The following is a 67,400-nucleotide window of genomic DNA, read 5'->3' on the forward strand; positions in this document are numbered from 1 at the left end:
AAGAACAAACAGTTCTTTGCCTCTCTCTCTTCATTAATCACAAAAGTTTCCCCTTTAGAGTAAACAGATAAATGATTAATTGCACATTTTAATGGTAGGCTACAATATTAGAGAGAATTCTAAGGTCACGTTCACATAGCAGCAGGACACGGTTGTCCGTTCTGTATTTTGAGTTTTTTTGTCGTTGTTATCATATGCACTTCAAAAGTGAATATGAATCATGCACACACAATGCTATGGCTGCAGATTATGCCACTTGACAACATGCTAGTCATAGCAGCAGCATAGTACGGCTAATCCGGTCACAAACACACTCTTCTGTCAAATGCAGCCCTTCAGAAAAATATGTGCAGCACAAAAGGATGCTAAGAACACCAAAATGACATCTGTCTTAAACACACCCATCGTAAAATACTTCTCGTACCAGAAATGCTAAAGTTGACCACTCATAGTTTTTACATCTGTATTGGATGGATGGATGGATAGATAGATAAATAGATAGCCTTTGTAACAGTAGATGCCAGGCTGGCGTGTGTCAGAGGCATGTGTAAGTTGGTCTTTTGTCTTGTTAAGTTTCTCATGTTTCACACAGAAATGCGGTGTCTCCAGCGATGTGCATGGCTAGCAGGTGTGCACACGCACACGGAGTAGATTGTAACTTGAACTGCCTGAGCCCCTGGGCAAAGCTGGGGGAGGACGTTTTACCTTTATTGCACCTAGTCTGGTTTAAGACACTCGCCACCTTTTTAGCGTCTTTTGTGTTGTTTTTGAGGGTGTGTTTATGTGGAGGACATAATTATGGTTAATAATAAATCTGAACCTAAAATTTGGGTTCTTGTCATTGTAACATTGATTAATTACACTGTATTTGAAAATGAAGGATCTTTTCTGGTTTTATTTATTTATTTATTGCAGACGTTTAAGTTTTCCCACTTCTAACCCTCTTCTTGTTAAGGAACATTTCTAGCTGTATAGTGTATTTGGGTTGGTTCTTTGGAGATTATATTTAAGCATATTGATTTATGGCTTCTTTGACCTCAAATAACTTCATTTGTGGTGTTATTTTTTCATCAATATAATTATATGAATGTAATTTATACATAAGATAATGTAAATTAATTATAAATATATTATATTAAAAAAAATATATATAATTTGGTAACACTTTATTTTGATGGTCCCCTTTAGACATTATGTTGACTAAGTAACATTGCACCTACATGTCAATAATTACTGTCTGCTAACACTTTATTGTGTTGTGTTGGTCCCCCAACAGGCATTCTACTGACTATTGGTAACTTAGCAACTACATGTCAATGTATTCTACTAAGCATAACCCCATTTTCTACTAACCCTACCCATAACAGTCTACTAATACTAGTCGACATGTTGGTGCAGCGTTATTTATAGTCAACTCTAAAGGGGACTATCAAAATAAAATGTAACGAATAATTATATTACTATATATATATATATATATCTCTGAAATAACTTTCTTTATCTGCTGATGTCAGAAAATAGCAATGTTTCCATCCACCTATTTTTTTGTGCACATTTTGGGATATTGCAGAAAAAAAAACTCTTGATGGAAACGCCAAAGAAAAAAAATAGCATTAAAAACTACTTTTTTTTATCCAATTTGAAGACATGCGCATAAACCACGATAGAAATACATTTACCGAATAAATCCCTCGATAAGAGTCACAGTTTCTTCCCTGATTTCAGCAACTGCCATTTTTATTACAGATATTTTGCGGCAATTTCCTGGATGTGGCGACTCTGTTCTCTTGAACACATGGGATGGAAACGCTGCTTGATTCGCAAATGTTTTGTCATATTCCAATTCAAATTTTCAAACTTTGGATGGAAACATAGCTATTGTCAGGATGTGCATGCTATTGGGTAATGCCAAAAATGAAAAATAGCCAAGAATTGCTATGGTACTGAATGTAATGGCAATTTTCATGATCCAATCAATTCCCAATGGATAAAAAAAAAGAAAAAAAAAAGAAAATCAAATTCTGCAAATTGTACATACAGTAAATGTATAACATGTAGCATGAATGTGGATAGCACAGCTCAGATAATTTAATCTCGGAAGAACTGGATAAGAAATACTCATTTTGAGGTCCCTGCAGAAATCCTTACTAATCTGAGCATAGGGATATTGTTGGTGAGGTGATATTCCTATTGTTTTTTGCTCATAAAAAAAATTTAAGCAAGCAAAAGGCTCAATTTGCTCATTTAATCTCATTGATGTCTAAGAGAGAAACAATGAAGATACTGAAGCTTTTTAGTGCTAGTCGAATTGGCTTTGGCTCTGTTTTAGAAGCTTCTGTTGTGGTTCAAGTGAAGCATGAGGTAAATCACAGTTACCCAGATTAATCTGTTTCATATTTTAAATCAGCCGCATGCTCATGAGCTCGAGTCAAGCATGCGTAAACACAAACAGTCGCTTACGGGCATGTACACGCTCTACATTGAATCCACATTTAAGTGCAGATGCCTGTTTCTCTTTTGGCTTCCCCTCTGAAATCCTCCCCCTACCCTAATCGCAAAACAGTTACTTAATGGGATCTCGCTGTCACCCGGAGAGACCGGCCCAATGCATTCTGGGTAACACAATCCAGCTGTACTCAGGAGTTGCTGACGGAAATGTGTATTTATCTGTGTGTGTCAATATGTGTGCGTGGCTGTGAGTAATTTCAGGACAGTATTATTGTTATTCAAAGAAACACACACTTACACCTCTGTCTGCACTAGTAAATGTTAAACTATGTGTGTTTCACACATATTGAAACTCGTTTAAAATAGGTCTACTGCCTAAAACAGTCAAGCTACTATTTAGAATTGTAATTAACTACACTACAAGCTACTAAAGCTACACGATTTACAAAAAAAGTAAATTAGCAACACTAAGCTACTAAAAATAAGCAGTTAGCTATACTACAAACTAGCTGTTAGCTAAACTACTAAGAATAAGAAGTTGATTACACTGCAAACTACTAACATTAAGCAGTTACCTACACTATTAAGAAAAATATTTAACCACACTATAATCTAATAACAGAAATAATTAGCTACAGCACACTCTAAGCTATTAACAAAAATTAAAAGAGATCACAAGCTATAAGCAAAAGCTGTAGCTAAATATTTTTATCAGTAGCGTGTGGTGTAGCTAATTATCTAACAAAAATAGTTAGCTACACTACAAGCTAACAACATTTTTTGCTAAATGTAGCCTTTGGTGTAGCTAAATATCTATTAACATAAATAGTTGTCTACACTACAGTCTACGAACATGAGTTACTAAATACATACAAAATTAAAAAGGGGCAATATCTTTGAAAACATAACTATCAGTATTTACTATTTTCCTGTATTAATCAAAGAGGCTAGCCTGGGTTTCCCCATGCTGCCTTGTGCGATTTTATTCACGCTGCTAGGCAGCCTGGATTCCATGGAACAGATTTTCGCCTTAGCGAGGGGACCAATCACAGAACGGAGAGGGAGCAGCAAGACGATGACGACGTCTATGCGACACACCGAAGCAGTTTGTTTATATCTATGGATCCAACATGGCATCAGACGCGAAGTTACCTTTCGATGCAGCCTTAGATAGTGTTCTAAGTAGTTTAGAACCCAAGTTTATTTCGTCTTCTTCCTCGTCGAATTTCTGTCGCTCTACATACGTCATCTGGTATAATTGAAACGATTGGCTATGAGCACAGTACAGTACGTACAGGCACATTTCATAGACATTCATAGCGCCCAATAAACGGCTCTGGGCATTCGTAAACCACGCCTCAAATACGAGAAAATTAACATGTGGTTCCCAGACCACGTCTCAATGAGACGAGGTCTGACGTTAGCCAGGCTACAAAGAGGCTACATCTATATCAGTACAAGTAATAAAAGTACCAAAACCCTAATTTCAATTTAGTCAAAAAAACAACAACTGATGAACAGCAGTATTTAGCAAAATATTTCACATTTATTTTAAATAAATTAAATCGATCCTCAGGCCAGAGTCTTGGTCCCAAAGACTCGCTATAAAACCCGGGGTGACCGGTCCTTTCAGGTTGTAGCCCCCAGACTGTGGAATGCCCTGCCCCTGTCCCTCCGTGTGGCCGACTCTGTCAATTCTTTTAAAAAGCAACTAAAAGACACTGTTATTTCAACAAGCTTTTAGTTGACTGGGCTTTATTACCTTTTAATTTAAATTGTATAATTGTAAGTTTTATTAGTATGATTGCACTTTGTAAAGCACTTTGTGATTGTATCTGTGAAAAGCGCTCTATAAATAAACTTTACTTACTTACTTACTTACTTAAAAAGACCATGAGTCAAACTTCCCAATGCTACAATAAAAATGAAACAACTAAGCTTCCGTAACACTATATCTATTCTAGATAGTAGCACCACTTATTTTAGTTAGTTCCCCAATAACTGTCTTTCACTGTCTCTGGTCTCTCCTCGTGATTATGATATTAACAAATTACTCTACACACGCACGCACACACACACACACACACAGTACTGAACTTTCTGAGTCTCTATGCAGGATTTAGGCAAAGCTTTCCGTTTTGGCTGTATTTATTTAGAACTTAGGATAAAAAAGAATGAGTGAAAAACAAAACCCAAACAAAATTATGCATAAACAGGGTCATTCAAGGTGTCTCATTTTGTGTCTCTCCACTTTCTAAATCTTGTTTTATCCCCCTCTTCAAGCCCTCTCTTTCATCGCTGACTAATATTTAAAAAATACATACTTGTCAGAAGTAATGAGAAATGCAAATGTTTTTTTTTTTTGGTTTCTCATTCGGCTTGGCATTTATTCATCATTCATGGCTTATAGATAAAATGAAGCTGAGCCAAACCCAGAGGGAGTGTGTGTCTGTGTGTGCTGGAGTAATACCTGTGTGTTCATTTTTGGGTGTGTGTAAGCATGCCATTCTTGTGTGAGATTAAAAAAGTGTCATAATCAGAACGACTTTGTTAAAGAGATAGTTCACCCAAAAATGAAAGTCCAGTTATCATTTTCTGACCTTCATTTCATCAAGAATGTTTGAAATGTTTTGTCTGTACAATGCAATTCAATGGGGTCCAAAACAATTTTCATTGACTATTTTCAACATTTCTTTATTTTGTGAAGAAAAGTGAAGGGAAAATTCTGATGACTTTATATATATCTTTTAAGTACACATCCCCAACGCTCCCTTTATAAAAAGCATGCTGTAAATTATAGGCAATTATTATTAATCAATGATTAAGATTTAATCACTTTGATGTGTGAGCAATGAAGGGAACAAAAGGTGTTTTGGTGGCATTCAGCTCTGCTTCACCTGTGACCGCCTTCTGCTCCTCATGCCACCCTCGTCAAACCTGTTTTCACGCAATTAGTTGTGATAGAAGTTTGGCAGACAAGTGCATGAACCCTGAAACAAATAAAGCGAGAGTGAGAGAAAGAAATGTCAAACCCTCTGGAAGCCCCATAGCTCCCTGTGATGAAGATGGATTTTTAGGGTTATTGCAAAATTCCTGCCGTGCCGGTGGGATTGTGCATATGCAGGAGAAAAAAAAGGGAGAATGGAAGGAGGGCAAAATGAAAGGTATCAACCCCCTTTTAATGAAATAGTGTCTCTAGTTTCTGTCAAAATTCAAGCAACCTACAGAGAGTCCAAACACAGTGTTTAGCAAGAGGGAAGATGGAACAAATATGGAAAACCTGAAAAAAAAAGAAGAAAAAAAAGAGACAGTTGGTAAAATATCAAAACTAAATATACATACAGAGAGGGAAATCAAAGGATTATCAGACTAAGATGAAATGGTTGAATAATTATGATTCAACTAATTAAGCCAATTTGATTGTCACATCAGCTAAACACAAGGCAAAGTAGGTGTTCACTTTTACAAACATGGTAGCTGGTTTCTAGGTGGTCCCAGTTGACAATTTACTGGTAGATACTGTATATTTTACCAGCTTAAGAAAGCTGATGTTTGAAAAGTGATGCCTGGCTGACCAGCCAATGACTATAGCTTGAACCAGCTAATAAGTAGATGTCACGTTCCACAGCGACGCAACTGAGTCAAACAGTCTTCTTCAACGGAAGCATTATCAGATCAGATTAAAACAAACAGAGTGAGCATATAATCACAAGACTATGAGCAAATATAATCACAAGCCTTTCTAATAGCTAAGACATTGTCCTTCAAGGGGAAGAGGGAAAGAAAGGGCAGAGAAAAAAGATAAATGGTTGATGCGAGAAAAAGAGGCTCACAAAAGGGAACTCGGACAGGGGAAAAAAAAGGATGAAAAGAGTGAGTGTACCTTCCAAACGAATGGTTGTTCATCTCCCTCAATAGTCTGGCCCTTTAGCGATCAGGACTCTTGTTGGAACAGTAAACTATTCTTTGTACTCACAAACATACACATTGTTACCTCAGCAGAGGAGAAGATGGGAGGCTTGGTTAGCCCTTTGTTCACCAAATCAAAGACATCTGAGAGATTACTGAACAATTGGACAAAATTACACAAGGACTTTTATTGAAAATTAAGAGGCTTAAAATCACTACAAGGCCTTCTGCTGCTTAAGCTAGTTATGATTTATTTTGATATTTGATATTATGATATTTTTTCACTTTTAAATAGCTACTTATATTCAGACATTCTTAGTTGTCAATGAAGAGTTGAGAAACTGGGTGGGCTCCTCTAAGGACACATTCGGGGATGAGGTCTAAACTCTCTGGGATGAACTCATTAAGCAAACAGTGGAAAGAGTGAAACTAAATGCAAGGCAGGTCAACAGACATTTGGTCAACTGGGCCATATACAACAGCCATTGTAAGATGATATCAGAAAATGCAGGAAAATAACGATAAAAGTTCATCAGCCAGACCACAAAACAAGGTTCAATTATAGTGCACAAATCATCAGGGAAGTTATGTACCCATTTATTCATTTTTACTGAGAAGGCACTAGTGGCCATTCTGACACGTTTACTGAATATTTCTAGTTATTAATGAGCAATACAATAATGTAGTTAATGGGTGATTTCTGCCACAGCATTTTAGACCAACTTGTTTTTTCTTACCTGCAATAATTGTGCAACCTAATTATCAAAGTTTGATAGGATCAGTTCTGGTCATCACAACAATTAGTTAGTCAACATTACTGTGCCCTACTGTGGTTCTTGTTTTCTTTGTGTAGGGATGAAGTTTCAAAGACGTGACAAAAGCTTAAAACATGCCTGTTTCTGTTTGTATTAGTCAAGCAAAGCAATTGTTAAAAACTGGTTTTGCTTGAGGACCAAAATTTGTAATTTTATACAGCCCTAACAAAAGAACCAACACGGTATAGCAGACAGAAGCGAACAAAAATGTCTTTAAAAGACTGAACATCAAACAATGAAATGTCAATATTACAATGAACTGCATAGGCCGGCCATGGGATGTCCAATCCTGCTCCACATCCTGCAGCGTTTAGCTCCAAACTGCTCCAACACACCAGACTGAAAGTTTGCCTTTGAAGTCGTAAAAACTTTGGTTAGCTGTTTCAGGTGTGTTTAATTAGGGTTGGAGCTAAACTTTGCAGGACAGTGACCCACCAGGAGCAGGATCGGACACCCCTGTGAAAGGCCCAACAATGTGTAAACTTATACAGTAAATACAGTAAAAAGATTTTAGTTTTGACATTGGGTTTCTGTTTTTTCTATTGCAGGTTTCAATCACAAAGGCCAGACGCTGACCGACAATGCGGCCATTATCTCCCCTGTCTCATCTCATTTTGTTTCACTTACTGTGTGGATCTCTGAGCAGCAGATGTCCTCAAAACTGCTCTTGCAGCCCCGGTAGCTCCATCTTCTGTGTCCAGCAGTACTTGATCTACATGCCTCGTGGCCTGCCATCCTCCACAAAGAACCTCTATGTCTTTCAGAACAACATCAACACCTTGCAACAGCAGGACTTTGTAGAGCTTAGCGAGCTTGGAATGCTGGACTTGAGTCAGAATGCCCTCAGTGAAATCCCTGATAGGGTGTTTAGCTCACTCTCCTCTCTACACAACCTGGATCTCTCCTCAAACCGCATTACTCAAATTTCCAAAGACAGTTTCACTGGACTGGTCAACCTGGAAAGGCTGTATCTCTACAGCAACCTCATCCAAAGCATTCACCCAGCTGCTTTTGAGGGACTGGAGAATCTACTGGAGCTGAAGCTTCAGGGCAATAAGATTAGTGTGTTGCCAGCTCTGCGACTGCCCAGACTGCTCCACTTGGACCTTAGTTATAATAGTATCCCACCCCTTGGACCTGAAGATTTACAGACACCACACCTTGAGTCTCTTAAAATAGCTGGATTGAAGCTGACCAGTCTGAACGAGGAGCTGCTAAGGAGCCTGGCGAACCTACATGTTCTGGATGTTTCACAGAACCTGCTTGTAGAGATACAACCTACACTGAAGGCAATGGGAGGCCTGCGAAATCTCAATTTAACCGGGAATCCCTTGGGATCCCTAAAACAAGAAGACTTCCAAAATATGGTTAACTTGCTAGAGCTTGATTTGAGCAACCTTTATTTGCAAGGCTTCCCCGAGGGCTTCTTCAACTTTTTCCCCAAACTTGAGAAGCTCACCGCAGCTGAAAACCCCTTCAATTGCCTCTGCCCACTGGCCTGGTTCCCAGTATGGCTAAAGGATTCAAATGTAGAGCTGTTGAGGATGGAGGAGACTCGTTGCCACTTTCCGCTAATAAACTCGGGAAAGGTTTTGGCAAAGTTGGAGCATAAAGATTTTGGCTGTCCCACAACCACCATCGAGTTAACAAGCGCAGGGACAAGTAGTACTACGAGCAAGCCCACAAACTCCACAACACCATTAGGCACAACACATGCCATTCCCCCGGCACCACCAAGTGAAATGCCGTCAGCAGACATAGACAGCTTCCCTCTTTCCCAGACCACTGCCTTGCCCAGAAGCATCATAGAAGATTCTGAAGAAGAGGACATTATGTGCCCTCCCAGTATCTGTCTAAATGGGGGAACATGCCAATTTGACTCAAATGGGGTGGTTTGCCTGTGCCCGCCTTCAATGTCAGGACTCTACTGTGAGATTAAAAATGAAGCTCTGCTTCCCCTGCCTTCACCTAGAGTTTCTATCGAGACCATTGCTACAGTCCAGCCCAACACAATCAGCTCTCTTCACATAACCAGCACTTCCATTTCATTAGACCTTCACCGTTACATCCACACAAGACCACACATCCGTGGAATTCGTCTGACTTACCGAAACTTGTCAGGCCCCGACCGGCGGCCACTACAGCTGAATGTGCCTCCAACTTACCCCGAGTACACGCTTAGAGGGCTACAGCCAAATAGCACCTATTCTGTATGTGCTAGCCCTCTGGGAGAGCCAGTCCATGTCTCAGTTAGTGCCTGCATGGAGGCTCGCACAGCAGGGATCCTGCCATCCCCCCACGAGCCCACCCCTAAAAGTATCGAACCTTCTTCCTCTCTCATACCCATTGTAGTAGCTGTGGCGGTGGTGATGGTTGCTGCCATCGTAGCTACTGTTGTGGTCATCCGCCGCAGGAGGAAATCCAAGGATCAAGTAGATATGGACTTACATGAGACATCTCCTCTAGAGTTGGAGGGAGTGAAAACCAGTCCAGAGAATGGGCTGACACATCCAAAACAACCCGACATCACCCCTTGCTCATCTGTAACGCAAAACAGCTTGGAATATGAGGCACCTTTAATACAAGGACAGTGTCCAGCCAACAACAATGTAGCTTCTACAAAACCTTTGTACGTGTAAAAGCCATATTAGGATTCATACCTCCAGCCCACAGAGGGCAATGTGCTCCATGACTCCTGCAGGCAGGTGCGATGCAGACACTAGATAGACTCTGGTGGGTTGGTGAACATTTTAGCGCATCCCAGCCAAACGCTTAAACTGACTGCCAGTATTTAAACCAGCTGCATTTGCAATTGACATTTTTTTACAGATACAATTTAAGTGCCTTTTATAACCATGCATATCAGCCTCTAATGAGAATTTCACTCTAAGAAGGGGCCAGACATGAACGAGCAAAGTATTGCTAGGCTGGAAAACAGGTCGCTTTAGAGGTAGCTCATTAATTGTGTAGCTGGCTCTGGAAGTGGTAGACAGGAGTCAAAAGATCTTGCCTGGACGCCTGGACTTTTTTTTTTGTCCAGAAAAAAAATTGCACTGATCAGAAACACTGGGACTGTGAGGTGCCTAAAGAAGCTGAAAGTGATCAGCCTCTTAAAAGATGCTTCAAACAGGTTTTATACAGCATCAAAGCATCCCTCTGTCCCTCTACCCCATCTGTCCTGCACAGGAGATTTGCTGTGAAAAAAAACATAATGAAGAGACATTTTCTTACTTTGTCTAGTTTACGCTGTTTTGTTAAAGTTATGTTATTATATTTTTGTATTTTTAAAGGAATATTTCACCAAAAGTATCAATTCTTTTATGCTATTTACTCACCCTTATTTCGTTCCAAACCTGTATGATTTTCTTCCATGGAAGACAAAAGTACCGTTTGCAGAAAGGAAGTCACACAGGCTTTGAAAGACATTAGGGTTAGTAAATTACAGAATTTTCTTTTTCCTTTAAGTGCCATTTCTGTCCTTTTTTGTGTTTAGTTGTTGTGTTTGTATTGACTTTTAAACATGAAACTGTAGCAAGCATTATTTTTCCTCACACTTAAGTGCAACAAGTTAAAATGCTTTTACTTCTTAATTAAAACAAATTCACTTTACATGTGTGAAGTCTCCGTCCTGCAATCATTTGACAAAGAAACACTTTGCAAGACTATAAACAACCGCAGCCATTTTTGACCTCAAACAAATTCCACACATTAACAAACAGACTAGTACTATAAAAGGAGATGGATAACAAACGCTTTTAACAAAGCTGTTTTTTGACGTGCCAGCTTTCTAAAAATGTCCCCTAGTCATAATTCAGACTGCATGGCCCCAAACACAGACAAACTAGGGTAAGGCTTCAAAGCCAGGTGTTTTTTTTATTTTTTTATATATGTTGACTATGAAAACTTACAAAAGTGTACTATAGTACAGTGATGGTATCATATGGTAATACGATGGTACTTTGATAAATACTAGGATACTGAATAATAATAAATAATACAATGACAAAAATCTTTGTTTAGCAAAATGAGTTGCTTCAGCTTTTACCTGAATCTTCAATAACCTTTTAATTTAGAAATAAATATAAAAAAAACCTATGTGCAAGGAGATTGATTGTTTTTTTCTGTTAAAGCATGAAAGTGTTCATGCCAAATGTGTCATTGTGGAATTGCATATTTATGAGCATTATCAGTGCAGTAAAGTTGTGTTAAGGGAAATGGAGCCAGTACTCTAATCCAAAGTGAGGAAAGGTCAATTGTCAAATTCTCCCCACTCTCAGCAGCCTCTTTTTTAGCCCTGCGCCTCAGATATTTGTGAACGTATGCAGTATGTGCGCTGAAGATGTCAGCGTCTAGCACATCCAAACATTTGAACTGGAAAGAGGAACAGCTTTACACAGCATGAGGGGCTTCAAATATTTGAAACATTTTCAAAACCGCTTTCAAGTCCCATGCTTACTTTGGGATGCTTGTTGTTGCTCTCTTTTGTTGTGTGCAAAGCCAAGTCTTCTTTTTTTGGATGTTAAAATGTGTACTCTTTGGAAGAAAAATGTGACGTCTGTTGAGAAAATAAAATGGAAAAAACACTCTTCTGTGACTGTTATTCCCCGCTGAAACTTTATGCTTGTATTTTGTAACTCAAACAGCATGACCACAAAGCTATTATTTAATCAACTTTTTCTGAGGCTTTAAATTAATGCAAACATTTTGAGAATTTTTCAGGGATTATCTACAAATTGAACAAAATTAAGATACAACATTCCTTATATATATATATATACAGGGTGGGCCATTTATATGGATACACCATAATATCATGGGAATGGTTGGTGATATTAAAGTCCTGTTTGTGGCACATTAGTATATGTGAGGGGGCAAACTCCTCAAGATGGGTGTTGACCATGGTGGCCATTTAGAAGTCGGCCATCTTAGATACAACTTTTGTTTTTTCAATAGGAAGAGGGCCATGTGACACATCATGTAAATAACTCATGAACGAATAAAGTTACGTTGAAACCAAGCACACCATTGTTTTTCTTGTGACATTACCAATAAGTTTGATGTGTCACATGGTCCTCTTCCTATTGAACAAACAAAAGTTGTATCCAAGATGGCCGACTTCTAAATGACCACCATGGTCACCACCCATCTTGAGGAGTTTGCCCCCTCACATATACTAATGTGCCACAAACAGGACTTTAATATCACCAACCATTCCCATGTTATAACGGTGTATCCATATAAATGGCCCACCCTGTATATATAAATATATATATATATATATATATATAAAAAGAAAATATAAAAAAAATTGCTTTGTCGTGCTGCGATTGATCACGCCCTGTGTGAATAGCTCCATAAGGATCTATTGTTTCGATTCAAGAGTGTCGTCGTGATGTACATTCACGATGCTTAATCGCTCTCAGTGTGAAAGGCCCTATACTCACAATTTCTCTCAACATGTGGACAGGAGAGATGTCAGTCAATAAATGGGAAAATTACTTATCTGAAAAAATAATTCAGATATTTTGTTGTAAATTTAAAAGTAATGCGTTACGTTACTAGTTACTTGAAAAAAGTAATCTGATTACATAACTCTGTACATGAATGATTACTTGTAATGCATTGCCACCAACATAAGTGGGATAATATACAAAGCCCTAATCATCCTGTCAGGGGTTGTTTTTTCATAATGACTGGCAAAGCAAATGAACAAGAGGGGGAAAAAAAGCTAATAGCCTCTACTCTTAAGTCTTGTTTTGTTAATTCATTCCTGAAAATGAAGGAATGGAGAAATTGAATAGACACTATTTTGAGTCAGAAGGATCATGTTTCAATTAGACTGGGCTTATATGAGGACTTTAGCGAGAGCTCTAACTCCAGAGAATAAATCGAATCCAAAACCAAGAGTTTGAGATGAAATGAAGACAAAGACAATAATGTTTCTGGAGCAGAACATGCAGTTCATTCGTAGCACATTTGTGTGGATGTCTGTCACAGAACACAGAAACTGTCCCAATGGACGCTATACAAAAGGAGCCTTAAATCACTTATGAACTAAACGCAGCAGCACGTCTAATGTGGTTCCCATTATAGAGCGCTCAGTGGGGGAAACGGGAAAAGACGAAGAGGAATTTTATTTATTTAAAAAAAGCTGGCGTTGATAATACAGGGTTGCAGGGGTTCACAACGAGGAGGAAGGTAGAAAAAAGGAGGTGGATGGAGTGTAAAGAGGGAGGTGGGGGATGGCTGAAACTTGAGTTGAGACTGATGGTTGGGTCTGATAATGGCTCAAACGGGCCCCTCGGTCAGCGGCCCCCTCCTGCACTCATACACAGGTCAGCGCTGGCAGATATACAGCACCACATCAAACTCCTCACTTCTCAGAACAGATCTGAGGTTGGAGGGGGAAAGAGTGAGGAAGATGAAAACGGCAAATAAAAAGAGAATGAATCAGGTTACGTGGACCGTTCACTGTAAAGACAGATAAGATAAAGTGGACTTAAATGCTAAATTGGCGGTGACTATCACACAGCAAAAGCAGATGAAGAACAGCTTTAGCAAAGCTTTTAGAAAGACCAGCCTATGCTGAAGTTTTAATATGTAAGAAAGAAACAACTAAAACTTTGGAGTTGATCCTTTGCTCAGCCCCGCCCCCCCTGGTTACTGTTGCTAACAAACTTTACAGAACATCCCAATGGTTACGAATGGTTACGAACATTAATGGTTACGAAGTAAGTTTGAAACAAAATGTAGCACCTATACAGTATGCGATTTCTGACAAGTATGATTTTCAGTAAAATGTGCTCATGAGGCGGAGTTACTAAAGGTAAAACCATTATAAAAAAATGAAAAAATGCAGTACATGAAATAAAATAAACAAACAAAATTATTTATTTTTTTTACTTTTTCAGCTATTTATAAATAAATATAAGTAAATATTTATTTCAGATCATTTTCTCATTTCTGTTTGGTTTAAATTGAAGTACTAAAATAACTAATAGTAAAACTTAATATCATTTTTTAAACAAAAACTAACTAAAATTACAAAAACACAACAAAAACACAAATTGTAGATAAAATATAAAAATAAAATGTACAAAATTCAAAATGTTAAATACTATAATAGTATTTCAATTATACTGAAATAAATTAAACATTAAATGAAAAAGAAAAAAAAAGACAAAGCTAATTTAAAAGAAAATGAGAAATGTAGCTGAAATAAATGTTTAAGTACTAAAATAACAAAACTTAAAACTATATAGAAATAAATATATAGACTATATGGACAAAAAAAAACTAATAGAAATAATAAAAACAACAAAATTACACAATTTTTGACTAAAATATAAGAAAATAGAAAATTCGTTCCACAAATTCGTATTTTACTGAGACGGTATAATTTTCAAAGACTTGCACTTTGAATCCCGATTTCAAAAGTGTGTGTTTTCAGGCTCCAAAAAGCTGTTGTTGTGTAAATGAACGACCACATTTTTTTTTCCGCTTTTACTTGAAAAGAATGTTATGTAAACAGACCCTAAAATAACACTTATTATTTCAAATGCGATCGAGCATCATTTCTCCACAAAGGTGTTGCGAAACGTTCAATAAGCAACGCAATATCATTTTGCAGAAATGTCACCAAAGGCTTGTTTTTCCAAAGAGACTTTGTTGGTGTGGTCGTGTGGATTTCCCTATTCTTATCGGATTAGAATGGTTATTAAAACTTTATAGTTATCGTTATAGTTATAGTTATTGTACGTTGGAAAAGAGTAAAAACTTGGCAATAGGCCATACCTCCAAAAAGATGATTTAGACAAGCTGTTTCAACTAGCAGGGCTGTGTGCAGCTGTTATGGTTATGGATTAAGATAACAAAGGCTTAGTCAAGCTTAGTCCAGCAGCGCTTCTATAAGAGATGACAGCTCTGAACAGGCCAGGACTTCAACACACAAAGATGATTAGATTTAATGAAATATATTACTAATTCAGTGTCACATGATCCTTCAGAAATCATTCTAATATGCTGCAAGAAACATTTCTGTATACACACTACCTCATCTCTCCCTGACCAGAATGGTCAAAGACTCTGAAACACACATTACCGCCTCAGGGCTACTACCCCCTTCACTGCCCACGTCTGACCTTTAACCTCCTGGAATAAGGTGCGCTGCTGAGGCATGTCAGGGACCTTCTCATGCTCGCGTGCACACAAGCGAGGGAATGTGCTGTTTTTAGTCACAAGACTTCTTGTGGGACCACAAGACTTTCCATCTATAGTAGCTCCATAGGCCTGTGGGCTTCTTTATACGGGCTTCAATTTAGCTACAAAATGGCCACCCACAAAATAAACCCCCTTTTATGGGCGCTAGTCATGAGCAATATAACGCAGGTTAAGACATGCCTGGGGCCGTGTGTGTGAGGGGAGGACGTGGAGCGCTGTGAAGAAAAGCATTGGTAAAAGAAAAGCACATTTAAAAAATTAAAATGTAAAATATAAGTCTTAAGGTTTTGGACAGTGTTGTTTTAGTATTATTACTATTATAGTATTTATTCATATTTTACTTTAAGTTTCAGTAATTATATGAGCTTTTGTCTTTTTTTGTTTTGTTTTTTTATATTTCTGTTTAGCTTCAATTTATTTTTGAGTTTTATTAATGTAAATACTTCAACTTCAACTTATTTTTTGTTATTTTTAGTTAAGGCAACATTTAAAATTGTATTATTTGACATTGTTTATTTATTACATTTATTATTTATCTATATATTATTTATTACATGCAATAAATACAAATATAAAAATGTATATTGTGTAACATAATAAAACTTTTAAAAATGAAATAAATGTAAATATATTATAAATATAATACTTCAAATACATGAATGAATGCATGAATAAATTAATGTAGGAGTGAATGAATGCATGAATAAATTAATGAATTAATGTAGGAGTGAATGAATTAATGAATAAATTAATGAATTAATGTAGGAGTGAATGTATGAATGAATAAATTAATGAATTAATGTAGGAGTGAATGAATGAATGAATGCATGAGTGAATGAATGCATGAATAAATTAATGTAGGAGTGAATGAATGCATGAATAAATTAATTAAGGTAGGAGTGAGTGAATGAATGCATGAATAAATTAATTAATGTAGGAGTGAATGGATGAGTGAATGAATGCATGAATAAATTAATGTAGGAGTGAATGAATGCATGAATAAATTAATTAATGTAGAAGTGAATGAATGAATGAATGCATGCATGAATAAATGAATGCATGAGTGAATGAATGACTGCATGAATAAGTGAATGAATGAATGACTGCATGAGTAAATGAATGAGTGAATGAATGAATGAATGAATGAATGAATGAGTGAATGGATGAATGAATGGATGAATGCATGAGTGAATGAATGACTAAATGAGTGAGTGAGTGAGTGAGTGAGTGAGTGAGTGAGTGAGTGAATGAATGAATGAATGAATGAATGAATGAATGAATGAATGAATGATTGATTGAATGGATTAATGAATGAATGAATGAATGGAGTGAGTGAGTGAATGAATGACTGCATGACTGCATGAATAAATATGAGTGAATGAATGAATGAATGCATGCATGCATGAATAAATGAATGCATGAGAATGAATTCATGCATGAATGCATGAATGAGTGAATGCATGAGTGAATGAATGACTGCATGAATAAGTGAATGAATGAATGACTGCATGAGTGAATGAATGAGTGAGTGAATGAATGAATGCATGCATGAGTGAATGAATGACGAAATGAGTGAGTGAATGAATGACGAAATGAGTGAATGAATGAGTGAGTGAGTGAGTGAGTGAGTGAGTGAGTGAGTGAGTGAGTGAGTGAATGAATGAATGAATGACTGCATGAATGATTGATTGATTGATTGAATGAATGAATGAATGAATGGAGTGAGTGAGTGAGTGAGTGAGTGAGTGAGTGAGTGAGTGAGTGAGTGAGTGAATGAATGAATGACTGCATGAGTGCATGAATAAATATGAGTGAGTGAGTGAGTGAGTGAATGAATGAATGAATGAATAAATACAGGATAAAAATACATTTCAGAAAAATACAATTTGAGCATTCTTTAGTGGTGGGGCCAGTGAAATGTTAGGAGGACAAGTAAAATTCTGAACTGAGTCTTGTTTAAGAGTTTGAATTTGTATGTGCTATAAGAGCACCAGGGCTGTCTGATAGAAAAAAAAATATTTCCAAATAACTCACAAAATCAACCCTTTTCTCTGCTGTATTTTCACTTTCCTGCTGTAAACCTGATTTAATTTCTACAAGTGACATTCATTCCTAAAGTAAGTTCCAGGTCAAGGTCAGCTATTTCCCACATACCCCGTCCTCTCTTTCTGTGCAGGTGCTGGGAGTCACAACTTCAAGGTGCATAACACAAATAAAATCACAATACAAACTCTCGCCATGGCCTTGAAAGTGTCCATATCTCTTTGTATCACATGAAGGGCCAGATATCCTCACAATTACCTATCTGTCCACAGTCTTCTCTGCTGAACACAAAGGCTCCTTTCCCTCTGAGACAGAGGTAGAGTGTGCGTAATATGTGTGTGTGTGTGTGTGTGTGTGTGTGTGTGTGTGTGTGTGTGTGTGTGTGTGTTATTGGACTAATACTACACTAGAATGAATGTACACTGACAAAGGATATTGAAGAAAAAGAGTGATCAAGTCAAGCCTGAGTTTGATTCTGAGTTCTCACATTGTGAAATATAAATTTAAAGAGTTCTGGTCGAACAATCTCTGGGAGAAAAAAAGCAGAAAGGAAAGATGCTTGGGCATATCCCGCAGTCCGCAATTTGGTTTTCTCTCCAGGGAAAGCTCAAGTACATGAGGAGGAAGCTGCCAAACGTGTAAACTCTTCACGAGCGCCTCACACTACACGGGTCATAATGAAAACCATCCGTATGACTTTCGCAGCCGCTGCAGAACTCAAGACCAGAATGACTTTACACAAAAGCTCTTTATCTATCGGAAGTTCATGAGTTTCTGCACCGTGAACTCAGACTACCACGCGTCCTTCCTAAGATAAGAATGAATCACTGAGCCTAAAACAGATGTTTGGTGAACCTCACAGATTGGTAAAGTAGTTCCGATGGAATGGCAATGATTGTGAAAAAGATTCAGACTAAGATTAGCCATGCTTCAGGATCAAATAACCTGAGTAAACAAGAATGTGATCGAGATCCTGCATTGGTGTCCAAGTTCACATTTCCACAGCCTCTGTCAGTGAACTGAAAAGAGTAACCTGAGGCATTTTAGGTGTAACAAATTCACATATTATATTTCCCGGCAGCGTGTCTCAGTCTGTACAAGCGTACAGTCCATGCCTAAATGACAAAAATGGCAAACTGTTTGGTGAAAAAATATTTTCCCTGAGCAGTTCTTGGTCAGAAAATTCTGCAAAGGGAAGCAGACTTTATGCCAATAGTGCTATTACAAGATCACAACAGCACCCTGACAGTGCAGGATGGAAGGAAGAGGATGAGGGCAACAGCCACAGTCTTTCACAGAATGTGAGCAACAGGCCGGTTTGCCAAGACTGACTCAGCCCCTCTCTTTCTCTCGCTCACACACTCCTCCTGTGTGATCTATAAACCCTGTCACGGTTGTGCCGCAGATGGAGTGTTTTATTAGAGACTAACTAAATCCAGGGATGAAATCAGTCATGGGGCCTGAAAGTGAAAGATGTTCCTGGGTAAATCTCACGAAAACAAGGAAGGGAGATGCACTTAATTGTCTCTGCAACACATTTTAATGGTTTCACTTTTTTAAGCAAAATTGTATTTCCTACTTTAATTGATGTTTTAATCAAGTCAAGTCAACCTTTATTTCTGTAGCGCTTCATACAATACAGATTTTTTCGAAGCAGCTTCACAATAATAAACAGATCATGATCAATGATTCAAACTTATGAAACAAAGTTGAATGTTTTAATAGTGAAACATGACCCGGGCATGTTTTTGATGAGTTTCGTGACTTTCACCCATTTTGATTGACAAAAGTTCAGTTCAATCATGGCAACTCTCGAACTAGATTTAGCATGTTATTGAATATATGGCAATGTTAATGTATTTTGTCTTGGTGGACTAGATCTGCTATGCAGCTGCTGCTGCTATGCATAAATAGATATATAAATCCTGTAGCAGATCTAGGCAGGTGGAGCTGGGGGAGGTAGAGGGGTTCAGAGGACTAGCTTACAGCAAACACTGAACAGCAGCTCATTTGCATTTAAAGGGGACAGACACAAAAACGGTGCATTTCTGCTCACCCTTAAAAAGTGACAACTTTAACATGCTATATAAAAATATCTGTGGGGTATTTTGAGCTAAAACTTCACATACACACTCTGGGGGGATCAAATAGTTATTTTACATCTTGTGAAAGGGGCATTATACCACCCTTTTAACCCTCTGGGGTCCTTCGGGTCCAAATGGACCCGAAGCGTTTAAATAAAAAAATGTTAAAAATCATAGCTTCATTGGAATGGTCCGAGATTTGGTGACTTTGTTGGTACTTGGTATATGAACACCCAAAAAAATTGGGGACAGGATTTGAATAGTCTAAGTGGTTGTAAAAAAAATAGTCACACTCAGGACCTTCGGGTCCAAATGGACCCACCATAGGAAATGAATGGGAAATTGGCAAAAATGTGAAAATGCAGAGTTTTTTTGTGCGTACAATCTACAAATCAGCCACGATCCAGAAAAAAAGCACACAACAGTGAAGGGGTTAATCTATAAAACATCAAGAGTGCAAAACAGACACATCCACACACACACACACACACACACACAAACACACTTTTATACACATACACACTAATAAATTCAGATTACAAAAATCTGTTTTGAATTTTTAAAAATCACAGCTTCATCGGAATTTTCCGAAACTTGGTGACTTTTATGGTATTAGGTATGTGAACACACAAAAAATATTGGGGTCATGATCCAAGCACGTCACACTTCTGCTCTTTGGTCAAAAATGACCCCCATAGGAAATGAATGGGAAATTGTCAAAAATATGAAAACACAGAATTTTTTTGTGCATACAATCTACAAATCAGCCAGGATGCAGAAAAAAAGGACTCAACGGTGAAGGGGTGAATCTCTAAAACATCAAGAGTACAAAAAAAAAACACACGCACACACATTTTTTTAATAAAAAATAAATAAATAAAAAATATATATAAAAAATGTCTATTATATTCAATGGGAAAAAATGGGTCATAATTATTGAATAAATATTAATTAAAATCATAAAATTATCTCAAAACACCAAAAAAGAAAAGAAAAAATATTATAAAAAACAAGTAAAAAAAAAAAAAATGATTTTTTATATATATATATTAATCCCGCCCTCCGGGTCCATTTGGACCCGAAGGTCCTGAGTGTGACTGTTAAACGAAGGACCCCAGAGGGTTAAGGGGATTTCTGTAAAACTAGTCATTTTTTTTCCATTTACAATCGTAGCTCCTTTCAATTTAGGTGTGCCAAGTTATGTGTGAAATCCAATATGAAAACTTTAGTAGCTTTAAGATGTTATTTCCTATATTTTTTGAGTTTTAACATGTTTTCTGCATGTTTCGTGAGATTTGCCCATTTTGATTGTCAAAATTAAGACTGTATATCTCCACAGTTGACTTTGACCTAAAAGTGCACTTTGATTCTCCCCCACATGCCAAGCATAAACTCTGTTCAACAGCCTGCAGAGCTTCCCATCTGTCTTTCATAGCAAAATTGCACTGCAGCCCTCAATGCAAGAGACGGACGGGTGATAAATGAGGGTCGAAGGAGAGAAAAGCAAAGAGAATGGGGAGGCGGCATGGCGGATGTGTCAAATACAGTGCCAGAGATTGTTAGTGAGAAACTCCAGATGACTGCATTTGATTGCAGTCTATATGAAATGAGGTTCAATTACACCTGAGAGAGACACATATACACACAAACCCAGAGGTCAGTGAACAGATGCCTCTAACCTTTGACCCTAAACCAAACAAGCGTCGTGAGGGACCACCACAGGCGTTCATGCCTACAGCCCACCTACACATCACACACGGTGGAGCCATGTTACACATCGCAGTGACTTCTTGCAATGGCGGAGGGTGAATAATTAGGATGATGAAATTCAAAACGGCTGCTGGGACTGGAGACATGCTTCATCTACAGTGGAGAATGTTCTGGCGAAGTGTGTAACAGCGTTGCTCCAAAACACATTCACAATCTTATGCCTCTGTTAAAAGAACAGTTCGTTTATTCACCATCATGTTGTTCAAAACCTGTTTGAATTTGTCCCTCTGTGGAACACAAAATAATATATTGTGAGCTTTTGTTTCCAATTAAATTCAATGCAACGAAATTCAATGTTGTTTTTTGGACCCCATTGACTTCCATTTTATGAACGAAAACTTCTTCTAAATATCTTATTTTGTGTTCCACAGAGGAAAGAAAGAAAGTCATACTAAATGTTCATTTCTGGATGAGTTATCCCTTTAACAGCTTTTCCTGAACTTCATTTACATTTTTTTTTTTTTTTCATCTGGCAGACGTTTTTATACAAATAAGAACTTTACTTAACAAATGAGCAGAAAACGCAATTTATCTTCCTAACCAACTGTTGAAAAACGACATTTGTTAGAGCAATGTATGCACATGATATCACCTTCTCACATGCTGAGAGCCAAAAAAAAAATGATTTTTTTTTTCTTCACATTTCCTTCCCTTTTCTGATTAAATGATACTTATGCAATCTGTTCTGAATTTGAGAGCGGTTGCTCATGGAAAATGTCACGCTCCATCATGCGATGGGATCAGCACTTGGAGAGGAACATTGTTTGTTTAAACTACGTATGAATTGGTCTTTCTATTAGAACAGATTCATCAGGAACCTTTTTTTTTTCTGATCTGTTTTCAGCTGTTAATGGGCTTGCATGAACAGATTTAATCTTGCTGAACAGATTTTCATAAGTCTTCACTGCTGAGGAATACAGTATGTTCTTCTTCCTGTTTCACTCTTCACATAAACACATTGATGTCTCCATTGGGAAACATTGTTGAAAGCAAATTAAATCAGCTCAAAAAGTTATAAAAGATGAAACTGAAATCACTTGCACCTGATGGGCAAAAAAAACAAAACTTAAAAGCAGAGCACAACGGGCTAAATATTTAGTCAAACCGGGATGCTAATAATGGTTGTGTCAACAATGAGGGTTTATTTTTATCTCAAAAAACAAACTTGCGTGAATGCGTAGAGAAAGCTGGAAAGATTTAGCTCTCTGAGATAGGAAAGTTCTAGTCATTAATGATAAACGGTTATGATGTGAGGAGCTAAATCAAGGCTAGATATGAATCGCAATGCTAAAAAAGTTTCTCCCATAGTTCTACTATGACATGCACAACAATATTCTGATACCCTTTAGAATTTGGTCATATTTTGATTAAGTTATAACCAGATTAAGATGCTTGCATAAATCTGAATTTTGGACTTATTCAGAATTTGTGTAACTGAATATTTCAACATATGAAACATTAGATTTACATATAAGAAGCCACAGGAAAATAATGTGTATGTTCTACCCTTGTAAAAAAGAAGTGTGCTTATTTGTATTTGCAGCAATATTCCAATAGCTGTATTCCTTTAATCCTTTTTTGGAACTAGAATATGGGCCTTTATTCGGAAAATGTTGCTCATGTAAACACAAGTCTCGATTTTAAGAATTGAAAGGGTGACTTAAAAATACATTTGCCACAACTTACAAATTAGTGGAAGAACTATCAATGTGTTGTTGTTTTGGCGAACAAGCAGATGATGATTGCGGTTTTTGACATCAGCCGTTTTAGTAGTTGGTGAATGTGTCTGAATGAGCTTGGCTTTAGAGTAAAGACAATCTTCATGTCCTTGAGGGAAAAGGACAACTTGTCGCTCAGCCCCCTCGCGTTTGCTCCACCTCAGGACTGAAGCGAGGGATAAAGCGAAAGAATAACAGGATTTATGAAGTCGTAACACAACACCCTCAGATCTTTAAAGACAGGCTTGTAAGATTAACACTTCATAAGTAGAGAAAGAGAGAGCAAGACAGATGGAGAAAGACTGAAAACTCATTCATCATCAAGCTGACACGCAGCACCAGTTTACCATTCAACAGACTGATAGGACTTCTGAACATCTCACATGGGTCTGTCTTTATAAAGTGTCCCTGAAGATGGTCTAAACACACCAGCTGAATGAGCTCCACATGTATCCACAAAGATAGTAAAAGTTGAAAACTTACACTGTGGCACCCAACTCATGGTCAACACGGGACACGGGTCAAAACTTGGTTGATTATAATGGGAGCTATCTAGTTTTATCACATCAGTCTAGCCAGACTTAGTTATTGTTTTGAAATTTTACGTGGTGATGTCTAGGAATGTGTCCGAAGCGAAATACCTTATTCAGAAAGCCATCAATAATGACTTTAAAATGTAATTCTACAAAGAGAGAACCACAAACATGGCTGGGAGGGAGCATGAAGAATCATTTTCACATATGAATTGGCACCTCTGAGTCCAGACCTTAAATTCATTGAAAGTCTTTGGGATGTGCTGGAGGAGACTTTACAGAGTGCTGGACTCTTGCTTTGACAATAGATCTTGACCAAAAATGTATGCTGTTGTGATATTATTTCCATCAAGAGGTGCATAATTGTTTTGTCAAGAACTTGACAGTGCAAGAGTCAAGCACCTCTGACATCATACAGACCACACACATTCTAACTTATGTAATATTTACCTTATAACTATAAATTAAGCAGCGGGACAAAAGGAGAAAAAGAGGCAGAGGCTGTCAGACATGCATTGCCATGCAGAAACAGAAAACACACTGCCATCTGTGCATTCATGGCTCCAGATGCACATAAATCAAGCATGAGAATCTTCTCAGTCAGAGTGATGATCCATTTCCAAGCATCTGTAATGGCTCTGATCAGTTGTGAGAGGCGCCACAGAACCGCTGGCTTCTGAGAGCCGACACATGTGCTCCAATCCAGTCCGACGCTCACAAGCTGAGATTCTGGAGTCTGCAGACATGAGAAAATCCTCTGTGTGACACCTGATGTAAACTCTGTAAGTACGTAAAGAAGTGGAGAGTTTATTTCAAGTGATTGTGGTTTGAAGACACCTTTAAATACACCTCCAATAGGCCAAATGATTTCCCATGCAGAAACTGCATCACACACATGATCGGCCTCGGCCAATAGTGAGCCTACGTGTGACGTACAACACAGACGCGCTGCGCTATTACACTACGTGAACTCACTCGAGGCCCAGAGAGAAGGAAATGAATAGTGGAATAAAGTCGTTATTTTTGTTTACTTTTTGCGTACAAAAAGTATTCTCGTCGCTTGATAAACTTAAGATTGAGCCACTGTAGTCACATGGACTACTTTGATGATGTCTTTATTACCTTTTTTGGACATGGACAGTATACCGTATACATTTTCAATGGAGGGACAGAAAGCTCTCGGACTAAATCTAAAATATCTTAAACTGTGTTCCGAAGATGAACGGAGGTCTTACGGGCTTGGAACGACATGAGGGTGAGTCATTAATGACAGAATTTTCATTTTTGGGTGAACTAACCCTTTAATATATCAGCCAAATTTCCTTATTGGGCCAATAACATTAAAAATGTACATATCGGCTGATACCAATATGGTGGCCGATATATCGTGCATCCCTAACATCGATCGCTACACTATTGACAGTAGACAATGGACCTATTAGCCCTCAAACTTTCACCAAAATTTCTCTAATCTAACCACAACCTTAGTATCTTTGACTGTAATGGCATTCTTTAAAATATCTTCTTTTTGTGTTCCACAGAAGAAAGTCAAACTGATTTCTGTTTCATAAGCCGCGTTTCCACCGCAGGAACTTTCCCCAGGAACTAGGAACTTTGGGCTGGTACTCGATGTGTTTACACCGCAGGAACCAGGGTCTAAATGAAGTTCCGGGTAAATATTTCCCCCTCCGATAGTCCCTGCTCACGAGGTAGTACTTTTTCAAAGTTCAGGAACTTTCAGGGGTGGGACTTGTGCGCTGCACAAGCTGATTGGTTGTGTTCACGCCGCATTTTGGTTGGATGACTCCACGCAGCATTTTCTTTATTTTTAACCTCCCTTTTAAAAAGTGGCTTCATGCAGTAAAGTTGTCTGTCTGCAAATATGGAATTTAATAAAAAAAAACTGGGGGACTGGCGACGAGTTTCAGGCTTTATTATTTGGGTATTTGTGGAAGAGGAAACTTTCTGCGCGTTCGTCACAGCCATCTCACGGCCAATGTCCGCAATAGCTGATAACATACAATTTTATATCTAACGTTAGCATTACGAGCTCTGAACACGCTTTATCAGTGCTCATCTCTTTTATGCCACAGCTTTTAATATTAAGTCATTATGTTTACACATTGTCATCTATTGCAAGGCAAACCATGTTACAAATTTACTATAACAGGATTGAAATAGCGCATTGAGGTGTAACAAACAACTATTTACAAGACTGTCACTATTTATGATTGATAGACGGGGTTCAGGCTTTTTTTAAAGAGTATTTACGCAAAAGGAAATTTTTGCGCGTTATTCCCAGTCATCTCACAACGTACCTTGTCTTAATTTTATACGCATACAAGCTTTCTGAACACGCTTTAGTATCAGTGCTCGTCTATTTTGTTATGTTAATTACCTCGTTAGTAAACCAATAACTGCAACACAGTTTGAATCTCCTCCAAACTTATAAATGTGGCGCTCAAAACTGATTACTGTCCGTCGCAGACTGGGAGGAGCAGTTGCGCGCAGTTTACCTTCCCGGTACTTTAGACCGCGGTGTAAACGCAGAAAGCAACCGGTCTGGGGCAAAAAAGGTTCCTGGGAAAAAAGTTCCTGGGACAAATTGTTCCGGGTAATTTCGGTGGAAAAGCGGCTATATATTTATTGATTTGCACACAAAAAACAGTGAAGGCACTTGGATAACAATAACAAACATATTTGTATACAACTTCTTTCTTTCTTTTTTTTATAAAAAAAAAAAAAAGGGGGAAAGGGGAAAGGGGAAAGAAAACAAAAATAAAAAGAGTGCATGTTGGAGTTATAAATGGTTGCCACTTTTTGTAAAATTTGGCGAGAATACCTTTTTTAGAATATCTTGTTTTTTCCAGTTTTAGAAAAGACATGACATCAGTCATCCAAAGTGTATTGGACGGGGCATTTGTTGCTTTCCAATTAAGAAGGAGATGGCGTCTCACTATCAAGGAAGTGAAAGCCAGGACCTCTAACTGCACTGATGAAAAACGGTGGGATTCTTGAGGAGTACCAAAAATGGCTACGTGCTGAGAAATATCGATGGTCTTGAGGAGCACTTTAGACATGGTGTCAAAATAAATTCGCCAGATATTTCCTAGGGTTGGGCAAAAGAAAAACATATGTGCAAGATTACAGGGCGAACCAGAGCATCTGTCACAGACATCAATTGTATTAGGGAAAATTTGTGTTAGTCGGGTTTTAGAATAGTGACATCTGAACACTACTTTAAATTGTATTAAGGTCAAGCGGGCACAGATTGAGGCTTTGTGAATACCATTTAAAACAGGGTCCCACCAGTCATCATCAAAGGCCAAACCCAACTCTTTCTCCAAAGCCTCCTTCTTTAGTGATTAAATTATCATCATAGGACTGGATAGTACCATAGACTTGAAATTAATGATCTTTGTGAAAAATTCAACCGTAAAAGACTGTCCCATGTCTGCTCAGGAGGAATTTGTGGAAAATTAGGAAATAATTTTTTTACACAGTTCCTAATTTGAAAATACCTAAAAAGATGTGAAGGTGGGAGGCCGAACTCGCTAGTTAGATCTGTGAAAGAACAAAAAACCCAGTCTTTATAAAAATCCTTAAAACATTTCAGACCCTTATCATGCCATAAAGTGAAAATGGAATCGGTAAATGCGGGTTTGAACGCATAATTCCTCAACAGTGGACCTGATATGGTGGGAGTAAGAAATTTAAAATGCTTTCTAAATTGAAACCATATCTTTAATGTGGAAATGACCACTGGGTTGCTAGTAAAGCCAGAGGGGTTGACTGAGGCCACGCCAGCCAGTATTGGCAGTAAAGAGGACGAGGGACATGATTGTATTTCCAACTGACACCAAGGTATGTCGACCAATTTTTGCCAAAATATAGTTTTAGTTATATTCGTAGCCCAATAATAAACTTTGAAATTTGGTAAAGAGAGGCCACCATCAAATTTGCAATTCTGAAGTAATTTTAGCCTAACTCTAGGTGTCTTACCATTCCACAGAAAATTAGATATAACTGAATCAATGCTTTTGAAAAAACCTTTAGATAAAAATATAGGTAGGCACTGGAACAGAAACAAGAATTTTGGGAGGACATTCATTTTAACCACGTTAATTCTACCAATCAGGGAAAGGGGGAGGGAACCCCATCTTTGGAAATCAGCCTTAATCTCAGTTAATAGGGGAGAACAGTTTACATCATAAAGAGTTTTGTAGGACCTGGCCACATGAACCCCCAGATACTTAAATCCCGAAGGACTCAGTTTGAAGGGAATATCAGATTGAGAGAGCTGCTTTGCTAGGGCATTAACTGGGTAACATTCGCTCTTCGAGACATTGATCTTGTATCCCGAAAACGAACCGAATCTATGAAAAAAAGAAAGGATAACAGGGCACGCCCCTACAGGATTTGTGATATACAATAGCAGATCATCAGCATATAAAGAAAGTTTGAATTCGACACGGGAACGCGTAATGCCGTTAAAAATGGGGAAAGACCTAAAATAAATGGACAGAGGTTCTATTGCAAGAGCAAAGAGGAGGGGAGACAGAGGACAACCTTGTCTACAGCCACGGTTTAAGGAAAAATAACTAGATTGAACATTATTAGTTGTGATACTGATGCAAGGTGGTGTATAGAGAAGGCATATCCATGATATAAAAACATTACCAAAACCAAATTTCGTCAAAACTGCAAACAAGTAATTCCATTCAACTCTGTCGAACGTCTTTTCTGCGTCAACAGAGATTACAACTTCTGGAATGGCAGCGGTTCCTTTCGAGTAGATAACATTTAATAAAGTACGGACATTATAAAAAAGCTGACGTCCTTTTATGAAGCCAGTCTGTTCCTGAGATATAATTGTTGGAAGCACCTTCTCTAGACGACGTGCCAAAGCTTTCGCGAGAACTTTTGTATCGACATTCATCAAAGAGATAGGTCTATAAGAAGTACAGAGTTCGGGATCCTTGCCCTTTTTCAGAAGAACGCTAATAGATGCCTGTCTCAAAGTGAAAGGAAGAGAGCCATTTGACAGAGATTCTACATAAACAGCATGTAATAGCAGGATGAGTTGATTATGGAATGCTTTGAAAAATTCAACCGGGAACCCGTCTGGCCCAGGTGACTTATTATTTTGCATATTTTGTAGAGCCAATGTAAGTTCTTGCGTAGTCAGTGGAGAGTCCAACTGATTAATTGCATCTGTGCTCATATCCGGAAAGTCTAGGTCTTGCAAAAACGCATCCATATCAGTCAAGTCCGATGGAAATTCAGAACTATACAAAGATTTATAAAAGGATGAAAATACAGAATTTATAAGGTCAGGTTCCTCCACCAACATCCCCGACTCACCTCTAACACGGGGTATTAAACGTGAGGCTGCTTGTCGACGCAATCGGTGAGCTAGCAATCTTCCAGATTTGTCTATATTCGTAGTATTTGGCCCGAGAATGTAGAAGTAACCGCTCTGCTTCATTAGTTGTGATCAAGTCTAATTCTGTTTTTAATACCACACGCTGCCTTAATAAATCAGGAGACGTGGATGTGGCAAGCTGTTGATCCACAGATTCCAGATCGGCTGATAATTTTTGAATGGTTGACGTTCTTAATTTCTTCAAACGAGCGTAATATGAAATAATCTGACCCCTTAAGTAGGCCTTTAAAGATTTCCACAGGAGCGTCTTCGAAATGGGTTCCGATTCAGATTGGTTGAGAGATATAAAATCCTCAATTGTACTTATGATAAATTTATGAAATTTGTCATCAGACAAAAGAGATATGTTAAATCTCCAGTGGGTGGGGTAACGAGATTCAAATGAGAACTGAATGTCTAAGGTTAAAGGCGAATAGTCTGAAATAATAATCGGATGATAACAAGTATCTGTCACTTTGGGCATCAATCTGGCATCAATAAAAAAAAAAAGTAGATACGGGAAAATGTCTGGTGTACATGTGAATAAAAGGAGTATTGTCTGCCAGTTGAATTACGAACCCTCCAGGGGTCAATGTAGCCATTGTTGGACATAAAGCTACTTAGAGTTCTAGCCATTTGTGACTGATTCAAGCTGGCTTTAGAACGGTCTAGGTGAGAATTCACAACACAATTCATGTCCCCGCCAAATATAAAAAGTACATAGTTTAAAGATGGTAGTTTCTTAAACAGATTATCTAAAAAACTAGGAATATCAAAATTTGGTGCATATACGTTGACAAGTAGAACTGGAACCTGGTATATAGTCCCTAAAATGATCCTAAAAGGACCTGCCGTCCTTGTCAGAAATGATTTTGGTTTGTGTAAATGGAACTGATTTACTAATCAGAATGGCAACCCCCCTGGCTTTAGAATTGAAGCTGGAATGGAATACTTCCGCAACCCAGGGACATCTCAACCGTGTCTGGTCATTATTTCGCATGTGGGTCTGCAGAAAAACAATATCAGGCTTTAAATGCTTTAAATGAGAAAATACCTTTGAGCGTTTGACAGCACTCCCCAAACCCTTGATATTCCAACTAACAAATCTCGCATTTAAAGCTTTAATACTTGTCATATTTAGTTTATATCACAACTGAAACTGCAAAAAAGTAAAAAAAGTAGATAAACCCAAACCCCCCTCCCCCCGCACCTACTATTACCCCATCCCCAAACGATAGGATACCGGTGCAGACTCCACTAGGAGTCATTAGCAGAACAACTAAACTCCGTGTATTAGACCTAACAGTCATCTTCATACTTCTCCAAACTCAACAGGAGCTCCTGCACAACAATAATAAAATGTGTAACTTAAATCAGTTACAGGGTGTACATTCAACTAGAACAGTGCAACTTGTGGGGACCTGAGAAAGATATTTGTATATCAAAATAATAAAATATTTGTGCCACTTTTACTTATGTCTCAAAGTCAAATTTACTTTGATGTTACATGGATGTTCAAAGTCATTTTGTAGGCAGCTGGCACTCAAAATCAGCTTTAACTATTTAAGGGTTTTGATAAAAACAGCAGCCTCTCCAGGGGATGTGAAATCTGGAATGTCCCTGAGTTGTCTCCTGACGTCATTAAAGGCAGCGCGCGCTCTCGCCGTCCGGGCTGTGTGATCCGGAAAGATGGAGATTGTAGAGTCCCCAATCTTGATCCGCTGCTGGGTCCTGGCACGTTGAAGGATGTCGACACAATCTGCGTAATAATGTAAACGTGCTATTATGGGACGTGGCCGCTCTCCGGGTTTAGGCTTGGGGTTTAAGGATCGATGAGCACGATCAATAAGAGGTGCTTTATCCAAGTTAAGCGCTTCCTTAAGCAGAACAGAGGTAGATGCCGCGGTAACCGTGCCAGATTGCTCAGATAACCCGATTATACGGATGTTATTGCGGCGAGATCTACCTTCTAGATCTTCACATTTATTCTCAAGAGCCAGAACTTTATTAGACAGGCTCTCCACTTTACTCTTGAGGTACGCCACGTCGTCTGTGCAAGTTGACAGCGATTCCTCCATCTCAATCACAGTCCCCCTTAGCTCACCCACGTCAGATTTTGTAGCGGCTAGGTTAGCCGTCAGGCTCCGTTTTAACACTTTGCAATTCTGACTTTAATTTGGATACGTTTTCAGTCTTAGCCATCTGTAACTCAGACTTGAAAATACCTACCATCTCTTCTCGGAGAACAACAAGAAGTTCGGCTTTAAAGTCCGCAGAAGCCATACTCAAAGCTGTGACGGTGCTAGCGGTACTAACGCCATCTCCGTCGTGAGGCGGCGGTCCGACAGGATCACGCTGGGCCGGGGATGCAGCCCATGCATTAGGCCGCGCTCTCGATGCCGTCTGGATGTCCGTATTTCTGGGTTTTGGAGGCATAACGGCACTTAATACAATCAAAAAAGCTCTATGATATCAAAATCTGTACACACCACGTCGGTAGAAAACACCCTGATAGACTTTATAAAAAGTTTCTGCAGGAGCTCCCGGAGCCACGTCTTTACGTCATTGGTCACTAACAGGAAGTCCAAAGTCAAACTGATTTGGAACAGAATAATGATTGCATTTTCATTTTTGGGTGCATGGACAATCCATAAATTCCTTTCAGAGTACATTTTTACACAAAATTCAGTTTAATTCAGGTCAAGCTTGGGTTTGGGGGCATGCCAATGATCCCAGAACCACGACACGACCGCAACGGCTGACAGGCTCATCAGTGGAATATCTGACAAACATCTGCTTCACTTTTCGTCTACAAAGCCACACTGTCTGAGAAACTGCAGAAGCGCCAGCATGTGAGGAATATCATTTTAGGCATGTGCGTCAAGAACTTCCAGAGTTTTGTGAGAACAAGAAGAATTTGGAGGCACTTCTAAAATGTCTTTTTGTTAGAAATGTTTCCTTTTGTGTTCTTGGAAAAGAGCAGCTTGGACATTCTATGAAACATCTCAACAGAAGAAATAAAGTCACACAGGTTTTGAATGACATGAGGGTGAATAAACAATGACAGAACTTTAATTTTTCAATGAACCTTCCCTTTCAAACTCAACGGCTCTGGTGTCAAAGGTTTGCATCCTTGCTGAGCCCATAAGGACTTTCTAGATGTTTCACAATCCATTATTACTGGTGTTTCTGTTCAGATACCCTTGCCAAGGTGCTTATGCTGAGGGAAGTATCGGGTGGGCCAAATCCTTGACATGATTGTGAAACTCAGGCGGCTGTATGCGAACTGCGTAAGCTGCTTTGTGTTGAAGATCTGGCTCAACGCACTCTGTTCTGCATTCAAAACTGCAATCCACTGTGCCTCATTACGCCTGAGAAATAACTCCACCACATATGAGAAAATCAGGCAAAAGCGTTGAACAAAGAGGGAAAGAAAACTGACTCTATCTTTCTTTCATTCATTTGCTGTTTTCTATTTCCCACTCAGCCAAGAGCAAGATTGCTTCAAGCCCCGCTGCACCGCTGTTCCTCTGAGTATCCGTATGGGGTGGATGGGGTTTCAAAACTCCAAACGTGAACTCAAGTCACAAACCTGTGCCAGATCACAAAAGGGAGATGAACAATTTACTTCATTTGAACATATGTGCACACTTTTAACAAAAAGACGGGGAAGGAGAAACGTTGTGGTCTTTTCTCACAGTGTATGAATAATTTTGATACAGATCCCCATGTACACAAACAGCCCTGAGAAAGATGAGTGAAGAAGTGATAGAAGAACCATGAGAACATTATACACTCCTGCTTTTTCATTGCAACTGGATTGAGCAATGTGGTTTATTATGGGGGTTTAAAAATGACTCTAAGGGGAGCTAACATCAAAGTTAAGTCATAGTTAAAAAGTTTAACTAAATGCTTCATTTTCCCTCCAATATTACAATGTATTAAAAGGTTAGTCATCAATTACTCGCCCTCATGTTGTTCCAAACCCATAAGACTTTTTTCATGCAGCACGCTTGAACTTCCTCAAGGACCAATGAGGTCCATTCTCATATGTTATGCACCACTTTTAAGCTTCCACAAGAACTAATGAGGTTAATTCTCCAGTTACGCAGCACCTTTGAGCTTCCACAAGAACCAATGAGGTTTATTCTCATGTTATACAACACGTTTGAGCTTCCACAAGAACCAATGAGGTTCATTCTCATGTTACGCAGCACGTTTGAGCTTCCACAAGAACCAATGAGGTTAATTCTCATGTCACGCAGCACGTTTGAGCTTGAGCAAGAACCAATGAGGTTCATTCTTGTGTGTTACGCAGCTTTCTCAAGAGGTTTGTTCTTGAAAGTATGGTTGAGCTTCTTTTTACGTTCGCTGATCAATGTTTATATGTGAATAAAGGCCTAAATTAAATCTGTACATTATATAAAGTGATCGTGTCTCTTCAGAAAAGTTGGACTAAACCGCTCAATTCATGTGGATTAGTTTTATGATCTCTTTATGAACAAGTGACAAATTGGTAGTTGCGTAGCTGTCTGGGACATGAAGCTCTCAGATGTCATCAAAATATCTTAATTTATCTTTATTTTTCAAAGATGAACAAAAGTCATACAGGTTTAGAATGAGATGAGGGTGAGTAAATGACAGAATTTTCATTTTAGGGTGAACTATCCCTTTAAGTCAAATTCAAATGTAATGTACATGACTCTATGCATTAATAGTGTTTTTAATGGTTTTTAGCATCACAAAGTATATACATTACCGTTAAAAGGTTTGGGGGCAGTATGTTTTTGTTTTTGAGAAATGAATACTTTCATTCAGCAAGGACACATTAAATTGATCAAAAGTGACAGTAAAGACATTAATAATGCTACAGAATATTTCGGTTTCAAATAAATGCTGTTCTTTTTTCATCAAAGAATCCTGAAAAAAAAAAAGTATAATGGTTTCCACAAAAATGTTAAGCAGCACAACTGTTTGATAATCATAAGAAAGGTTACTTAAGCACCAAATCATATTGGAATGATTTCTGAAGGATCATATGTCATTTCAAAATATATTCATTTTTAAATATATTACAACAGCAAACAGTTATTTTAATCTGTTTAAAATATTTCACAATATCGCAATTTTAGTGTATTTTACAATCAAATAAATATACCCTTGGGGAGAAAAAGTGACTTCTTTCAAAAACTTTAACAAAAATTTACCACAAACTTTTGAAAGGTGGTGTAAATACATAATATATGCATGTTATTAAAGGCTAAATGTCTTTGACTTGGAAAGGCCCCGTTAAGAGTCTTGAGTCAAGTATTGCAAGTTCCATCCACCCTTCAATTTCCATCTGTACATGAGGAGAAATCCCTCGTGTTTTCATGGTAATGGATTTTTGTGTGACCTTGCTTTTTTTTGTTTTGTTTTTGTGGTTTGCATGCACATATGTATGAGTCACTGCGTTTGTGTGTGTAGCTATAGTCCACAACTCTAAATCCCAGAAAAGACTAAACCAGCTTGGTTTAGAAAGCCAGAACACAGTGTCAATATTTTCACAGATGAGTGACAGATGTTAGTGGCCTATCAGAGAGGATGAAGAATTATGCCTGATAAAGACATGGGTCATTTTAAACAACATGTTTCGACACAGTGATGACATGAACTTTAATTTTTGGGTGAACTGTTCCTAAATGTGATTCTGGATTGTTTGTGAACTCTGCAAATGTTTTTGTGGGTAATGAGTGGGTTGAATGGAAGGATTCAGAGAGGCGTATGGTTTTCTGTGGAGTAATGCACTTTGGGCCCTGTAAGCACTTCTGAATTTCCCTTTCTTCCATCGCAACCACACACACATTTTCCCTCAATCTGGGCCCTTACTCACCCACACACTCCCACTTTCTTCTGGCAATCTACCAGTTCAACACACTCCACAACACAAACCTTGACAGTATAATTTAAACCCACATGGATCTGCGTAGACAACCTCCACACGGCCCTGCCAGGTACTTTCCTTTGTCCACTCCACCCGTTTCTTCTCTTCTCCCTCTATCTGTATTATTCCACCCCTCCTTTCCTTCATAAGGGATTCATTCCTCTTCCATAAAGCATGAGGGACTTTTGAAAATCTGCCTGCCTACATTCCACCCACCCACTTCGTCTTTTTTTTTTTTTTTCTCTCTCTTTGGTACACATCGTCTATTCCTCCTCTGCATCCCTCCAACTTCTTCCACAAAGTCCACAGAGGGATAAAATTTAAGATATGGAGAACATACAGAAGAATCTGTAGTTGATTCATCCGTTTCATTCTTCAATTTCCTGTCTCTACTTCTTCTAATTGGAAACAGATCTCAGTTTCATCTTTCGTCCACGGGCCACTGTTTTTGTCCTTTCTGTAGCTCTAGGCTATCATTTATTCTTGTCCTCAACACACTGACACTAAATTTACCTAGTTTTTACCCAGTAATTATTTACTTATATATATATAAAATGTGTGGAATGTATATCATTATTCCTGAAAATACATAAATGAATAAAATTTTACTTAATTGTAATCACACAATTCTCTGGAATACTTGGTTCTGATTAGTGAAATGTGTTATCAGATATTTTTGTATGACTGCTAAACTGAATAATTGTGCCAAAAATTTAGATTTCCTACACAGTTGTGCTAGTGTTAATTACATTTAATTGTTTGACTGGTAATTATTTATGACTGTACACACTATCCCTGAATTATGGTTTAAAAAAAATAAAAAATAAAATACTCTACTGGTCCATTCACAGTGAAACCAAGAAAGTCATTAGGCCACAACATGGCACTGTCCCTAATCTTCTCAGGCACCCTCAGTATATGGTGTTGATAAAACAGTGCTGGTTTTAAAAGTCAAAAAACGGCAAGGAGTTGGTCAAATACAGCATTTTACGTTCACAATATAGCCAACCTAGAAAAACTAGCCCTGCTTCTCAATGTGCATATACTATCCATCCTAAATAGTATGTGAGATTAGAAAAAGTGTGTCCCAAAGCATAGTATGTTGAAAAGAGTATGCCAAAAGTCTCCGGATGGTCTACTATTTCCGGTAGATTTTCGAAGTGTGGATCCGTGCACACTATAACGGCTAATATTGCAGTTCAGAACTCGTAATCACGACTCAAGAGTGTCCGTTAAAGATGCAATTTTATGACGTAATAGTATGTCCCAAAACGTATGGCAAATTGTTTATAAATTGGGTAGAGGCACTATATACTGTAGCACAAGTCAAAATATTAAGTGAATAATGGCTTAAATTTCAGTCTGCTCTTTAAATTAGAAAACTTGTAATATTAATGGTAATAATGTTAAGTATTTTAATGGTACCTTTCTGTCCTTTTTGGAGCTCAACACAATGAGTAGATGACAGAATTTCATTTTTGGGTGTACTATACCTTTAATTCTAGCTGTGTCATAGTTTAGGTGTAGTAATAGTGTGCTGGATTCCCTGATAGGGGAATAGGGGAGAAGAGAGAAGTGAGAGATGGAGGAAGGGAAAGAGAAAGAGAGAGTATAGGGGTGATGTCCCTTGACCATCTGCAGTTAAATATAGCCCCATCGACAAGCTTTTCATCCAGAGACTTACTCTGTTTGTTTAAGTTTGTTCTGTTTTGGGGGGGGGGGGGAGGCAGGATAGGGGTTGGGGGATCTTCCCACGGCCCGACCGAGTGGGACGAGTAACTCCAACAAGTGAAGGGGCGAATGAGGATGGAAGGAGTTGATATAGAATTGGACAATTCCCAAACAGTCCTACCTTCCAAACAGTTTAATTCTCCTTCATTAACACAGTCCAGACTTCTGGTGCTTGAGAGTTCATGTGTATATATTTTTTTGAAAAGACCCCAAAAAAATGTGTATTCTGGTCCTTGGCATGGAAGTGCTGGTGTCCCTAACAGGATTCTTATTCTTATTCATTGGCCAACAAGCATTTTTGGGTCTATCAGGTGGTCCAGCACTAACCAGCTAGAAATTCAGTGTATTCTGTGTATTTCCCAAAAGCATCATAAGCCACATATGGTTCCATAGTTCCAAGCATTCACAATGTGTGGTTGAAACTACAGCAAGCAGCATTTTTGAAAAGCATGCATGTGGGACCCCGAAGTTTGACGTAAAAGGGAACCCTCAACGTAATCGAACATCTGCAAATAAAGCAAAAAAATTGAGAACAAAAGCAGTTAAGTAGTCCTCAGATGTGTTTGTTATTTGCAGCAGCATCACAGAGAAACTAGATGTACCGCATGGCGGTACAAAATATGACCGCCGCTCAGGCCTGCACTGGCTTTCCACAAAAATAAATGACGTGGAGCAATTTGGCTGTATTGCGTGTTTATGTATATACCTAAAAAAAGTAGTAGTATGTGCATGTCTGTCTGTGTGTGTGTGATTGTGTGTGCGCATGTGTGTTTGTGTGTGTGTGTCTGTGCATGTGGATTTGTATGTGTGTGTCTGTGCGTGTGGATGTCAGTGTGTGTGCATGCTTGCGTTTGTTTGTATTCCTGCATGTGTGTGTGTGACAGTATCATCCTAAACCAGCAACCCTTCGCTCAACAGCACCATCTACAGGCCGATGAGTGTACAGTCACTAAATGTGCACATAAATGAATTTATTTTATACCCCCCCCCATGGATGAAATTCTACGAAACTTAGCATACCCCCAGAGGATGTCAAGTTAATCATACACATGAAATATGGTGCAGTTCTGAACATCTCCACTGAAGATAGGGGCGATTAAAGCAGAATAATATTGCATTTTCATTTTTTATGGGAGGGGCGCAAATCACAAATGAGTGATTATGGGCTAGGTTGATGTGGGCCCTTAAGACCAACATACCATCAAAATTTCTTCATCCTCGGTTCCACGGTTCAAGTAGTTATTTAGGAAAAACTGAATTTTGGGGGTTTGGGGGGCCCAGCGCGGGGGGGGGGGAGGGGCCCCCGGGGACCAAACGAAATTTTTCCGTAAAAGTCTAGTGGGGCTACATGCCCACCAAATTTCATGTTCCCCGGTGTTTCGGTGTCCCTGGTATCGTTGACAGAAAATTCAGTAGATTGACGGGAAAAAAAAACTAAAAAACTTTGACAATCGATTATGGGCTAGGTTGATGTGGGCCCTTAAGACCAACATACTTTGCAAATTTCTTCATCCTCGGTGCCACGGTTCAGGTAATTATTTAGGAAAAACTGCATTTTTTGGGTTTGGGGGGGCCCAGCGCGGGGGGGGGAGTGGCCCCCGGGGACCAAACGAAATTTTTCCGTAAAAGTCTAGTGGGGCTACATGCTCACCAAATTTCATGTTCCCCGGTGTTTCGGTGTCCCTGGTATCGTTGACGGAAAATTCAGTAGATTAAAAAAAAACAAAAAAAAACTTTGACAATCCCTATATGACCGCTTTCGCTACGCTAGCGGCGGTCATAATTATATTGTGGAGAAAGCCGCTTACTGAGTTACATAGTACATAAAAATCTGATAAAAAAAAAAAGAAGTAAATTCCTGGCTTTCTGTTGTTTATGTAAATACGCTATAATAATCTGACATTAATTTGACCTCGAACTGATAAATTAGCAGAAATTACCATGTGGCATCATTCACATTCTATTGCTGAACCAACGTGGTTCGAACAACAGATGTGCGACAACGTTACTACAGTTTCAGGAAATAGCCATGACTAGCAGATTAATTTCTTTATCTGTGCATTATACTATGATAGTTAGTGAGTTACGTTGTTGTATGGGAAATGCACCCCAGCTTGTATTTCCTAGATACTGGTTGACTATTTAAGCAAGTTTAAAAGCCATGTGGGAACTCCAGCATCCCAAAACTCAACAGCTTATAAGCAAGGTGGAAATGGAAGATGCCTGGGATGTTTCCAAAGATGGCTGACTCAAGTGGTATAGAGCTCAGTACCTTCTATCCTACATTAGGGTGACCATACGTCCTGTTTAACCAGGACATATCTGGCCAGGATTTCGAGATCGCCCAAAATGCCCGGGATTCGTCTTTTGCTTTCTACAGTCACCATTCATTATGTTTACATTATTACGTTATTTGACACTGACACGTACGTGCCAGCTTTGCAGGTCATGCATTCTGATTCACACGGATCCCGATCGAGACGAAAACACAGGAATTTTCTTAGCAATGCTTACACGCACATCAACCGATCACTTGTTTAGCGTTCATGTAAACACTACATTCAGATTAACCAATCGGAATTAATTCAGTAGCCCTACTGAATCAAAAGGTGTACATGTAAACAAAATGAATGGCGACGAGAAAGCAAAAGCCGAATCGCGGATATTTTGGGCGATCTCGAAATCCCGGCCGGACATGACCTGGAATATGGTCACCCTATCCTACATCAACTATAAAACGACTAAGGCTAGAATACACTGCATGACTTTTTTGCACACTGGACGAGTCGACACTAGCTGCTGAATTTGAGCAGTTGGAGTTAAAGGGATAGTTCACTTTGAAATTAATTTTTGATATGTTTTAGCTTACCTCAAGGGCATCCAAGATGTAGGTGTCTTTGTTTCCACAGTAGTTTCAATTTTGATATTTTTAGGTCAAACCGTTCTTGTCTGTCAGTCATATAATACAGGTCTATGGTCACTGGCTCAAAACACAAGCACAGAGTCCAAATTAAAACAATTCCCCATCGTCCAAATGAAACAATTCCCCATCATAAGTACACATTGATGGCCTAAGACACGAAACGAGCGGTTTGTGTGAGAAAACGAACAGTATTTATATCGTTGTTATCTCTTGAAAACAGCACACGTCCAAATGATCTGACGGCGCGGGCGGGTATAGATATATACATAGATGTCGCCTTGGCTACTGCAGTTCATTGGAACGAAACCGTAGCCAAGCGACATCTAGTGTATATGTCTATACCAGATGTATACACTAGATGTCGCCTTCGCTACTGCAGTTCATTGGAACGAAACCGTAGCCAAGTATATATGTATATATCTATACCCGCCCGCGCCGTCAGATCATTTGGACGTGTGCTGTTTTCAAGAGATAACAAGGATATAAATACTGTTCGTTTTCTCACACAAACCGCTCGTTTCGTGTCTTAGGCCATCAATGTGTACTTATGATGGGGAATTGTTTCATTTGGACGATGGGGAATTGTTTTAATTTGGACTCTGTGCTTGTGTTTTGAGCCAGTGACCATCGACCTGCATTATATGACTGACAGACAAGAACGGTTTGACCTAAAAATATCAAAATTGAAACTACTGCGGAAACAAAGACACCTACATCTTGGATGCCCTTGAGGTAAGCTAAAACATATCAAAAAATAATTTCAAAGTGAACTATCCCTTTAATACAGACTTAGAGTATCGAGTAGAGTATAATGGGCAAAGACTCAGAGCACGACTTCAGACTATGATTTCATATTTTGAGCCAATTTTAGGACACATTGTTTTCATTTGTCATGTGTCTCTTATCAACAAGGCATGTGTTTCTGCATAAGTTTGAACTTTAGTGTGTGATCCTTAGTCATTTAGTGAATGATGACTAGTTTTTCTCTGTAACCATTTACCAGGCTGAAAGGTGTACTGTATGTATGATAGTTAAAAGTCATGTAGTGTAGTCCATCCTTTACTTAACATTACAGCAACTTACTTGTTGAGGAGGTGCTCCATGAGATTTCTGGATTGGAATGAACTTCTGGACTCCAGCTATCGCTTCAGGGTCCCACTTCCAAACCACAATAAACAAAGACATGGAAAATCATGCTCTCCGAATGAAAGATGACTGATGCTACACCAAGAGGAGTTGAGGAGCAGGTCACAGCTTGTTACTGTTGGAGTCCTAAATGCTATATTGGAGGAGATATGTGGGAGATGGGAGTCTTGAAATACAGATGTAACTGGCAAGAAGAGGAGACGGGAGTGTTACTGCTGCCCAGCCATCCATCAGCACTGCGTTCTCACCAGTGTAGATTTTCATCAGCTGGCACTGCACTCATACACACTCTCACATACACCATAAACCTTTTATTTCCTGTCCCTATCACTTGCTTAAATCACATAAACACGCCGGTGATGACAGATATGATAAGGTTGAGAAGAAACAGAGGAGATCATTTTGGTAACATTGAAGTTTTTAGAAAGGTTAAGGTAGTGATGTTTGTTATGCTACGCTAACTGATATGATTGGGTCATGCTCTCTCCTAGAATAGCTGTGAGCTCTTTTTCTTCTGGTCACCTTACACTGCGAGCGAGTGGCGGAACACACCGTGACAAAACTAGATCATGCGCTTGCGGTGTAGATTGATTATAATGGCAGCAGTCTTGTCTGGTCTCGTTACACCAGTAGATTGCAGTGTTGACAAGGCACATGTCAGCTAACTGTCCATGTAAACACGTACAAATATCCGTGAGATTGCTAATGCTTCATGTGCGAGTGATTACAGACATGTCAGACTGGGCTTTTGCTATACGAAGCAACCTCACTCGCTGTCAGCTCTTCTGTACAGCATCGTCCATCAGTTGGGTGTACTCCGAGTGAAAATGTGTTGTGAAATCACTCGCTTTGGATCTCCTAAAATGCCAAATGGAAGTCAGTATTCTTTTTATGTTCTTAAAAGGAACTGTTCACTCAAAATGAAAATTCAGAAAATTCCAAACCCTGTATCTCTTTCTTATGTCCATAGAACACATAAACAGAAATTGTTTATATTGTACTGGTATCTCTTTTCCATTCAGCTTCAATGAACTGGTGCTCTTCAAGCTCAAAGGTACACAGAAAGTATCGTAAATGTAGGTCCACATGCTGTATTCCAAATATTCCGAAGTTGTATGTCAGTTTTCAACTTCTTTTATAAGTTATACAAGATTCAACAATTTTTTTTTAAGTCAGTTTAATGTAATTTAAGTTGAAATGACTTAAACATCCAAGTTGACTGTGCTTAAAAATGTAAGGCAGCAACTTTTTTTTTTACAGTGTATGAATTTTTGCATGAACAATCTGCAAGAAACATTTTGATAGCTAACAACTATAGTGCTATCAAATAGAAAAAGATCACTTACTGATGTTTCACAGCGCAGTTTAAAAGGAAGTGTGTTTTATTTTTTAAACAAACATACATTAAAATCTGTTAAACACAGACACACCAACGCGATAATGATGTTTAACTCTCAACAAATTATAGTCAGCAAACACATTCTCAATTACACTGGCAAGAACCGTATCAGTTTTTCACAAGTCAATAAACTCAGAATGTACAAAGGTATAAAGTGACAGCAAATAAAGAAATGTTTGAACAAAACCACTATAAAAGCAGTGATGACACATGTGAATATCTAAGGCCAGTCCCATACTGTCTTTTTACAGCTTTGGGAAGAGGAAGAACAACTGTTTGTTCACAAACAAAGTCTTCTGTAAATTTGCTGACAGGTCTGTGATGCAGCATTTAACTCGACAGAAGAGTCTTCAGAAAAGCCCTGGGAAAAGCTAACCTTGGTTTGCACAGGTTCACACTGCAACAAAAAGACGTACGACGAAAATGGCAATGAACTGAATTATGCACATTATGTTTCTGGCTCAGAAAGACAAAAACTCAAGCATAAAGATGGGTGGCGGAAACGGACGTTTTTCAGGAAAGTGTCTTGCCCAATGTTGATATGTTCCTCAAAGGATGCAATTACTTGTAGAAAAGTAGCTATTACACACCTGACTCAGCAAAATACACAAGTATGTGAAAGATGAAGCTTTTACAATAATGTCAACAGAATGTATACTACATCTTTAATGAAAAAAACATGGTCACGTATTGTGTAGTTATCTTTAATACAAGGTGAAGTTAAATTCTATTAAAACTAAACCTGAAAAGTATTCACTGGAACAAAATGCGGCCTCAGCCTTCCATCTAAAAAATTTCCAAAGTGAGCTTTTATAGTGAATTTAAGGCATGTTATATTTCATGGAAAGTGTCATGTTACACTTTACACTATGTTTTTGAATTATGGCGAGAGATTTGATTTAATGTACATTAATTTGAGCTGAATATAATGCCAAATACTCCATGGCGCCGTTCATGTCTCACATTAAAACGCTCATCAGCTCAAAGAGGTTGCACTCCTTCACCTTTCCTCCAAAGCAGCCACATGTCTTCCTACTATATCTGCTTGTCTCTCTCTTTTTTTCTGAACCAATCAACATGTTGGCAGTCCATCCAAGCACATCATTTCAAGGTCCAAAATAAGCCAGAAGAAGTGCCTGGAATGTCTCCCAAAACAACAGGACACGTTTACCTCAGCGTTCCAGTCGACCTGCGTATTGCTGGATCCTGTGCCGAGTGTGTACACGCGCGTGTGTATACAGTCTATATGCATAAACCTTTCCTCTGTCATTATTCCAATAAGATGACTAAAAACTGTAGGTCACCGTACAACTAGACTCTTCAAATCTAGCAGCACAGCTGTTTCAACAGAACTGAACAATGAACCCCTGTGACTTCAGGCATTTACTCGCTCCCTTTGTCCTCATTTTCTTCAGCACTTTCTTCTTCTATGATCTCACACCTTTCGCCGTCGTGAAACTGACCGGCTGTAAATGCAATGTAGAGTTCCAGCTCATTAACAACACGAGGCATAGATGTGAAACACAAAGCGAAATAACAGAAAAAGACAGTGAATTCATGCAACAGTTGTATTGCAGTGCGGAAACCTGTCTTATTCACTTATCTAATTCTTTTGTATGCAAATTACACACATTATAGATCGCATTTTATTCACAAATTCAGTGCTGTGTGTGGCTCGATTGTGTTGTGCTATTATTGTTAATTGTAAACGATACTACAACAAAAACGCAAATTTGTGAAAACGTTGACGCCATGCGCATGTGTATTGTGTGTTCAATAGGCGCGTAGTGTTTCTTCACAAAGTGACATCGCCAACTACTGGCGTGAATGAATAATACAGCGTTTTTAGACATTTCACAGATCTGTGTGAACAGGGATAATTTTGACAATGTTGTCGTCTGTACACGAAAAACACAAAGGAAAACCTTTTTTGTTTTTAGTACATCATTGTCATGGAGACAATACAATAATTAGAAATGGCCAAATTGCACGTTGTTTTAGTGCTCAGTTCTCTAAATCAGGGTTTCCGAAAAAGGGGTTTGCAAAACCCTGGAGGTTCGTGAGGGAACTGCAGGGGGTTTGTGCGTTTATGGAAAGCTAATAATTTATTAAATCATAAAAATGAAAATTTTAAATGAACAATTACAATTAACTTTTACATGTTTAATATAAAAACTTTAATTTTTTTAAGTTTAATTTTTTATTTAAATTTTTTAATCAAAATAAAACACTTTCTAAAAAAAGCATGTCATGTGACAATTAACCGACATCAGCGAACCGTGAACATGCAAATGTGATGTTAAATTATTGAAATATTCATTTTAAATCCCAAGGGCTACTACAAGTAATTTAGGTCAAAAGTTCGGCCGACAAATTGTTTGGGAATCCCAGCACTAAAAGAATCAGCTAAAAACAGCGACCATAAAATTTGTGCTGAACGCAAATGAAATGCCACAATTCTTATCTCTTAATATAAATATAATTCCCTTTACCACCATTTAGCACCTTAGTGATTAAAACACAGGTTTTTTAACTGAAATACCTGTTTGCGTCTTGCTCTGCCTTACGTGCCAATGTGAGACTAAAATCTAGAAATGTTCACCAAGATCTGCATAGGATCAGTCTCGCACAGACAGACACACACACACACACAGACACGGTGCACTGCAACATGATCGCTTATTTTTCACAAGGACACACATAAATAGACAAACACACACACACACACACAGTCTAGTCTCATTTTTCTCATAACTAAATTGCGGTGCTCTGAGCTCACTATTTCCATCTGTGTAGTTGAGGCCATTTACCCCAGTATACTGTAGCTGATCAGAGCCAAGGTGGAGTAATGGGCCATAAGTAAAAGTGCAGATTCAATATGTTTTATTGGGAAAAGTTGCAAAATGTACCTTCCAAGGCTTCTAAACAAAAAAGATTTATGAGGGTTATTTGACCGAACGGAGCATGACAGTTTTATACGGCTTGGCTGAACAGCACCGATAATTAACAGTAACTCTAAAAAGGAATGCAGTTTAAATTATGTTGTTGTAAAAAGCGAATCATCATCAATCGTAGCAATTACCACCAGACTCTTGGATTTTTTACTGAGATGGGTTTCAAAAGAACAGCTCGGGGGAATAACGGTCAGCAAGTGTGAGGATTGGACCATGATGTTTGCACTGTGGGAGTTGTGAATTTTGACAGCTGCATTAAAGGTCTGTTATTCCTCTCAGCTCTTTGTTTACTTACATGCAGAAGAACACACACACACACACACACACACACACACACACAAAGAGATGCATTTATATGCATTTATAGACTGAAATAGCAACTTTCAAAACCTAGCGAGCTGCCTGCATAGACAGTGTTTTAGGCTTCAATCTCCCAAAATGAACACTCTCCTAAAAGTTCAGAAGCATGAATTAAGATACTTTCTTTTGGCCAAAATCTAAGACATCATCCCATGTATCCAGCTTATTTTGCAATGTGGAAGTAAAGTAAGCAATTTTCTGTGAATGTGTGAACTTCCGATTCATTAGCCACTATAGATTACTTTAAGATTGCAGTAAATAGTAAAATAATTCACTCAACAAACCAGTTTATGATTACGGTAATAATTTAAAATATGCATCACAGCATCACATTGTTAGTTTACACCAAAGGCTTTAGACATACAAAGATGGTGCACTCATATTACTTATGAATGGGAAAAAGTGCAACACGCAATATGGCGGAAAAGTCCCGCCTTTTAAACAAAAGAGTAAAATCATCACGTCAATGCAGCTGCCGTTAGAAGTTTGGGCATTAACATATATGGGGCAGTTCATGTCAGACTTTGCTGTCGCTTTGAAAAATGTTATTTAATTGAGAGTTCTGCAAGCAGTTTTTGAGATTTTAGGATTCCCCCATTTAGGTAGATAGGACTTGGTCTTGGATGCCCGAAATAGCTGCCCAGAGGCGCTGCAAATATGGCCGCTGAGTGAACAGACTTTCCTTGAAAGGGACTTTGATTACACTCAGTAGAAATCAAGCCAAGCTTGTTTGCTGCACAGATATAGAGTCGCTGCCTATATCGAATTTTAAAATCTTTCATATCGTTAAAATGTTCACTTATGATGGGCCGTTTCAGTTAGGATGATGCCTTAAATCTCAGATATATGTATAGATGAATTACCTACACAATGTTCCTGAAATCAGACATAGGACTGGATAGATTTGAATAGTTAGGAAGCACTAAGTTATAAGTAATTAGTCTTGGTCTGAGAATCTACAGTTTAATGTCAGGTCAAAGTGGCCTATCTCTCTCCTGTGGCCATGTTTTACAAGTCATCTCTGGCCTAAAGAGAAACCCCGGAGCCTTGTTCCCACAGGGAGCACGACCTCTGAGGTCAACCTAGCCACCAAGAAGCTGCATTGGGAAAGCAACACTGCACGGGTTCCCCTGCATTATGGGGTCGGAGGTCAAGGCCAGCCTGGCTGAGAAGAACATCACTGAAACGCCTTTTTTTTGCTTCCTCAAAAACAAAAAAACTACAACAAAATCTGCTTTGAAGGTGCCACCACCATCAGTGAGCTCCTCACTCCTCAATAATAAAGCAACTCAGAGGACAATTTTATTGCTCAAAAGTTACTTGATGGGCTTTTCAGTTATGTTTAATTAAAGTACCACCCTTGTTTCTGAAGTTCCTTCTAAATTTCCTTAAGACGTTCCAGAGTTAGCAGGGTGTTCCGAACTCACCCGCTGTGAGTTTTCCTTCCTCAAACCCCACACACCGTCACCAAATGTACTGTTTATATTCCAGAGGCTCTAGACAAGAGGGCAGACATGAGAGATGAGATGAGACAGGGTTCACACGAGCTTTCAGTGATTTAGGGATCTGTCACCTCGCACCAGAAACGAACCAGTTAAGACGAGGCGAAACTACTTTTACACTTGGTCTAATTATGGGCCTGGTTTTGATTCTGTCTTGTGGCATTTTCCTCTAATTATATGTTTCTGAAAATGAAAGGAACTGTTTGTCAAATGCCCATTGTAGTAAAAAAGGCCCTTGCCTGACCTATAACAAGAACACACTGACAGAGACCAGTTTTATTGTGTTTTATTTATACTCCTTGATTATACGTTTATAATCGTGCGATTCCGGAACTGTACTGTAGATGACAGTATCTTTAGTCAAACAAGAGCGTAATGAGTCAAAATGGGTAATGAGAAACTTCACAATACCTGCTCTATGCAGTCCGATCATTGATTGCTTGAAAAAAATGTCCACGTTTGCCTCCTGCTGGTGTCTACCAACAGACTTTTTACCTTTGCAAAACAAGCCGAGTCTTTACAAGAAGCAATAGTTTCCTTCTCCAACTTTCGGTTTAACCTCTGTAATCACTGTGCATGTGGCTAAAACAATGTTCCTCTGATTGAAACAGCTATAATCAAGGCATCATTTGGGACTGCACCAAAACACTCACATGATGCAGGCCTGAATCTGTCCCCAGTACAGACAGTTTAATATAGTCCATCCATCTGCTGTAGGTTTGTTTCCAAACTCATGGGGAAAAAATCTGGGCTGCATATTGATAATGAACTAGGTCCAAAACACCTCACCCTGGAGGATCTATTTTTCCTTCTCACAGGAGTTCCAGTACATCAAAACAAAACTTTAGACCTATTAAATGATGGATATACGAGTTACTCACTGCCTAAAGAAAACACCAATTATAAATATAGTTCTCAATTTTTGCTAATCTTGCTCTAAACCCGAGTATGGCTGGTCACCAGCATATATTGCGTTTTGGATTCTGGTTTACTAGTGTCCCCATCAGGTTACTTAATGTCAGTTACTTTAGTGGTCAACCAGCTTTATTAACTGGTGTAAAGCATGGATATGCAAACCAGAATCAGATCAGCAATAACCAGTCAATACAAGCATTCCTAGTCAAAATTTTAACTAACTGAAACTAACTTTCTCAGTAGAAACTTTACCAATAAAGAACAATCATAAGTTCACATTCCAACGAAAGGACAGGCCACAACGATCTTGCCTAGTTCCTGCTAATATCTATTGGGGGCCCAGGCACAACTTTCCTATAACAAAATCCTTAACCCAAACATAAACAAAGTACACCTGAAATCAGAGGGACTAAAGGACATTTACCATTGTTCAGTCGAAATCCAGTCCGATCTGGAATTTCGAAAGATTTCCTCACGCAGATTTTGCAACGAGTTCAAATTAGTCAAGTGAATTTACTGTGTTCACCATCTTTCTGTCTGCTTGGTTTGAAAGTGACTTCTGATACATCACGAACCAATTGACTTTTTCGTCCAGAAAATTTCGCTAATTTGACCACATCATAACCCTAGTTCTTTCCTTATTTTGCTCAATTTGATTGTTTCATAGGTGGGGTGCTCAGTCTTGCTTTTCCCAAATGATCAAGGATTTGGGGTTCATTTACAAACATAAACTCAGCAGGAAAGTAGATCTCCAAGAGCAGGAATGAACACCCTTGGTTTTAGGAATGTTGTTCCAAGGATGTTGATCCAGGAATATATCCTACTTGGCAATGTCAAGGTCATCAATATGGTAAGGTGGATAGCTGAGGTAAGGAAGGCCTACTGAAGACTGAACCATAGTGTGACCCATTCATTTTTTGTTTAGAGTCCAATCTTGGTCCTGGAGAAACCATAACTAGCACATTTTGAATGCCTCCCTTGCCTAGCACACCTGATTCAACACATGCTCATGAACGAAAGTGGCTGTGCCAAATAAGAGACACGTCCAACATGTGCAATGTTGGTGGCGCTCCAGGATTATAAAACACTTGCTCTCCGCTCAATCTCATAATACTTTCTTCATGTTATTCTACTCATTCTAAAGACTTCAACCCTGCCATACTGAACACGCTAACACAAATCAACCCTAGATCAGGTTGGTGCGCGGATTTATGTGTTCCTGCACCACATAAACACATGCTCAGTAACTCTATCCCTCGGTTTAAAGCAGAGGTGATGTGTGGCCTTGGTTAGAAAGGACATAATCTATGTAATAGGTCTGTAATCTAATGGTGAATTACAGTTAATTCTTGAAAACGAGCAACATCCCTCTGACCTCCGAACTTTGATCCCTCCTCGCTCTGCCCCTCGACCCGCATGTGGCAGTGATCAGAGCCAATAAGAGTATTGGAACTGGGAATGAGGGGAAATGGGAGTAATGGGAAACAGATTCACATACATACAAATGCCACAAGATTGTAGTTATCCCATTTTATGGACGTTGAGAGGCTGGTGTCGTACTCTGTGATTACGGTTATCCTGCTGTGATGTCTATCATTTGTGACTTCTCTGGGATTGCATCTCTCATCCTTCATTTCTCCGTGACCACATTGCATCCCTCTTTTTCCCTTTCTGATTCTTTTCTTCTCAATCACTCATGGCGTAGGCACTGCTCACTCACGGCAGTTATGATCAGTTATGACGGCAGTGCGTTGGTTTTAACGCACTTTGAATGAGTCTAATTTTGTGGTATCAACTAGTTCAGATAAACACAGCACATCAAAACCAAACAAACTGTGGTTGGTCGCTTAAATGTCAGTTCAAAGGTCTCTTCCTGTCGAAGTAGGCAGTTCTTAGCCAGAAAAATGGCACTATGGCAACACCAGATGCTTCCTAACTAACATGGGTCAAGCATAACAACCTCCCCCAAACCATATATACACTGTGGGTACAACTGAATATCCGAAATGCATTCATTCACACACAGCAAACAATCATTCAGCTTTAAACACATTTAATCATGTGAAAGAATATTTTGCCTTGGTCTTTAATGAGTTTTTGGGGCTCATTTTAATGAAGGGTCATAACCTCCACTCGGTTCCCACTGAATGACTCAAGCTTGCTGGAGAAACACAATTACCGCAATAAAGTTCCTTTGTGACAGCTTTACCACACCAGCCTCTGATCAGAGCAAACTGTCAATCGCTCCTGCTCCACAAATAAATCATATATTTCAGCTGAAGGACATTTTTAGATAAGGTTGGGCACATTGTATATTTGCACTCACAACACTGAGCAGTACTAGTCTTCATACGCAAGTTAGAGAATTGAACAAACTCCTAACTACATCACCAATTTTGGCACATAACATATCCCACACTATTTGTCCAACAGACATGAATGATATTTTAAACTGTGCAGCTTGTTGTGGAGATTATTTTCTATTACTTTTCAGACTTTTCTATTAACACTCAGACTAAGTGGATGATGAAACCGATGAAAGAATCTTAAGGAGGGACCCGAAATTAATAGCCACAGAGACCAGTATCCAAAACACCATTGCAAACCCCTGGAAACCATTCAAAGCCAACACTGACACTTTCATTAGAAAAGCGTAAACTAGTTTACCCTGGTGAAAAAGCAGCACACTTTAGCATAGGCTACTTTTTAAACGAGCACTTAATATGGAAATAATATACAGTACTTTAAAAGAATATACTTAAGTGTAAACTGAATGTAATATTTCTAGACACTTATTTTCATGTTAATTGAAATTAAATTAAATTAGTGAAAATGTATTATAGTGCTTTTTGTTCCACTTAGTACATCTTTATATATAAGTTCATACTTCTAATGTCATTGAAATATGGTTAAAGCGTACTGCCGAATGTAGTGAAAAGCATTAAACAAAAATATACTATTTGAACGTTGTATGTCATTTATTAAACATATTAGAAATTTCTAATGATGAAGTTGCAATTTAGTACATTAAAAATAGATTAACTTTAAATGTAATATGAAATACTACACCACAGGTAAAATTATGATCATGTACCTTACATGTGTGTCAGTCAACACGAAAAGGTTATTAAACCATAATGATATAATGTAACCTTTTTAAAAGTGAAAAAAGCCGCATTTCCATCGAAATTACTTGTGACAATTTGTCTCAGGAACTTTTTTCCCCCCAGACCTGTTGTTGCCTGAGTCTTAAGTCGTGAAGATTAGGCAAATAGGACGTAGGACTGCGCACAACTTTCCAGTTCCCGCTGAATTTCGTCCTCTGCATATAAGCTTAAAGCCTGAACCTCGTCGTCGGTCCATCGGTTGTATTTTTTAAACTCCATTGTTGATTCGAATAACAAACACCTCTTACTGCACGCACCGCAACAGACCTTTAAAAATGGTGGCTGAAATAAAATGCTGCGTGGAGTCAACCAATCAAAATGCTGCGTGAACTCAACCAATCAGCATGTTCAGCGCCCAAGTCCCACCCCCGCAGGGACTTTTTGAGGGGGGATTTTTCTACCCGGAACTGTGGTTGAAACACCGAGTACCAAGTTCCTCGTTCCTGGGGAAAGTTCCTTAACTGGCCTTTGATTTCATTAACGTTGTTATCTGCCAGTACAGTATTTTGTAAAAAGTGATCAGTTGACTTAACCTGAAAAAGTGAGAAAAACCCGCTGCCTTAAAGGTGCCGTAGGTGATTCTCTGCAGAAACTTTTTTTTTGTTATGCTGGTTGAAAGTCTCCTCATATCCTGATAGCAATCACTTTGTTAAGCAGTCTAAAGGCCTGTTCACACCGGGACGAATTTCGCGCGCGATGTTCGCCGACGTTTAACGCCTCGTGACTAAACAAAGGGCGCCAATGTGAGTGTGCACACCGACGTGAAAAACGCGAAAAACGGCACGCGTCATTTTTTTTTTAAAACGCCTCGGGTTCGTTTTTTGGGTTTGACGCGCCGCGTCAAAAACTATCCGACCAATGAGATTGCCGCTTTTGCTCACGTGTCTGGAGCTTCTGAAGTTACAGTAAAACACAACTTGGGGGTGCTCAAACACAAAATGGTCTTGCCGAGCACACATACGTAACGACGAAGAAGATATACGCCAAGTAGCGTCTACACTGCCGGGAAGAAATAAGACGAGGAAGATGCAAGGCAAGATGAATGTAGAGCTGCTGGTCTCGTTGGTGTCGGAACATAAAGAACTATATGACAAACGCGACAGCGGGGTATTTCTGTTTTACATTAAGCGCCATCTAATGTCAGGGAATGAATTTGCATGTTCACTACGGCTCATCGTCAGCGAAAATCGCTTGGGTGTGAACACAAAAAACTCGTTGAAAAACGCTGGCGAATAACGCGCGCCGATATTCGTCCCGGTGTGTACGGCCCTTAAATGTACTTTTATAAATATATGTAGTCTGTGGAAGGCGTAGGACCATAAAATGTTCGTTCAATCATTGCGTTCGGTCCGAACGGTCCTATAGCACGTGTTCCCTATGAGCTTGCATACCACTGCGTTCACGCAGACATAAGTCATCAGCGCGTTCATGTACGCTGTGCAGACAGAGCGAGAATGGCAGGCAAGCAGCAACAACCTAACTTTCCTTCTGAACCGACAACAAGTGGCACTGGCAAAGGATCTACGATCTATCTATCTTCATCTGAGCCAAGCAGACTCTCATCGTGGAAACCCAAGAAATATTATTACACTGACCAGTTTTGCTAGCTAAACAAACCAAAAGCTTGCTGCATGTAATTCTGTTTGTAAGAATTTATTTACGTTTGGTATTGTAGTGTTACTAACTGTACTGTGAAGTTTTCTCACCGGTGAATGACACATGATGTATTGCAGTAACGTTGTCTCGGGTCCTCTGGGCTGTGCGCGTTCATGCTTTCAGGAGGCGTGGCTTTGGACTGTGATTTGCAGGGAGGGTGGGACGTACGCTTTAACTGCTATCAGGCTAAAGTTAGCATTTTCCCAGATGTCCTAGAGCACTTTTAAATTTATTAAGTAATAAACTTCATACGTAACTGAAAAAATTAAGTTATGTGAACTTGACAATTCCACATAACTTAAGTTTATTTACTTAATTTTAAGGCAACGGGTTTCCTCACTTTTTTTAAGTTAAGTCAACTGATCACTTTTTAGTACACTATAAATGCACATTAAATACAATTAAGCACACTTCTTCTTCACAAGGGTGTGCTATTAAATTAGCCATTAGCAATGTTAGCAATTCATTGCCATGTCTATCTCAAGCATGTGTGCAACAGTAAGCAAAATACTGAGTATGTGAAAGAGCGCAATTGAAAGCAGTTGAGAGCTGTAGAGCAGTGGGACTTTCTTAATTCAACACACATGTTAGCCATGCTTGTTTTACTGAGGGTGATTGGGGATTGTTAACTTTCACTGTACGCTGAAGAGAAAGATGAACTATGCCTGGGTCTGAACCTCTGCCCACTCAAGAATGTCTTCATTCATTTAATATAGACAATTATCTCAGTGGAGTTTCCACACTTAAACATAAAATACATCCCGCTCGGGATTCCTAGAGATGACATAAGCAAACAAAGACACTCCATTCCCGATTTCAAATAAAATGGCCCTTTCTCACACAGAAACGGGCGTATTTCTGCCTGCGGAGGTGGCATAAGAGGCGCAGCGGTTAAACTCACCACACACACAAGCCTCTGCGTTCAACCAGCAACCAGGCTCATCATGACATCAGCCACAGTCGTTATGACATCATCACCAGGGGGTCTCAGCGAGTCCAAACCCCAGTCGCCACAGGCCGGCAACACCACACTGCTCCGTATTAAACAGAGCCAGGGTTAGACCACACTTATGACTTGTGGAAATTGTGGAGTTTTATGAGTACAGTATACACTGTTCAAAATATCATTTTCCCTCTTCAAGAAACCTCAAGTCTGTTAAAATGCTCATTTCAACTCCTGACTCTGTCCCCTGGGCTATATGTCAGCAGTCTTTATGTACAGTGGGAAAGAAATGTGGAAATACATAAATAAAAATAAAGACTTTACTGTAAAGATGATCTTGAGATGGTCTGGGCCTCAAGGGGCCTAGACTTGGTTCTGGTTTTGACTCCAGTTTTGCTATGGGGAAAAAATGAGTAGTTTAGATTCTCAGGATATATCACATGCTTAGTTTATACAGCAGGCAACTTTTATAAAATGCATAAATATCATGTGGCACCTTATATTTTCCAATTATCTTAGTAAGGTGACATTTAATGTTTAGTTTTATGATAAAAGCCCTGTAGTTTAATGCAGTGCAATACAATGACGAATAAATGAATAAATGTTCCTCAAAAGCCTGATATTTGATACTATTTTAACATGATTTTCTTTTCTAAGAAAGTGATGTATGGATAATCAAGTAAACGTCAGTGGCTTCAGTCCAGTAAGTGTTCAGCTTGAAATATTAATAACAATATAAAAGTTAGGCCTAACGTTATTCTTTTGTTTACGTTCAGTATCAGTAAAGATCAATAAAAAGACACGTGTACCACTTTTAGAATTAGTCTAAAAGGCCTTTTACTTGGGATAAAAATAAGAAGAAGCATAAACTACCTATCAGACGACAGAAAGTAATTAGCAGATTGTGTACGACGGGTTTTTCACCAAGGTTATTGATCACGTTGATCATTTAGACGCCTTAGAAAATTGCATGTCAAATAATATTATGATACAGTAGGCTTTAAAGAGTTAATATAGAGTTACCTTATAGAAATAGCTTGTATTACCACCACTGCTATCAAATTGCATATAAAAAAGCTCTTGTACACAAAACATGAAACCAGTCGTCTTCATCTCCCCAAACTGTGTTCACACCGCTCCATCTAGTGGTGAAGAGCCGCACAGCACGTTTAAATGAAATACCACGCGCATGCGCAGTACACAACCGGCCCATAGAGCGATGTAAACATGGCAGCCTCCAGTGCTCGCTGTACTACACGTTGGCTGTCAGGCGGTTTACCTGGACTTCGCAGCACCTGTGCACTTTTAAAGTCCTCTAGACACAGAGACATCGCGGCTTTGAGGATATGTTGGACGCGTAGTCATGTGACGGGGGGGAATTTAAGCTGCTGGAGGCGCAGAGGATGTGTGACATTGAAGGGGGTACCAGGTGAGCTGGTTATGTGATCAAAGTTGTTGCGTTGGTGGAACAAGCTTATTTTGAATAAATATATCAGGTCTAACATATCACACTTTTGTGGACGTTTTTGTCCATTTATGTGTAGTATTAGAGAAGTTAAAAGATGATGCAACTGACTGACATAATTGCCAACATGAGCAAAGTGACAATGTTTTTTTAAAACATTGTTACAGTAATAGTTATTGTCACTAACGTTAAAGTGTGGTATCTTGGATTTAAGATTGAATGTGTGATATTATAGACAACAGTTCTCTAAAAGAGTTTGTTACATTTTAGGTAGAAATAGAAACCACTTTCTATGTCCACTTACTTTGTCTGTTTTTGCACCACCAAATAAGTTATTTCCAAACAAACTCATGGCTAGATAGACAAAAGTTTGCGTGTTTCCGAGCAGCATACAGCAGAATTAGTGTTTTTGGTGAGTGAAGGATTCGATCATAAGGAGAAGATTTGTTCCTGAGTGCTTCAGTCGCTGAATTCGGAACCGCATACGAGCAGTGAATGATTCAATGATTCACTAATAATACACGTGTCGCCACCTACTGGCGTGGTTATGTAAACTGCAGAAAGAACGGCGGAGAAATCCCCACTGGCTTACATTTCATTACTCCCTGCATTGCAAAAAAAAAAACAATGAAAGAGATGACAGTAGTGACACTTTTTCAATAAAATGATGGAAATGTCTTTTTTTTATCTCATTCATAGAAGAAATAATGGTCTTATATTATTGTTGCGTCTGTGTTTGTGTTCTTCAGAGTGGAGGAGTCACAGTGTATTCAGCTCTCATTTCTTCCACACTACTTCTGCGTGCCATCAGCAGGATTTCTATGACGTTTTGGGGGTTCCTCGGACTGCCACTCAGAAAGACATTAAGAAATCCTACTACCAGGTTTGACAACCCATATGACAATAGATTCATATTTTTGAAGGATGGTTCACATGGGGGTTTAACATGGGTATTTTCACTCAGTTGGCCAAGAAATACCATCCAGACACCAACCCAGATGACCCTGAAGCTAAGGAGAAGTTTGCCAAGCTGGCAGAAGCCTATGAGGTGAGGAAAGTGTAATGTTTATTTTTCCTCTAAATGTCTTGCATTACATTATTATTTGGATGAAATTTAAGCCTGTTTGGGCTATATTTTACACCAAAATTGATAGGAAAAATACACAATTATATTTTGCAAAAAGAAAAAGAAGCCTATTTTAGTACCATCATTTTTTTCCATTGTGACAGTGTTTAATGACAATTATTAAGCACATTCCCTCCACCCAAATCTCATTAATATAATGTAAAAATATAATCTAAATATTAAGTTGTAAATGATTTTACATAGGCGTTATGTGTAAGGTAATAATATATTTATCTTTATAGTCAATGTTATCATTCAAAAGTTTTAGATGGGTATGATTTTGTAATGTTTTTGAAAGATGTCTCTTAATGATCATCAAGGCTGCATTTATTTGATCAAGAGTACACCAAAAACAGATATACTGTAAATGTAATATTGCAATTTAAAATAACTGTTTTCAATTTTGAAATTGATTCCAAAGCTGAATTTTCATCATCATTACTCCAGTCTTCAGTGTCACATGATCCTTTAGAAATCATTCTAATATGATGATTTGCTGCTCACGAAACATTTATTCTTTTTATCAATATTGAAAACAGTTGAGCTGCTTAATATTGTCAAAAACCTTGATACATTTTTTCAGGATTCTTTGATGCATATCATGTTTAAAATATAAAATGTATTGCAAAATGTTATATATATATATATATATAAATTGGGGGCGAAATATATACAAGTTTGACCCAGGTTTGTTTTTGTTTTTTTCGAAATTCATCAGGATTTTTAATTAGGTGTGTCTGCCGTTTTGTGTGTATAGACCCTCAGTGATGAGCTGAAGAGGAAGCAGTATGACACGTACGGTTCTGCCGGTCCCAGCGCGAGTGGGGCGGGACAGCAGCAGTACTGGAGAGGCGGGGCCACTGTGGACCCAGAAGAGCTGTTCAGGAAGATCTTTGGAGAGTTTACGGGGGGGCGTGGCTTCGGAGACGTCAACTCCATGTTTGATCAGGCACCTGAAGTGAGACACACAGTGACGACTGTCAACTCATTTGTGTTCCTCTTTAAATTCCCACCACCTGAACCCTCTCTCTCTCTCTCTCTCTCTCCATAGTTTGTGATGGAGCTGACGTTCACGCAGGCTGCCAAGGGCGTGAATAAGGAGATAACGGTCAACATAGATGACGCCTGTCCACGCTGTGACGGAAAAGGTCATGAGCCGGGAACTAAAGTTACACATTGTCACTATTGCAATGGCACAGGCATGGTGAGGACGCAATAGAGAAACCGTATTAGCAACCATATTTATTTTCCTTACTTTTTTTTTTTAATAATTGACTCTTTTATGCAGGAGTCTATTAGCACGGGCCCGTTTATGATGCGCTCAACGTGTAGGCGGTGTGGTGGGCGGGGCTCTATCATCATCACCCCTTGCGTTTTGTGCCGGGCAACTGGACAAACCAAACAGAAACAGACCGTCATGGTTCCTGTGCCTGCAGGTGTGCTCACAGTAGGTGTACAGAACGAACTGTGGTGAACGTATGAGGTACTGACTGTCTATTTTGGATGTGTTTTAGGTATAGAAGACGGACAGACAGTTAAGGTGCCGGTCGGGAAGAAATACATTTATATCACGTTCAAGGTGAGTTGAATGGCATTCACAAAAAGCTGTTTAAACACAGTTTATAGCCTATACTCTATGAACATGGAAAACAGCGTTAGATGGACCGACGCCGAAGTCCAGGCACTTCTCGACATTTACTCTAAGGAGGGAATCCAACGCGACTTTGAAGGAACCAAGCGAAACATGATTATGTATTTCTGCTCAGTTTGTGACATTTGGCATCAACCATTTTTTTTTAAACACTTTTTATTCATGTTTGTAGTTCTGAACCGAATCCTCCTTCAAAGCGCAATGGGTTGTGGGCAATATTAGGCGTTATAGTGAGCACTGATCCACACTTTGAAAATCTAACCTGAAAAAGCATACTCTTTTCAACATACTATGCTTCGGGACACACTTATTCTAATCTCACATACTATTTAGGATGGATAGTATATGTACTTTGTGATGTAGGGTTGGTTGGCTAGTTCCTATGATTACCCGATGAAAAAGCCGCGGTCCAAAGTGTCCAAATTCTATTTGTTTTCATTTTGAACTGTATGTGTATCATTTTATGAATTTAAAACCTAACAAACTTATGTTTTTCTTGTGATATCATTAAAATATATATTTTTTTGTTTGTTTATATATCAGTTTATCTTAGTTTATCTTAAGTGTTCATACACTTTTTGGGGCCTGAATATGATCATTTTTACAATTATTGACATATTTAGTCTTATTACAGATTTTTCTTATGTCTACTATTATATACATTTCTTTACCTTTAACTATCCCTTTTAGTGTCATCTTCGTAAATTATTCCTATTTATTAAATTAGCTTAATCTGCAAAACTCTATCTTTAATTTATTATTTGATTTTACAATTATTTTTACTAGCATTGATTTTTGTTTTGTTTAATTTCACACTATTTGTTTACTTCACATTCTCTACTGGTATTTTACTTTTAGTAACTCTAATTTATGAAGAAAACAAATGAAATAATTCCTTTGCTAATTGTTAATTTCACGCTGCCATTATTATTATCTTTTATTTGTATTTAATTCTACACTTAAATAGTGTTTTATTTCATTTTATACTTTATATATTTTAGTTTTTTTCTACTGTTATTTTACATTTACTATCCCTTTTGTAACCGTTCTTAAATTAATGTTATTCTTCTGATTTATTCCTATTCATTAAATTGCTAATTGTTGTTGTTCATTTCTCATTTTCAATGCTCTTACCGTTTTCTATCTCATTTTATTCCAAGCAATTTGCAAGTGTGTGTATCTCACTTCCTGTGTTGCAGGTCCAGAGGAGTCCAGTGTTTCGTCGTGATGGGGCCGATATCCACTCTGATGTGATGATTTCAGTAGCGCAGGCGATTCTAGGGGGAACAGCCAGAGCTCAGGGCCTGTACAGCTTCATCGACATTGCGGTTAGAAAATAAAAAACACCCAGTGGAATTCGACACCGTATTTTATGACTAAAAGAGGAAATGTGTTTCTTGCAGATTCCTCCAGGCATTCAAACAGACCATAAGATCAAACTGGCTGGAAAAGGCATCCCACGCTTGAATAGCTTTGGCTATGGAGACCATTATGTATATATCAAAATCAAAATTCCTAAGTAAGAGACTTTCACAGACACACACGCCTATATGAACTTCCAGTTTGTGTTTGTCTAATAAATCTCATGGATCATCTACAGGAAACTGACACATAAGCAGAGAACGTTGCTTTTAAGTTATGCAGAGGATGAGATGGATGTGGAGGGAGTTGTTACTGGAGTAACCAGACCCGCCACCGGTAGATCAACAAACACCTCCATGCACACAGACAAGAAGAATGCAAAGTAATCTACCTACACTTACCTCAAACTTAAGCTTTTTTGATACATTTTTGTGTGTTCATTCAGGTAGTTCTCAAGCCGGACAGACCTCAGAATCAGGGCAGAGCAGAGAGGAAGAGCCAGAGAAAGAGGAAGGGGGATTTTTCTCTAAACTGAAGAAGATGTTTACCTGAAGATCATGGAAGGAAGCAGTCTTGTGATGTTTTAGTGTAGACTTGGTGTGTATGAGCAGTATGTTCGATATTTAAAGCCACTATAGAGTCCAAAAGTGGGCCACTAAAACATAAACAGTGTCTTACTAGTTTTGAGAATAGATGAACATTTTAATTTTCAGTCAGTGTCTTTTAAACCATCATCGTTGATGCATCAGTCAAGTTAACAATGATTATTACCAGTACAAATTATTTTTTTCATTTTTTTTTCATTCAGGTAAACAATCTCATATTTCTATTCTACTTGAAGGCCAAAGACAAGAAGTGTGAAAGGAGCACAAGAATGAAGCGCTTTTACCCAGTAGAGGACATTTCTAATCACTCGTCGTGTCACATTTGCTCATACAAATTAATTACAGAAGAGACAATTTCAGATTCTTTGAAATTAAAGATAAAAAAAAAAAAGCATAACCACCAATTCTCAGCCTGACCATGACATATGGGCTCTCTGTGTTAAATGTGTGCTGTTTGGTGTGTGGTGTTGTTTTTTTAAGGGGAATGTCTGAATAAATTAAGTCACAAGAAATCTGTTTTGTTATACACTTAACAAACAGAACTGTAATAAAATGAAGTAATACAGTTAACACTAATAAGGTATGAAAGGCTATATTTTATTGTTAAAATAGTTGAGACTAAAGAGCATTTCTTGGCTGGTCACAGCAACCCTTCAGCTGTGACTACATTAAAAATAAAATTGTATTCTTTGAATATTTACTTCTCAGTTGAATGCGTTTTACTCTGTAAACAGAATATAACCGATGTCTCCTAAAATTACTATTTATTTAATCAGAATATTTTGTTGAAATCAATTTCGCTGAAAAAGCAATCTATTACTCAAAGAAAATTGTTATTTATTCATTTAAAAAAATCGAATTGGCGCCAAAAAGATGTGCGCAAAAGAGCTGCTCGAGCTCTCTCTGACAGGATCAATATCAGACGATGCTTCGTAAGTACTGACAGTATATCTCTCCCTACTATAGCTATGTACTTTACAAAAAAAAACTTAATTTTGTTCATAAAGGCTTTGGCATACATATTTAAAATACACAAAATACTTTTTACCTCATTTTAACCATAACAAGCGCTCTCATTGGCACCGTCTTTCCTCTCCACTAGGTGGAGGCCTTGCTTTGATAATTAAAGACTGCATTTCTGAGAGGTGAGTGAACGGGAAAGTATCCGTATAAATGTAAAAATTAGTTAAGCACTGTGACATTAAACTTAAATCCCCTAGTGAGGTGTCTTACTAGTTATGTTCTGCATTAATATCTCAGTCTGTCCCTATTAGAGTCAGAATCTCCAGTGCTTTCATGGATGTTGATTTCCTGTTGTTTTGTTATTCAGCGTGTCACTTGTGGCTTCTACTTCAGTGCATTGTGAACAATAATTACAATATTAGAGACTTCAGTGTATCTTCTGGGCTTATCTGTCTATAAAAAACTATCCTTATATAATGTGCACAGTCTGGACCAACACATCTAGAAAATGTAGCTACATAGTGACCTCATAAGTGACTTTGAACCATGGCGTCAACCCATGATTTGTTCTTTTGACTGGGAGACAGTCCCTGGATTTTGAGGATGAGGAGAAGTGGAATCTGGAGTTGTATAAATGCAAGTCAGTCTGGTCTCCAAAACAGCAGGACCATCACAGCAACGTCAATGTACATGGACTCGTAAGTACAGACACCGGCTCCACATACCCAACTGACACTCCAATACACAGTAGCTTTGCCCAGAGGAAGCCCAGAAAGAGACTGCGTATGGAGGAATGTCAATCCGTAGTTGTGTTTGTTCTCCGCTGCTCCTTGGATACTCAAAGTATCACTCGTCACAGTGTCTTTACAAAGCCGAAGAAATGTGAACTACAAAAGTAAATAATGTACGGCACACTAGGCTAACTGACCTTAAAGCAAAACCCTTAAATTCTTAAGTCAATAGGCAGCTATACTGAATGAATGGGTAATGTATAAACCTGTAGGTTGTAGTATGTAGGTCATTCTCTGCACAGACATTCTAGCACAGACAAAATGGTTTAAAGACACTTACACACTGCTGCGTGTATACGCCTCAGGAGCTGTAGGATTACATAGACGGGTCAAAAAAGGGTGAAGTCCATAGAGAGAAATATGAGCAAACAATATAATTAGGCCTAGTAACGCAGTAATATGTTGTATAAATTACTGTTCATGATCCCTTAAAATGCACTTTATGGTCAGTTGAGTGTAGAAGTTTCAAAAAATGTCAAAATAAGTCATATTTTTAAATAACATATTTTAACAACCTTTATTAATACATGTGAAAGTACACAATTATTTTTATAAATATATTTTTAAAGAAAACTTAAAAAAAAAGAATACCATGAATTCATTTACATATCATTAAGAATATTTTTGATACTTTATAACCTTTCGAACCCTGCTATGACATAAAATGGTTAAATTATACAAAGAAAAGTTTAACTATAATATCATTTTATATAATTAGAAAAATGTATTTTAACAAAACTGCTTCATTGTTTGTTTGTTTTTTCTAATAAATACTATTACTATTATGTCAAAAAATTACTTTTTTTTTCAATTTTCTTTAATTTTTTCACTTTTTTTTTCCATTAAGATATATCAGGACAGTTGTACCACCCTGACATTTTTTTAATTAATGCTTTCCAAAATATCTGTAATTAATTAATTAATTAAAACCAGCTTGTCATAGAAAAGCTGGATTTAAGTCATTTTTATAAATTAATTGCTTGTATTTTTTTGGATAAATTAATAGACAGGATGAAAAATGAGCATTGTATCACTGACTCAGTTCACATGGCAGCATCAAATTTGCAGCTGTTGAGCGTACTAACAGAAAATACATTGTTTAACAATCAAGCAAGTTCTTCATCAAATGCATTATGCAGGTTTCCAGTAAAATGTTACCACATAATGTTCAAACCTTTTCACTTCATGCAGTTTCTGGTTGGGTATTTGATAGTTTGAGGTGCTTCCATTGAGATGGAAAAACGTATTGAAGTGGACGTTCAGACTGTGGTTGGCGGCTCTCTTCTGGTAGGGCAGTAAAGGGGAAAAGGGCTCCTTTGTGTGGCTGACTGAGGAACATAAAGTACAGTAGTGAGCTCTGATTACTTTTAATGTGTGTGTGTGTGTGTGTGTGTGTGTAATGTGAAGTGGGTGGAGGGCAATAGAGTGGTTCTTCCTGGGCCAGCGCCCTGTGTAGCACTGCTCTCTGTACACACACTTCTCTACACTGATATATATCTCTCCCCTGCTTAATGGCAGGCTTTCCACAGGAACTGCAAAGCTCTGATCAAGGCAACAAATTACTAGATTGCCACCATTCCCACTGACAGACCATGCCCCCCCATGGTCTGTCAGTGGGGGGGGGGGGGGGTAGTGGTAGTGGTAGTAAAAAAATGTTCCAGACCCAAGACAAAATTCAAACCTCAAACCATCAAGAAGTAAAGCTTGTAAAAGCATATTAAAGAAGTACAGTGGCCCTTGTAAGTAAAAGTAAAGTACTTGGACACTTTTGCATTCTTAAAAATGTAATTTTATTAGATTAAATGATTTAAAGGCACACTATGTATTCTTCGCCACTAGAGGTCGCTTATTCAAAACAAAGGTGTAACTTGATGCCTTGAATTCGCTAAATCATGGGAGTTGTAGTCTTCACCTCTACAGCCGGTGGAGAATGCAACGGAACTTGGGCAGAAATCATATTCATGGATGACCGGTAATGTATTAAAGATTTATTAACATTACGAAAGCCGCTGGAGCGATTGCTAATGAGATGCGAGCGCGACATGTGGCTCAAGAGCAGTGGAGCTTTAATTATGCCTTAGGCGCCGCTTCTGCTTCTTCCGGTCATGAGTATGTGGGGTCTGTTTTATCATATTGGATACATTTGAGTGTGTTGAAAGTTGTTATAATGCAACTCTGTGCGTTCGCTCGGCGGCTACTATATGAGACACTTGTTGCTCACTGCAGTGAGCTAGACCGATATTAGGCATGGTAAAAATGGTACTCGCGGTAAATCAAGAAAACGAGATTTAAACAAAAACACTAACTGTGTTGAGCTGTATAACAATGATTCGTTTTCTGTCGATGAATGTATGCAAACAGTTGCTCACCTGTCTAATAAAACGGGTATGATGTCACTGATAGGAGACGCACGGACACGACCCGTGTCCTGATTAAAACTGCTTGTTTTTCTGGATTTAAACATTCTTAGAAACATTTGGGATAACGTAAGTACACATATCAACAAAATATATAACATTGTTCTAGTGGTTTTTGGATATTTTGATCCAAAAATCTTACATAGTGTACCTTTAAGCAGAACACTATAGAATTGTAACAAGGAGCATTTGGCGAGTGCTTTAGCGACCTGCAGGCCTTCAGAGAGTCTTATACGACCTGCATAGCACAGGTGTGCTGGATTACCGGGTGGAGACTAGGTATGCGAGGGTCTGTGCGTGGAGCCGCTGGGTCACCGGGCCGCCATAAACATCAGCTCAAACACAGAGCGGGAGATGGAGGAGACACCACTACCAGCCCTGCCCTGGGGTCATTCTAGCAGAAGAATGATATAATACAGACTCATCTGCTAAAGCAACACACCCAACACCGCTTGAATCCGCCGTACCCTCTGGACGTCGAAGCGTGTGTCTGCATGCACCTTGCGTTGTGTGCGTTTTTGGAGTGATGGAAGTTGATGGTTTAATCTCCGACTGTAACTGACCGCCGAGCAGCTGGACGAGACGGAAAGTGGAAGACGGCTCTCTTTGAAATATGACAGATGATAGCATGTGATCTTGGCCATGCGAAATGCTTCACCTCGACCTTTTCGTCATCTCTCATTCTGCGCGGCGTTCCTTCGTGGCCTTTTGTTCTGTTCCTCTTGTTTTTTTTTTGCTCTCCTTTCTCTCTCTGAGTCGTGAGAATTCTTGCAAATCCCCGCTGAGAAGCAGTCTTCTCTCCCGCTGCTGATTGTTCAAAGCTTTAAAATGGGAAAATAGGATGTGTATGTTTTTTTAACACAGCTTTTTGCGGTTTCGCCAAGCATTTTTCCAGCTAGGACCGTTTTAGCATTACACGATAAAACCCAAACTGGACTTAATCATGTTCCCTCCTCGCCACTTAATGTCGGAGGAGCGGGAGGGTCTGAAACCAGACGATATCCTGAGGAGACCAAGAGCAAGACCACCCACACACAGAGAAAAAGCAAGGGGGACTCCCGCTCGACAGAAAACCTGAGCTGGCTCCGTTTCCACAGCCGCCCTTCTGTTCTCAAAGAATACCTGAACCCATGACATCATTCTTCAACTGTAGGAGACAGAAAATAGATGGCTGTGATCTCCTGGGTACAATCATGCACTGATGACTGAAACATATCAGAAGTTGGAGATCAAGGAGTGCGGCTGGGTGTGTTTATAAAAGCAGCATGGGATTTTATGTGAATGAGAGCCGTATGTGTGTGAGAGGAACCGTCTGAATGACTGTAGGAGCGTTAAATCTACAGCGCCTCAAAGAAAGTATGTTAAACATGAGATTCTGCGGTTGCAGTTCGAATTGAATGTGATCAGATAGAACAACCTGATAAAATAATGTTACATTGCTGGATGCACACAAACAACAAACATACTGCACAGAGGGACCAGTGTTAGTCTTATGAGCAACTTCTCTTAATGAAAAGATTCATAAACTCAGACCTTATCAGTTTCAACAAAGTCCCTTTAATGCAATTCATTCAGCTTCCATCTTGGTAACGCATCCATTTTATATCTATGTAATCCAAATACTTGTCAAAAACATAAAATACTACTAAAATATATTATAACTGGGAATTGTATTTAGGGAATTGTATTTAATCACATTTTTTATCCAATTTTTATCAAATGAATGATATAATAATAATTATAATTATTAAATATTCCAATATTGTTAGATTTAATTTCAAATCAATTTTAAATTAAAACATTAAAATATATTTTTTTTTATCCAAAAATGTACAAATATTATGTAGAATAGCCTAAAATAGCCAACTTGGGCAGCCATCCCCATTTTATATCTAGGTAATCCAGATGGTAAAATATGATAAATAATAATAATAAATTAACTATTAAAAATTAAAAGTTAATTTAAAATAACTTTTTAAATAATTGAAAATATTTTGAAAAATTATACGTAATTTTTATATGTAAATACCTGTCTTTAATTTTGATCTATGATTCCGCTTTTGAAACAGAATGCGGTGGGGAACAATGCATTAAGGCCCGTTTATACCAAGAACGATAACTATAAAGATAACCATAGCGTCCACCCCAGTGGACGATATCGTTTTGTTTATTCTAAGCGTTGTCTGTCTCTTTAAATGCTCGAGCTCGTTACAGCAGTATGGATTCTGATTGGCTGTCCATATTTTTATCGTTTATCAGCTGGATAAAATGATTCTGAAAGTGATTCCAACAATATCGTTTCTCTGTGCCGTTATCCTTATAGCTGTGGTGTGATCTCTGCTATTCTTTAATATTGAGAATGATATTTATATCTTTATCGTTATCTTTATACTTATCGTCATTGGTGTGAACGGGCCTTTAGTGTGTGTGGTAACAATCTCCCTCCATCTGGTCTTTGAGCTCTTATGTTGATCTGAGCCACTGAAAGCAAGCCAGTCAGGCTAAGTGCTGTTATCTAATGATACCTTCGTTTGGGAAAACTAACTATTTTCAACACCAACCCTGTTTAGATCACAGGAGGTCCTGAAGGCATCCTCACGTTTATCTAACCCGATTCCTTCTGCACTCTCCATAGTCCCAGGTTAAGCCAGGGGCCTGTGAGATTTGAGACCCCAGCACCTTTTTTAAGTCCTCCCCAGTGTTTTTAGGTTCTCTGATGTTGAGGTCAGTGACTTCCGTACACTAAAGCCTCTAGCAATGGTTTCAGCGTGTCTCACTGTGCTGATACAAATGTGTTTTAAAGTGATAACCTTTATCCAGGACCACCAGGTCTCTCACTTCACTTGTACCCCCAGGAAAGGAATCAGTCCCTGAGCTCAAAGGCCAAGTCCAATCCCACCGTCACCATCTCAAAAACATTCCACTGTTGCACAATCCTTGCAGCCTTTAGACATTTTGGCTACGTGCCCTGCCAAAAAAAGGATTTAGACACCTAAGGCATATCTTAAGCTTGTTCATCCTCATGAAGCTCCTCGGTGCCCAAAGGCAATGAATTAGAAATTTGTCTCCTAATATCTCAAAGACTCCTGAAAGTGCACCAATCAAATCGCAGCAGATGTCAGAGAGGGTATTGGGTCCATTCCGTAACAAGGCTTGCACAGAATACTTTTCTTTTTCCTCTTGATCGACACAGTTTTCTGCATTTAATTCAGATGGATAGTCTTGTACAAGAACAGATGCATTACATCAAAGCGAAAAAGAGTCAGAAAGTGAATGAAGGCAGGCAAGGTGGCAGATGAAGAGGGTACGGAAGGAGGGAGAGTAAGAAGACAGCTGCATGAAGAGGAAGATGAGAGGATGAAGAGCAGGGATGTTGACAGGGAAGCTTTGGCTCACATGCACACATCTGGCGAGAGATTACAGCTGGCACGGCAGC

General features: G+C 38.6%; 2 protein-coding genes and 1 long non-coding RNA gene across 5 annotated transcripts in view; 2 read left to right on the top strand and 1 right to left on the bottom strand.

The window, feature by feature from the left end:
- Positions 1 to 10,774, top strand: part of vasna (vasorin a) — a 19,590-nt gene extending 8,816 nt beyond the window's left edge. Inside the window, exon 2 of the mRNA XM_084416888.1 lies at positions 7,721 to 10,774. Coding sequence (XP_084273014.1) covers positions 7,754 to 9,811 — 2,058 coding nt within the window. The 5' untranslated portion in view covers positions 7,721 to 7,753 and the 3' untranslated portion in view covers positions 9,812 to 10,774. The remainder of the gene's footprint in view (positions 1 to 7,720) is intronic.
- A 20,859-nt stretch (positions 10,775 to 31,633) lies between these two features.
- LOC311296221 lies at positions 31,634 to 54,729 on the bottom strand. Its single transcript, XR_014628527.1, has 3 exons — positions 54,608 to 54,729; positions 53,909 to 53,980; positions 31,634 to 32,557 (listed from the first exon to the last, which is right to left on the bottom strand). It is a non-coding gene; the product is annotated as an uncharacterized lncRNA (long non-coding RNA).
- Positions 54,730 to 54,780: 51 nt separating this feature from the next.
- On the top strand, positions 54,781 to 60,492 carry dnaja3b (DnaJ heat shock protein family (Hsp40) member A3b). 3 transcript variants are annotated; one of them, XM_084416930.1, is made up of 12 exons: positions 54,781 to 55,013; positions 55,799 to 55,932; positions 56,014 to 56,097; positions 56,933 to 57,133; positions 57,227 to 57,379; positions 57,464 to 57,611; positions 57,690 to 57,754; positions 59,026 to 59,154; positions 59,230 to 59,345; positions 59,427 to 59,524; positions 59,634 to 59,785; positions 59,997 to 60,492. In XM_084416930.1, the coding sequence occupies exons 1-11, from the start codon at positions 54,812 to 54,814 to the stop codon at positions 59,738 to 59,740; spliced, it is 1,437 nt and encodes a 478-aa protein (XP_084273056.1). In that variant the 5' UTR covers positions 54,781 to 54,811; the 3' UTR covers positions 59,741 to 59,785; positions 59,997 to 60,492. The 3 variants fall into 3 exon arrangements, with proteins under 3 accessions (XP_084273056.1, XP_084273057.1, XP_084273058.1); XM_084416931.1 differs by lacking the exon at positions 59,997 to 60,492 and having other exon boundaries at positions 59,634 to 59,787; XM_084416932.1 differs by lacking the exon at positions 59,634 to 59,785 and having other exon boundaries at positions 54,783 to 55,013; positions 59,427 to 59,570.
- Positions 60,493 to 67,400: the final 6,908 nt, after the last annotated feature.

The sequence above is a fragment of the Rutilus rutilus genome, assembly GCF_951802725.1.
Source record: "Rutilus rutilus genome assembly, chromosome: 8".
Classification (NCBI taxonomy): domain Eukaryota; kingdom Metazoa; phylum Chordata; class Actinopteri; order Cypriniformes; family Leuciscidae; genus Rutilus; species Rutilus rutilus.

What these genes read in the sequence shown, in the direction of transcription:
- dnaja3b (XM_084416930.1), top strand. Translation starts at nt 54,812, where the DNA reads ATGGCAGCCTCCAGTGCTCGCTGTACTACACGTTGGCTGTCAGGCGGT. An exon ending in ATTGCAATGGCACAGGCATG is followed by an intron (nt 57,380 to 57,463) that starts GTGAGGACGCAA and finishes TCTTTTATGCAG; the next exon opens with GAGTCTATTAGCACGGGCCC. An exon ending in CATGGTTCCTGTGCCTGCAG is followed by an intron (nt 57,612 to 57,689) that starts GTGTGCTCACAG and finishes GATGTGTTTTAG; the next exon opens with GTATAGAAGACGGACAGACA.